This window comes from Melospiza georgiana, chromosome 8 (assembly GCF_028018845.1).
Source record: "Melospiza georgiana isolate bMelGeo1 chromosome 8, bMelGeo1.pri, whole genome shotgun sequence".
Taxonomy (NCBI): Eukaryota; Metazoa; Chordata; class Aves; order Passeriformes; family Passerellidae; genus Melospiza; species Melospiza georgiana.
In genome coordinates, this window is record NC_080437.1 from 12,653,206 (window position 1) to 12,719,805 (window position 66,600).

Here is a 66,600-nt window from a genome sequence, read left to right on the forward strand (position 1 = left end):
CATTGTGCACAAAAACTTTGATCTTCGGCCTGGAGTCATTGTCAGGTAAAGAAACACACAGAAAGGAAAATATCCCAGTAGTTGCATCCAATAAACGATTTCTTGCAAAATCTTCAGCTGTTACTGAAGGCCTTGTATAGTATATGGAAGTCAAATAAGACAGCTCTTGCATTCCAAGAACTTTAAGTTACTTTGCTTGGATAAAAAAGGTATCTTTTGGTTTACCAAAGGAATTTAAAATTATTTCATCTTTTCCGTTTAATAGTAGTTATCATGAAGTATTTTAATATGAAAAATTTTTCCTTCTTTTTATTATACACACAGGGATCTGGATTTGAAAAAGCCCATTTACCAGAAGACTGCATGCTATGGTCACTTTGGAAGACAGGAATTCTCATGGGAAGTGCCTAAAAAACTTGTGTTTTGACATAAGTGACATGTCACCTTTTGAAACCAGAAAGGAAGACACTAATGATGAGGATGCTTCTGAAAATCAAATTTGACAGCTTTATATTCAACATAAGGAATTTTAGATTTTAAAAGGAAAGAAAGAAAAGGTTATTTTCTTGGGAATTGATTTTTTTTTAACCCTCAGTGTCTTTCATTACCTAAGATATAATGGACAGGGTCTGTTTTTTTAATCAGCATAAGACAGCAAAATACAGTTTAACTGCTGCTCTGTTGGTTCTTTGGATAAAGACAAAGTGTGACTCAGGTACTCAAACCAAAAGCTGAACCTCAAACCTTTGATGGGCAAAGGTGAAGATGACTTTCCCAACTCTGACTAAGGATCAGCAGATCTGTTGCTTCTGATTAGACAATGGGAAATTCTGGGGTCCAATTTCCTTACTGGAGTTAGCAATGCATACAGCTGGGGGCTGCTTTCATGGGAGAAGGCTGAATAGCATCTAACAGTATCTTTGCCTCTTTTATAAAAGATGTTAACATATGTGTAATATTTAAATCACCTTCAGTGCATATGTGCTGTTACTGTTGCGTTTCAATCACTGTGTTTTTGAAACATAAGCGCTCTCCTACAACACAACAATCATAGAATAAAAAGCTTTTTCCTACCATGTATGTAAAGGTGTATCTTTTTCTATGTTGCTTTTTTTTTTTTTAATGCTGCTGTAAAACGGTCCATCTGAACTCAGCTGCTTCTACTCTTGTAGGAATTTAGTTTACCAACATAATTGAATTTTTTTTTAATTGTCATATGCATTTCCCTGTTAATAGGTGTATGATCACTCTTAAGTCCTTGTGATTAATGGAAATTCAGTGGAAAAGCATTAGATTTTTATTTGTAACTCTTAGGTTGTGGGACCACGTTTGTCTTCTGTGATAGTTTTGTTTGTCAGTAGGCAACAAAATCCTCCAATGCAAGGGCTTAATCCTGCAATCCTTAATCCTCCAATGCAAGGGTTGCCTGTGTATGGCCCAAAGAGGGACTTAATGCTTTCAGCCAGCCTTCTGAGAAATCGGGGCTGGAGAAGTGCTGCCACCCCGTGTTTATCTCCTAAATAAATGTCTTCATACAGCGCCTCCCGAACTGATGTGGTGGTGGAAAGGAAGTGTTTGTGATGAGCTTTAAAGAATAAGCAGCCATTTATTCCTTTCAAGTATGTCACAAACACAATTTCAATCTAGTCAAGCCAGAGGTCTCTCCACTTTTATTAATTATGCTAATGTGGTCTGTGTTCTGTGTTAGTTGAGATAAACAGGTTTGTGTGTACCTTCTGATCTCCCAAGGACTTACCACATTAATCAGTGGGCCTCCTTGGGTACCCACCTGGTACATTTTGGCAGGAAAGTATCTTAAAGACCACCTGCATCTTAGAGAATGAGTTGGCAAAGATTTCCCAGGGACTGCTTTCCTGGCTGCATATTGCTTATCTTCCAAGGAGTATGGAATATGTGTGTGCCAGCCTCAGCAAGGTAAGCTGTTTGGAGCTCCAGGTCATAATGTAGTACACTACAGCCAGCAAAAGTAAGTGAATTAAAAACTAATAAAAACAAATTAATAAAAAAAATTTAAAATTAATTAAGAAATAAAAAATTTGTTTCATACCATGACATGAAAACAGAAGGTCTGTGCTCAACAAGAAGAAACAGCTGCAGACAAAAGGAACAGTTCTGCTCAGGTGGCGACAATAACAACCATTAAAGGTCTGTTGGAGAGGAGGGGGGTGCGTGTGCCGTGTGCCCAGCTGGTTGGCAGGAAGGTGAGGCTGTCCCAAAGCCTGGCAGTGTGTGCAGATGTGTGACAGGCTGTGACTCTGAACCCTGCATTTCACACATGAGTCAGGCACACCTCTACGACAATTTGATTAATCTGCTAGTAAATGTGCAGGGTAGAAAAGGTGGAACCTTTGTGGCAATTTTGCTACCTATTCAGCTCTTCCCATAAATGGATTTAAGCACATGAGGTTCATGGCTTCATCAAAAAAAAAAAAAAAAAAAAAAAAAAAAAAAAAAAAAAAAGAAAAGAAAAAGAAAAGAAAAAGAAATTAGCCAAACTCTGGATGCTGCAGGATACAGACCATAACCCATTGGTTCACATTTGATGTTCTGAGCTTTCTCTTGTAGCATGACATACAATTAAGGCATTATTATGTCTTCTTAATCAAAGTATGTGTTTTTGTGTGTGTGTGTGTGTGTGTGTGTGTGTGTGAGGCAAACACAGACAGATGGGAAGGTGGTGAGAGCCAGAGCATGCAAGAAAGTGCATACACTAAACATGTTTACAGTAACCAGTTAATCTGAACATTTCCCGGTGGAGCTGGCAGCAGCAGAGCCAGTGTGCCCCAGTGCCCTAACGAGGACGTGCCCTTGCCCTCCCCTGACTGTTCTGGCAAGCTCTCCTTGTGCTTCCCACAAGTGGGGCAGTGTGTGCCTCCCCCTCATCCTTGATCCAGCAGTGCTGGGCACTGAGCACAGGGTGAGCAGCTAGGCACACACAGGCACACAGCTCTGTGCCTGACTGCAGGCCTTTGGCTCTGGGGCACCACAAGCAACGAGTAATCACCCGTGGTCTCCTGCAGGGAGAAATGTTCGGCTTCTGCCTCCCCTGGAAAACACTGTTGGTTCTAAGTTTAGCAGTGCTTCTTGCAGGTAAGATGGTCTTGAATATAACTAAAAATTATTTAAATAGGGTTGTTTTAGAGAAATGAAGGGCCTGCTTGGGAACCCAGCCCTGAGTGGCCCCAAACAGGCGCTCGCATTGCTGTTTCCAACAAATCAATATTTGTACAGATTATTCAGAATTGAGCCGTGATCACCTCAGATATACAAGCTGGTACTAGGACTGTGGGATAGGATACAGGCAGGGTAGAAGGAGAGTTCCTCTGCACAAGTGGGATTTGGGGTTTGTTCATGTGTCATGACCTAGCTAAGTACCTGCTTCTGCTTGTCCTTTAGATTTTACCAAAATCCGAGCTTTTGCCGGTCAAAGTGAATGCAAAAGTACAACCATAGATGATGTGAATGGGTTTCTCAAGGTAAGAGGTTGGCTGACCCAGGGTCTGTTCTGCACCCACCTCCTGTGCTGGTGGGCTCCTGCTGTGTCTGCCTGCCCTGGCTGGGCAAGCACAACTCGTGTGCTGCTTTGGCGATGTACAAAGTACACGCTGGGGAGGGGAGGCCCACACAAGAGCAGAAAAACATCAGTGTCATCTGACTTACCACAGCTTTGCTCCTGATACTGCTCGTCCAAAAAGTGTCCTTGTAGATATATTTTCCAGTTTGGCCCTGCTCCAGATACATAAAGTGGCTTGAACATAAGCAGTATAGTGAGATAAATAACAGTAGTTACCTAGAAATACATGAGCTTCTTTATGTTCACAGATATGTTAATTCTAAGGCTCCAACGTTTTCCTTTTCAACTTAGACTTTTTCTCCCCTATCTCCACAGAAATTTTCAAAATGCATGCCTGAAATCATTGCCAAAGGTGAAAAAGCTTCAGTCAATTTCCTGGCATGGACACTGCAAGGAACTCTTGATCTGCTGCGCCCTGTTCAGGAGCAATGTGAGGCCCCTCCTGAACCAACCCCTTTGCTGGGCATTGAACAAAGGGGCAGAGCACAAGCACAGAGGAAATTTTTTCTACTACAGAATGAACCAAGAGTCTGCATTTCTTTAGGAGAGGAGGGGCAAAATAGGAAAGATGTCTCAGCAACAGGGAGCACTGGGGTTGGGGAGGCAGAGCAGCACAAACAGGGGGTCCTGCTGTCCCTGCAGCCCCAGCACTGGTGCTCAGCAGCAGCACAGTCACAGGGCCAGCAGGGCAGGCTCTGTCCTCCAGCCAGAGCTTCTGTGCTGTCATGGAGCTGGCATGCCAGTCATATTTCTCCAAGAAATATTTGGATAGTTTTGGCTACAATAGCACTGAATGTCAGTGCTGTGAATGCAAATGCCACAGTGAGCTGCCTCTAAAGTGTAACTGGGGCTGATCCTGTAGTCATAGTGAAAGTGAGGGGGAGATTCAGTGGATGTGGCCAAAAAAAAAAAAAGTGGGGGCATGAAAAAACGTTAAACAAAAAAAAAATGCTTGCTTTGATGATGCCAGCTGGTGGAGACAGGTCAATGAATTTATTTGGGAAAGGGAAGATTTTATGCCCATTTTCATTCTGGTGTTGTTTTCTTGCTCTCTTTCTTTTTTCTTTTTATCCACCCAAAAGTTTGCAAGCAGCTACCTCCATGCCCACGCCCAGTGGCCCCAAAAAACGGGGGGCTGGTGTGTGTGACCATTGACAACACTCAGTACTGCAAACCCATGTGCAACCAGGTAACATTCCTGCCTTATATGATGCTGCAACTATTCCTTCCTTTACAACTGCTTATTTGGTAAAACCTAATTTTCTTGCTATACTTGGTTTTATATCCCTCAGGGCTGGCAGAGGTTTTAGTGTTTGTGTTTACCTGCCCTGTTTCTTCCCCTTGCAGCTACCATGTCATGCCCTAAGACAGTGTTTGTTTATTTTCTCCCCTCCCTGTTTCCCAAGGGTTATGACTTCCAGTTCCTCAGGAGCAGCAGGCTGTATGAGGAGTGTGGCAATGCCACAGGCTTCTCCTGGACCACGCAGCTGGTTGGGGAAAAGGTGCTGGCAGTCTGCAGCCGTGAGTGCTCCTCAGATATATCTGTTCACACAAGGCTTCCTCGCTTCTGTTCAAAAAAATAGGAGGAAGGAAAAGTTTCTCTTTTGGTGACAGCCTTCCCATGTGTGACATTGTGAGAGCCAGTGCTGAGCTGGCAAATTTATGAGCAAGAAAACACATTAGCTATAATACTGTCATGAAGGCACTGCTGTTTCATCTTGGGGTACCAAATGTGGCATTTATGCAAATGTTTGTGGGAGGATGGACCTGTTTTTTAGAAAAACAGTGAATTGGTATCACCCTAACACAAACCCCATGTTGCACAAGGGTCACAAGTGTGACCCACTGAACAGACAGCAATAGGACATAAAACTGCTTATCTTGCTACAATAGTTGAAGAATCTCAGCAAATTGGCCAACACCTGTATGTACACCCAATAAAGCCCAGCAGTTGGGCCCCAGCCAGCAGTGCTGCCATCTTCATGGCAGCTCTGTATGGGACTGTAAGACTGCTCCCATTGCATCCACTGCTCAATCTGTGACCCAAAGCAGGCTCTATGACTGTTGTTATTGCCTTAATTTAAAAACAAATGTGCAGATAGATACACAAAAAGCCCACCCTACCTCTCCTGTGCTTAATGGAAAGCATTTTACTGTTGACAGTGCCTAGCTGCTAGGGCAGTTGCTAGTTATTTTCCAAGGCTTAATAAAAGCAAGCATGCGTCTGGGCACTTTTATTCCAAGCTGGAGACTTTAGTTTAGAAAACTGGAATGCCAGCACGTGTGCAAAGATCAGGACAAAGCTAAGTGAATTCAGCTGCTTATTTATTTATTTATTTATTTATTTATTTATTTATTTATTTATTTATTTATTTATATCTTTGATCTTTTCCAGCCTCTGAGGTGGCCATCAGTGGAGCTAAATCTGCCTATTTCCCCAGCAACAGCACCTGTGTGCACACGGCTGCCTTCCCTGAGGCTCAGGCAGAGCAGCTGAACACCTTCCTGCGGGAGCTGGCCGAGCGCGGCATCGACGGCTCCAGCCGGGACCTGGGGGCTGACTGTGTCACCTGTGGCTACTGACAGCAGCCTGGGCACAGCCAGCCTCTCGCAGCATCACAGAGCACTGAAATCATGGCTAGCACCTGTGAACACACAGCTTTTATTTTGTTTAAAGTTCTGGAGATCGTAGTCATGACCTCAGCTTTGGGTATGGATATACGGGCTAAATCTAATCCCGCAGCTCATGGCAAGACTGTCAAAGAGAGAAGACAACTTTTATGGCTTTAATTTGTCTAGCTGGAATTAAGCAAGATTTTTTAAACAGTTTATTAATAGATACCTTCCTATTGGCTTAAATTCTTCTGGATCTCGGCAGATAGTAACACTGATTGTTGTCAGAAATTGTCCTCTGTCAGGGGTCCTCTTACTGATAAAAAGGCTATACTTCCACTCACTTTTACAGCTGCCAGTTAATCACTATTATTGCTCTGATGACCATTACAGCTGTGTAAGTGACAAGAGTTCCTGGCTGTAGGGATATAAAACTTTATTCCTTTCTTGTTTGTCTGGGGCCTAGAGCAACAGCAGAAAACCTGTCCATTGTCCCCCAGGCACTAAGTGAAAGTGAAGATCAGAGGCAACTTATCACTGGAGATCCAGCTTATTTGTGGAGATGTAGCTACCAAACAGTATGCATGTGAATTATTGTGAAATATAAACAAGAAATGTAGATACTGCTTGCTTGGTTTTCAGTGGAATCTGTGCTTGAGGTAATATTTGAATTTTCTTCTGTTGAGCAAACAGTGAAGCTGTAGATCTGAAGACAGACTCATCTGTTTGTGTTTCCTTTCCCTTCTTTACCTTTCTCCTCTTTCTGTTGATCTCTCAGACACATAGTTTTGTGGTACATGATGTAAAATTGGCCTTTACCTCATTTATCAGATAAATGATTCAAATATATATATTTACATACTTATATTTCAGGCTCAGAATTGAGTCACTACAAGCAAAAAAACCCCATAAATAACCCCAGCTGCTTTAGGGCCCAGAGGCAGACAGTCATATGACAGTGAATGGAACAGATAATTACACCAGAAAAGGGATGAGTTGGCTGCTTTGGCTGCTTATCAACCATGTGGCAATAAATTAAGTCATTGTGTTGGAGACAAAAGTGCTGTAGTCTTAAAGAAAAACAATGAGTTTTGAGTCACTGGGTTTTGGTTTTATTTATTTATTTATGGCAAACAAATGATCTCTATCAAATGAAATGATAATGTTTTTAAGTCTTTCCAGCCAAATCATTATCAACCAATGCTCAGATAAAATATCTGGAGTACTTTTCAATATCATTTTTCTACTGGTGCTAAACCCCATTTTTTTCCTCTCAATTTTGTTATTCTATTCTAGTGACTTTCCAAACCAATCAACAAAAGAAAAGCCACTCATATTTTATTTCATGAGGAAATAAAACATGTAAACCAGCAGAAACTTTCATTTTTGGGTCATAAATCCTCACAGTGTCACACAGTGTGGAAGAATTAGGCTGGAAAGCTTTAATTATCACTTGTCATGAAACTGATATTAAGCTGGAGATTGGGTTGCTGGGGTGTTTTTCAAAAACTTGCAGAGAAGAAGTTTTGTTCTATTCCCACCACCTGAGTTATTATTTATAATGAGACAGGGAGTTGACTCAATAAGCCAATATAACACAGTTAAAAACTAAAGTAAATTTAATCATGTTATTTCCCAGAGTACATTTGCATAATTTCATTCATGTAAATGGTTGCTGTGTGTTTGCATTAACTTCTTGTTGGTGTCTGGCCTGTCTGAGCATAGGACCATTCCTCATGCTCCTGCTCTAGCCCCAGGATGGGGTTTTTTCTGGCACTAGGGGGTTGAGGAAAGAGGAAAATTCATATAGAATGAAAGAACTTAATATCATTTTAAACCATTAAGTTTCCAGATCAAACAACAGAAGCAGGAGAGGCTTACTTCTTGAAACATTCTCTGAAATTTTATTTTTTTTTAGGTTTTGCAATGCAACCAGACTAAACCACTGCCTCCCCAGAGTATCTTACATGCTTTGGATAAACCCACCTACACAAGTGTCAGTCAGCTAAAGGCTTTGGTAATATTTACACTGTAACTATAGAGAGGGATATTAATTATTCCTGATATTAATTAAGGGAATACAGTGCTGCATTATCCTTACTTCTCTTTCAGTCCATTATAACACAAGAGAAGAACTCAGTGCAGGAGCTGAGCTAAGAGCAGGAATTACAACCCAGCCAAAACATGGAAGGCAAAGTGTGGAGAACTGCAGCTCATGGCCACAAAATCACACAAAAAACTCTTCTCACAGGAACTTAGCAGCAGCAGACTGGCAGAGGGGTGGCTCACAGGTGGTGAGAGTGACCTGAGAGGTGTTGTCAGTGTGAGCCATGCTGCCAGGGCAGTGCTGGAGCAGGGCTGGCTCACACGGAGCCCTGCAGCGAGATCTGCGGCACACGTCTCATCCTCCAGATCACCACCGCAGCTGGGGGCAGCAGCATCAGCACACTCATCACCAGCACTGCAGCAAAAATCACCAGCAGGATCTCCCACGGGGCCAGGATTGTTTCCACCATGATTTCCTCCATGTCAGGAGTCTGAAGCTGTAAAGCAAAGAATATGCTGCGTTATTTACTTGCAGATAGGAATTAATTCTGGATAGATGTGTTTGTTTCAGCCAGCATAGGGGGTGTCAGCCTCTTTGGCCTATTCCTTTCTCAGACTAAAAAATAATCCCATTTCCTGGGCTGCAGACCCCAGAAGAGCTCCTGCTCTTTCTCTCTCTCTGTGTGCCCTCACGATCCTCCATAGAGCATCAGCCTGCCTTTCCCCCTTGGCTCAGCTGCAGTTGTTGATGCTGGTGTAAGACACTCTGTCCACCCTAAAGCACTCTTCCTAACCCTTGGATAAGTCTTTTTCTTTACAATTTCGAGTTTTAAGGCCCTCCTCTCCCACTCAGAGCATCATTACACAAAATGATTACTGCACTGATATACAGCAAAACTAAAGCTGAAAAGAATATGATGGAAAGGAGAACTGGAAATTGAACTGCCATCAGAATGCATATTTCATCTTTTTCCATGTACAATGCTTTAGAAAGAGCAGGGTGCTTAGGAAGGAGTTAATGTGTGTTGATTCTGTTAAGTGCTAACAGGTGTGTCCTAGGGAATGCAGTTTCAATGCCATTCCTGCCACAGGACCCACACACCTGAAAGTCATCAGGGTGACCAGTCCTGTTCCTGGACCCACACACCTGAAAGCTGTGCAGTGGGTGAATACATGAGGTGCCAGGGCCTGAAGAGGTTTTTTTCTCCCGGTCCCTAGTGCCAGTAGTGAGGAGGTTTCCTGGGGGGTTGCAGTGCTGCCTGTGCAGTCGGCATTGGGACTGCAGCTCACCAGAGGTTTGTCCAAGCATGTGCTACTGGGGTTTTCTTACTAAATCCTGACCTTTATGCAAAGGTGAAGATGGAAACTGGGTTGATAGAGTATTTATGTCTAAGGAGAATAGAAAATTTGAATAATTTCCAGCAATTGTGTACGTGACAATGTTAAAATTACCATCAGCTCAATTTTTTTTCTGTGGCTTGTAAGGAGAGTTTGTGTTACCAGTGTATGTCTAGTAACAAATCTTGGCGGATTGAGGCCATGATATCCTTAATGAAACCCAGCTATCCATCAGCAGATCTTGGATTAATTTCAAATCTTACAAGCACAGAAAAAGTTCAGAGGAGGCAGCTGGAGCTGCCCCGGCTCAGGGCCTGGAGCACTCTCTCCCTTCTCCCCAGTGAAGCCACACAGCCATTGCAGGAGGGTGGCTGGAGCTGGAATGCTGCCCACAGACCCATTCCCTGCAGTGGGCTGTGCTCTGTGTCTGTTTCCTACAGAGCAGCTCCTTGATATTGTGTGTGTTCATCTGCTCTGGCCTCTGGCTCTGCTGCTGTGGGCTGTGCTGCAGGGCCCTTCAGGCTGGGTGATATTCTCACTTTTCCTGTGGCAACTTTTGGCGTTATTCCTCTCTTCCCACTGGCTGCTGGGTGAAGATAGGTGTGAGGCTGTTTTTAACCTGGAGAGGGATTTTTTTTTTTTTTTTTTTTTTTTTTTGCTCAGGGAGTTTCCTTGTGCTGCTTCACTGCTGCCTTTAGCTGCTGCCCAGGGAATGCCACAGGTTGTGGGGTGTTAGTAAAGGTGTCTTAAGGAATGCAGTGCTCAGTGTAATTCCTGCCACAGGATCCACACACCTGAAAGCCATAAGGGCTGCAAGTCCTTTGCCAGAACCCACACACTTGAAAGCTGTATTAGCCTCCTGCCTGCTAATTTCAATGTCCTTGTTAGTTAACTCCTTTAAATATCTGAGTTTCTGAGTTGCTTTGTGGTATTTTTTCCTCCTTTTTCTCTCTAAGCTTGTTTCCCCCTACCCGGCCAAATTACACAAATGGACATCTTGATTTTGGAGAAGTAAGAGTAGGGAAAACCTTACAAACCCCTAGATATATTTATCTCACTATTGCATCTGGGAAGGGGGAACTGCACTTCCTCAATGTACAATGAAGACAAATGCAGAAGGCAGAAATACTATAAGAAAAAAAAAAAAACAGGCTTATTTGCAGTCTACAGAAATGGTTTGAAGGTTCAAGCCAGGCCTGTGAATCTTACAGTAACTTTAGCTACGGTAACTTGAGAAGTTCCCTTGAGCAAGATGCCTGTGGGAGGTGGTGGCCTCCCTGTCTGTAACTTGCTCTCACTTGAGATTTCTTTGAAAATGCATTGCATGGGCTGAAAGAGGAACTGGTATCTGAATTAGCAAGTATTTAAATTATAATTTATTTGCCTCCAAACTACAGAATTATTGCCTATCATATAATAATTTTTACTCTGTGCCTGGAAAGTCGCAGATCTGGTACTGCTGGCTAAACTCTGGGAACAGAGAAACAAGTTTTAAAACTTTGGGAGCCCAGTAAATTTGTAAATGCAGTCACCAAATGGGGGAAGGGATTGAAGTCTGCAAGGTCTCTTTTATATCAGTGAATATTCATATTTTCTTTTGTTTCTAGGAAGATATTCTGATTGGTAGCTAGAGCACTTAATGTCAGTCAAAGACTTGTCTCTGTGAAATCAAGTGACAAGTTCTTACTTTGGTGGAGATGAATACAGTCGAATTGGATAAAAAACCACAATTAATATTACAAAACAATATAAAATTTGGATAAAATACAAAACAATATATCGGAAATATTAAAGATTATTAGTGATATCATTATGCAATTTTATTATTTTATAATATTTCAGAAATTCTACTAGATTCTGCTTTTAATGACATCAGATAAAACCACATGGGCTATATTGAATTTCCAGAGTCTTCTACAAGCAGGTGTAGAAGATTATGTGGGGAGGGGTTTATTACCTACACCTGAGAGCTGCTCAGTCACACACAAAGAAGGGCTCCCAGTAGCTTTAGCACAACCAGAGCTGTGAAACACTGCCCACCCTGCGGGGCTGTGACCACTCTCCTCCCAGGCACACACTTATTCCAAAGGCAGAACAAGCTGAAAGAGGTAAACCAACAACAACAATGAGCTTGTGCCACTCAGTCAGTGATATAAATATTTGCCCTTCAAGTGGGGAGAACAAGTGCTCCTGGGTGCCCTGGGTGAGCTGCCAGCTTCCTGTTAGCACTCCAGGATAATCACCCAGGCTGGCTCTCTGAGGAGGCCACTGAGCTGTGCCCTGGAGCCCTGGGCAGCTGCAGGAGGGTGAATGCATTCCTCTGCCACCTCCCTGGCTCTGGGCTGCAAACACAGGCACCAAATGGTAGGAACAGGAAAAATTCTCACACCTGGGTGTCTGGCGCAGGGATGGACTCGAAAAGAGGGTGATGATCGAGAGATAACTACACTGCAAGTTGAAAATGTCACTTAGAACTCCTGTAAGAGCCAGAAATCAAATTAATGAGTTTGGTACCTTAGAGAAAAGGCTGCTTTACAATTATGTAAAACCTTAGAAAGATCTAATAATGCTGCTTTGGCAGAGGTCCAAACCTTTTAAACAAAGAGTGTATAAAAACGCTCAGAATCATTTAAATATTAACAGAAATTTCACTGAATATGGTTGTTATAAATATCTCCCTCTACAAGTAACTAAACTATTAATGAAAATATTTCAGTAGTAATTTTTTAAAATATTTCAGCCTTTATAATACACGAAGCAGATTAGTCTGATTATTTTAAAGTCAAATCTGTATGTATTTATCTTTCAGTGAGTAAAGACGCTGCAGGCTACAAATCAAGCTTAAAATCTCTTAATGTGAAAATCGAGTGCAGAAATTAAATGTATGAAACACTGAGGAAGATCTTTTAAAACAAAAATTATGATGAAGACAGATTATTTAATAGACAAAACTAGCATAGCAAACTGTTGTGATTAAGCTGATCAAGGCCTTAGTTTCACCTCAATTCCAAAGGTAATTGTAATCAGGAGGCTACAATGAAAGTTAAAATGCAAGAGGAGTTTCTCAGTTGTTATTTAAATCACATTTTTCTGGACATATAAATTCAGATTTTTGTATTTTGTCTAAAAAGATGATTTTGTGCTTTCATAGATAACACATTGTGGCATATATCTGTAAAGTTTCTGATTCTTGAATGCATAGCAGTGACGACATACCTACATCTGAGTCACAGACATTTCCTCTCCTGAAATATTTAGATTTTAAACACTTTTGAATAAACTTATACAAACTGGAGTTGTGCTTACTGTAAAAGAAGAATAAGGGATTGCCTTATGCAGTCCACTCACAGACATAATTCTAACCATTTAGCAAACTATTTTGGGCTTAAAATTAATTATGTGAATAGGAATATATATATATGTGACTACATTCTTCTACTCTTCCCTGCCGACAACCATTTACCGGAATTAGAAATAATTTAGTTATCACCCTTTCTAAATAATTTGGTTAACCCCCTTACTTACATACTGTAAAGTATGCCCCCTTTCTATAGAAAGGCATCAAATCCTGAATTAGCAGGATTTTTTTTGTCTTTCCCTGCTGACAGGAGGCCCCTGACTGTGTCCTGGGCACCCTCACCTGCTCAGTGCTCCCTGGGCTGTGTCCTGGTCACCCTCACCTGCTCAGTGCCCTGTGTCCTGGGCACCCTTACCTGCTCAGTGTCCTGAGCACCCTCACCTGCTCAGTGCCCCTGGCTGTGTCCTGGGCACCCTCACCTGCTCAGTGCCCTGTGTCCTGGGCACCCTTACCTGCTCAGTGTCCTGAGCACCCTCACCTGCTCAGTGCCCCTGGCTGTGTCCTGGGCACCCTCACCTGCTCAGTGCCCTGGTCACCCTTACCTGCTCAGTGCCCCCTGGACTGTGTCCTGGGCACCCTCACCTGCTCAGTGCCCCCTGGGCTGTGTCCTGGGCACCCTCACCTGCTCAGTGCTCCCTGGCTGTGTCCTGGGCACCCTTACCTGCTCAGTGCCCCTGGGCACCCTCACCTGCTCAGTGCCCTGGCTGTGTCCTGGGCACCCTTACCTGCTCAGTGCTCCCTGGGCTGTGTCCTGGGCACCCTTACCTGCTCAGTGTCCTGGGCACCCTTACCTGCTCAGTGCCCTGGGCACCCTTACCTGCTCAGTGCTCCCTGGGCTGTGTCCTGGGCACCCTTACCTGCTCAGTGTCCTGGGCTGTGTCCTGGGCACCCTCACCTGCTCAGTGTCCTGTGTCCTGGGCACCCTCACCTGCTCAGTGCCTGGCTGTGTCCTGGGCACCCTCACCTGCTCAGTGCCCCCTGGGCTGTGTCCTGGGCACCCTCACCTGCTCAGTGTCCTGTGTCCTGGGCACCCTCACCTGCTCAGTGCCCTGGGCACCCTCACCTGCTCAGTGCCCTGGGCACCCTCACCTGCTCAGTGTCCTGTGTCCTGGGCACTCTCACCTGCTCAGTGCCCGGGCTGTGTCCAGGGCACCCTCACCTGCTCAGTGTCCTGGGCACCCTCACCTGCTCAGTGTCCTGTGTCCTGGGCACTCTCACCTGCTCAGTGCCCGGGCTGTGTCCAGGGCACCCTTACCTGCTCAGTGCCCTGGTCACCCTTACCTGCTCAGTGCCCCTCACTGCGCTGCCGGGGCTGCTCAGCTGGACAGGACAGACAGGGCAGGGCAGGACAGACAGACTGCCGGGCTGTGCCGGCCCCAGGGCAGCCTGCAGGAGCGCAGGGCCGTGTTTGTGCCTCCATCGCCTCCCCCTGTGCTCTTAAAGCGGCACAAACCCGCCCGAGGCAGCCGCACTGCCTTGCCCGCTGTTTGCTCGGAGCAGCAGAGCAAGAGCCGGCTCCTCACCCTGCGCAGCCTGCTGTAGGACACAGCCACTCGGTGAAAAATGAGAACCCGTTTTTCACCAGAAAACCACTTGGGCTTTCCTTGTAAATCCTCTTATTTGCTCACGAGTGAGTAATCTGATTAAGAAACTCATTCTGACTGATTATTGTGAACAACATGTGCAGCCTTGAGAGTATGAATGCTGATGCCCCTCAGTTTGTTGGCATTCACACACCCAACTCTCTTCCACCTATATATATATATATTCAACAGCCCACTTGCTACTTACCAGCTTAGCTTTACTTCAGTGTGAAAAATGTGTATTTGATGATCGGCTTTTTGCAAATATTAAAATGAATATTATATGTGTTGTGTTAGAAAGTAATGCTATGTTAATTATCTTAAGTAGTGTGTTAAATATAGTTACTGGATTATTAAAAAAAGTTAAAATAGAAACTATGCTATGTAAGACACTTTTTTTAAAGAAAGCTCAGCGAGATAGCCCAGCCACGGGACACATAAATATTTCAGAGAAAAATAATTTCTTGCCCTCTTATCAGAAGAAATTAACTTCTTCTCACCTCAAAGGTGCTGTTAGGATTCAGAGGAAGAAGCTGAAGATGACCAGACAGAATCCTGTATTTGAATGGAATTTATGCATCATGTATGAGGTGTAGGAATATGCAACAGGCAGTTTTTAAGGGTAAATCCTCTGTTAACGTGGGTCCTTTTTCAGGCTCGTGCTGCCTGGAAAAAGGTACCCAGACATCCATAACTCTTTGTCTCTATTGTCTCATATTGTCCTAATTCAAATTGTCCAAATTATTATTACTCTAATTGTATCACTATTTTTATAACCATTTTATTACTATTAAACTTTTAAAATTTTAAAAACAAGTGATTGGCGTTTTTCACATTCCATATTTGAAAAACCAGAGCTATGCTCAGGCAAACCACAACCAATAGTACAAAACAATATAAAAATTTGTATAAAATACAAAACAATATAACTGAAATATTAAATATTTATTTTAGTGATATCTTTATACATTTTTTAGTATTTTATTAGGTAAGGAATTCCACTGGATTCTGCTATAAATGATATCAGATAAAACCACATGGACTATATTGAATTTCCAGTGTCTTCTACAGGTGTAGAAGATAAGTGTTTATGTGGGGAGGGGTTTTATTATCTACACCTGAAAGCTGCTCAGTCACACACAAAGATACTACTGCTGCATTATTTATTATATAAAGTGCATGTAAGAACCTCTTCAGAGGCTTTGCTAAGCCAGCTCTGGCTCCTCTCCACGCTGCTGTGGAGGTGGCGCTGCACAGTCCCTGAGAAGTGGCCCTGCTGCCTGAACACACTGCTGCATCTGCCTTTTGCCTCTTGACAGGAGAAGATGTGAAGGCCAAGCTGCAGCCTGCCTTAAAAACTCAACAAGGAAATCTGTGGAGTGATCTGAGCTAGAGTGGATGCGTCCAAAGGGATGCACAGAGCTTCAGATTGCAAGGATGTCCCTTTAGACCTCAAAGCCACATAACCAGCAATAGGCTCTTCAGTTTCTTACAAAGCAGAGAAAAATATCAACTAGGGTATTTCCACAGAAAATAAAAGCTGTTAATAGTTCTCACAAGGGATATTTTCATAGATTCAAAACTATTTTCTGAACAATTCTTGGCAGGGGGAGGGGTGGAATAATTTCGTAGTATTTTCCACTATACAAGGCAGAATCAGTAACACTTTTCCCTGCAGAACTTGACAAGTGACTTCCACGTCTCTCAATATGTGACACTAATATTTCATCTTGCTAAAATCAAATTCCTTGCTAAGTTGCTTTCTGAGGAACCTGTTTATCCTGTTTTTTTACTAAGTCTTCAGATTAATACAATTTTAACTTCACTTAATCCTAGTGGTGGTACTAGTAGTCCTACAGTCAGAAGTGAGAAAGTGCATGCCATGGACTGAAAATTGAACATCACAGAGTATGGCTTGTCAGCATGCTGGGTGGTCCAGAATATCCACAAGTACTAGCAAATACAAGTCCAATAGTGGCAGTTTTTACAAGCACAACTAATATTTAGAGTTAGGATAGGGTGGATTAAGCTTTTAAAATAAATTCACAAATAATTCAGAAAACAGCTCTTGAAATAAATGCTTGCTAGCCTTGGAAAATCCTGTCTTCCTACAAATCAGAGGATGCTGTACAGCCACCTCATTCAGATTTAGGAAATAAATTTGGTGCCCAAATGCTGAGCCAATCTGCCTTTCAGGCCAAGCCTGCTGTTTCCAGACCTGCCTGCTGTCAGGGCTGTTGGAGGTGGCAGCTTCAGGCAGGGTGGCAAACATTTGCTTTGAGGTTCTGTGTCCTCATCCCAGTACCTACTGAAGGCAGCTGCTTTCTTTCACACCACCTGCAAATAGCTTTAATTTGAGATAACTCTGTGACCCCCAGGAGATTAGCAGAATAGAATAAAAAACTTACCATGGCATTAAATGTTTGCTGATGATGGGCTGTGTGTCCAACTTCATTCTCAGGCTGATGTTAATCACTGTACATTTCTTAAACTTTACTGGAATGTGATGAGTGGAAAATTACTACTTGAGGTGATGCTTGTGATCCTGTTTCCTTGTGCTCGTGGCAGAGTTAATTTCACAACTGGAGTCATGCAAGGCTGCAGACTGGGCAGGTGAGCTGATGGGTGCAGGCATACTCTGGTGAGCTGAAAAGTGTTTGTGAATAAAAACAGAGTTTGAAAGTGAAACAGAGCCATGCAGACTCCTGAGTCCTCATTTCCCCTCTACATACCTGTTTCCACTGGGTTAACAGAGGAGTCTATCTGATATGGGATTCAGTAGTTTTTATTTTGGCAGTGCTGTCCAGAAATAAGTCATTTGTTAACACCTTGTAGCTCTCCTTACATGCCAAAGAGATGCATGGATAAAAAGGACTTTGCTCACAAAAGTTTTATCTTTGCATATATTGAGATTACTTTTTAGCTCTTGGAAACAGGGTGCTATGTGTATGCACGGTGATGAAGGATTTAAATACTGCTGGAGTGAATAACAGCCTACCTGTGGAGGGGAACCACCTGCAGGCACCAGGCTGCTCAAGCAGAAAGGCATCTTGGTTTGACACCAACCTTGTTGCATTGATTTTCCTAATCCCTAAAAGACAAGCAGCTTGGTTTGCAGAGAACAACAGCAAGAATGATTCACAGGCCCTGACATCAAGCAGAGGGCTGAAAGGGGCCAGGAAGACCCATTCCTTGTCACACAGCATGTGCCCAAAATAATCCTGTAATTGAATTTAAGCCAGCGCAGGAATGTTGTGCATGGCAGGCTGCTGCTCTGGAATTACAGTGATTTGCACAGCTACAGGGTCCCCAGCAGCCTCTTTGCTGGCCCCTAGGTTCACATGAGCTGTGAGCACACCTTCCCTCCCCTGTTACCTTCCACACTTTGGCTGTTCTGTCTCCCTGTCACGCAGAGGGTGAGGGGAGCTGATCTGGCTCTAGAGCTGGATGTGTCCTTGCTCAGGTTTCTGCGACCAAGCTGAGACTAACACAGTGGGAATGAGTGTGGCTCATAGTCAGGAATTTGGCTTTATAAAGGCACCCCCAGATGCTCAGCCAGCCTTTGCACCATGCCATGGAGCTGATGAAGAGCCTTAATTGCCTCATGTTGAAGTCAACTGCCCTGGAGAAAGGAAAAAATCCAAATCAGACATCTTTGAGTGTGCAGCTATGCTGCACAACTGTAAATCTAAACTTGGGGAATTATCACCTTCAGGAGATGAACAGACCCAAGCTGAGAAAGATTTCTCTTAATCCTTTAGCTTTAGATGGTGAGATGATGAGCTGGATGAGACTGAGCAGCTTCTGCAATGAGTGCTCCGTCACTTGGCATCCTCCAACCCTGGCCCTGTGGGAATCCCAGTGAGGGTCTGACAAGCACCTTTGTGGTGCCCAAAATTAGTTATATCTGAATCTCATGACAATATAGCCTAAAAAAATTGGCCATGTCATGGCTCTGCTGACTATCCCTAAATCACAACGGCCCAGTAATTTTCCTGCTGTCTCCTATGTGTTTTCTTCCACACACATCCCATGTGCCAGGGGACCTTGGTCTTCTTGTGCTCCTTGAGTCAGGAAAGGCATTAGGAATTCTGAACAGCTGGCTTCTGGTCACCACCTTTGAGCTGCATGAAGGCTAAAGCCCTGCTGACTCTGAAGTTTTCCTATGGGAAATGTAAGGAGGGTGGTTCTGTGCCACCCCAGCTGCACTGCTTGTGCTTTCTTTAGGGCACCTGTTGGGGGTGAGGGTGGCCAAAGCACTGTGGGCTGAGCAGAGAGTCTGAATGGGGAGTTTTGGTGAGGGAAACTTACACAAAGGGATCAAAATACACACTCAGTAGAGGTTCATGGGTAAAGGAGTACTGGAGGACCTTGTGGCTGCAAGTCACTTTAGATATGCAGCCAAGAACTGTAATTTTTGTTCTTGTAATAAATCAGCAGGCTAACAACAGTAGGAACCCATAGGCAGCAGTATTAACACTGGGCAATGATTATCAAACAGACAAAATGGCGCTGCTTTCCTTATACAGTTTCCTCTTTATGGCTGGCACTTGTTTAAAAGACAAATCAGACAGGGAAAGAATGCATTTTATTTTTTCATGCTGCTTTATCTAAGTTCAGTAGCTACAAAAGCGGACACAAGTGACAGGGAAGCACATTCCAGAGAGCAGCAAGGGAAGCACTAAAACTGGCAGATAATAAGGTGATTCTTGTTACACTTCTTGTCATTCCAAGTGCCATCAGTGTACATCTCCACACATTCCTCCTCTCCTTTGCCAGAAGGTTCATTTGGATACCAGTTAGTATAGCTCAGCTGAGCACCATTCAGGAGCTGGAATCTTCCTGGAATAAGGGATTGTTTTATCCCCAGGTAGGCGTAGGTGTTAAAATATTTCACAAAGTACAGAATGGCATCATTCTCTCCAGGGCTCTTTGGAGTGGCGATAGAGCCTCCAGCCTCTTTACATTTTTCCACAGTACCATCAAAATCAGCTTTTTTTCCATTGGTAGAAAAGATTTTTCCTCCAGACTCTGTTATCATCTTGTTCAAGCGAAGGACTGCAAGAGGAGGGAGAAGCTGTTTAAAGTGTGCATTCTTGTGTGCTCATTTTGCTGTCAATTTTAACTCCTGCTACTTTGCTCCATAACTCTAGATTAAACCCAGGAAAGGGTAAAGGAAAGGAGAATTTGAAATCAAAGAAATTTGAAAATGGAGAAGGGGGAAAAGGGAAGAAACACACAGATGATGAAACAGGAGAATCACATAAGAATTTGGAGGAGGAAAGGAAATGAGGAATCCTTTTTTTTTCTAAAAAAAGCATATGATTTTATTTGAGACTCTCTATAAGGCTCTGAGCTAGTTTGCAGCATACCAATGTTCTGGAGTGAGAGGAATCTTAGATTTGATCTGGTCTTGATTCTCTTAGTAGGTTTTTAGTGTTCTGTTTGTCTGTTGGGGCACAAAGTGTGCATGGAGCAGCTCTGCATAGGCAGGGATTTTAATATGCCACATCCCTGCCTTGCTTGCACTCATATTTCAGAGCTGTTACCCAGGTGTCTCCCACCAGATATGAAAATCTAATTCCCACTCCCCCACCCCCATTTGAAAGTTTTCACTCTGATATACCAGTGAAGAAGATATAAAAAGGAATGCTATAAAACTGCAGAAAATTCTGCCTTCTTCCTAAGAAGCAATTTTTGCCCACCTGGTCTATCCCCAGTAACCCAGGAGCAGCAGAAAGTAAAGGCAGATAAAATACCTCCTTCCAGTCTGGAAATCCGATATTCCAATTGATGGATGGGGTCCCCATGTTCATTGCCAGCCAGAGCTGTGAGATCTGTGAACAAAACCAGCTATCATGCACTTGGCTTTACAGTGTCAGTCGTGACTTTCAAATAAAGCAGAGCTCATCATATGAAATTAATGCAAACTTTTGAAATGTTTGCTTGACAAGTTTTAGCTTACTGCTGTGTTTTAAACAGGTGATATCTTCACACATTAATCTTTGTAAGGGTAGGGGATAAGTTCCTGGAAGTCACCTGCAGAGCACAGATGTGTATAGAAAACTGGAACTGGCAAACTGAGATAATTTTCTGTCTAAGTGATTGAGCCAGTCCAGGCAAAACTCTGGCACCTGTGCAGTAGGTTTAGCTGATTTTTAACTGTGTCTGAAGGGACTGAATCCTTGATAGAATCCTTCAGGCTGTTCAAGCACTTGCTTACAGCTACAACCTAGGACTCAGCAACAAGTTTCTTGTCTATGGAAAATTCTAAACTTTTCTCTGTGAGTTGAACCACTGCATCATTAAATAAAGATTTAAGCATCTTACTTCATATAAGGAAATTAATATTAAGTCCTGATTATTTTATTTCAAGTAGATCACATAGCAGATTATGGTAGATAGCATTGAGTTTTCAAAGCATAAAAATAGAACACAACAGATAAAAATGGAGATAGCTTCACATACCTGGTATTTGTTGCTCTTCTGCACTGTTGCTCCGACCTCCAAACAAAGGCTTGAAAGGGAACGATGGAAGAAATCCTGCAAGTTTACCTTGAGCACACAATGGGAGCAGGAAAAAAGCTACTGCTAAGATTTTGTGCAGCTGTGGAGACAGCATCATTTAAAGCTGAAGGTAAACCAGACTGTTTTAGTCTCCAGGGTAGAGTCCTGCATTTAAATAAAAAAAAAAGAATTGTTTAGAATTTTTCTGAGCGTGAAGTCTTATGCATATTACACTTTGCCTGCAGGGACATGAATGTCACTCATGTAGTTGCAAAGTTATCCTATTTCAGACAATTAAGATATTTTCCCAAAAGACAGACTGCTAAGTCTACAAAAGTCTACAGAGCAAACACCCAAAACATCCCTTCAAAGCTCTTTCCTGTACATCAGATACCATTATATGCCATTTTTCCCCATAAAATAGTTATAATTTCATTTTAAAGGAGAGCAATAGACACATGGCTGCTTTAGCAAGAGAATGTTTAAAACAAAGTGGGACATGCTGTCTTTGTGAATTGGTTTAAGGGCAAAACAACTGCTAATACTTATTCTTCTATTGCAGCATCCATTTTTTAACATCTCTTCCCCTCAGGTGACATGGTCTATAAAAAGAGGTGAAATTGTTACTAAAAATGTTGATACACACATTGAAATTTGAAAGTTTTGTGATACAGTTTAATAGATTCAACATAGTTGAAACAGCAACCTATTTAAAGATATGCAACTTACCTAGCAGCTCCAGTGTGAATTAAGAAAGACTCATTAAATGGTCCAATTTATAGGGCATGTAATTTGAGATTCATCTTCTTATCTACAGAGAGCACAAAGAATACATCATATGATATGAATTGGCATATAAATGGAAATTGAATGAACTTTTACTTGAATGATAGGGGCAATGTTTTCTTCAAGAGGCAAACATACTTAAAACATGAGGAAAGTATTTGAAGGTACTTTTGTAACTTGTAGAAACACTTTCACAAGTTTTAAAACACCAACCCTAGAACAGAACGAATTTCTCAATTCATATTTGAAATACCTAATGTTTCCACAGAGTGGGTGTGGAAATGTCACAGAAGATAAGCAATTAAAAGTTCACCTGAAGTATAAAATGCACCAGAAACACCACCATCATTTTTTAACAGACTGAGGACTTACCAGTGATAATGACCAAAGTCTCATAACTAAACAGAATCTCACAATTGTAGCAGCAAAGGCAGATGAAAAATCTGCAGCACACGCAGAGGAGACAGCTGGAGAGACACATGCTGAAATAACTTACAGAATGCTCCAGGGGAGGTTTATGTGTCAAAAAGAGCAGTTTTCTCCAGTGGAGCAAGAACCTCTCAGTGAAGGAAAAAGGTTGCTTTATGCCAGTCCTGTAAGAACAGAGGCCCAAGATGAGAAGCATCACTGAAATGGAGATGGCCTTGCCAAGTATTTTAGAGCTGTTCTCAGCTCTGTGCAGTGGAGGCTTTGAGGAAAGTTGTTTGAGTCTGTGTTCCAGTTCAACCAAGTCAGATGTGGCCACATCATGCTTGTGGTGCCAGGCCAGCATCCTGGTGCTGCAGCAAGGCCAACAGCCAGGACAGCAGGGGAATGAGGTGCTTTGGGACTGGAAGGGAAATGTCAGCAGTGTCTGTATTATTCTAACCAATGCTGCTGGGTCTGGGCTAGGCCAGATCACCTCCACAGGCACTGTGCACCCTCACCTCAGCCTCTGATGTGTGCCTCAAGGCCTTTGTCCTTGGTGGTGTGCCCACAGATGCTGGATTAAATCCTGCTGCATTGTTTATTGAGTGCCCTTGAGTGCACTAGTCCTGTGAAAAACAAATAGGCAGTACCCAGCTGTGTGCACGCTGACAGAAGAGGGCTGTTTTAAATTTGCACGAGTTACCTTTGTTTCAAGCTTCTTGTCAAACTTCAAGTTTCTTAGCTTTTGAGTGTTTGATGTAATGCTTTCAACATTCTTCCGGCAGAGATTTTTTACTTTTTATTTTTGGGGAAAAAAGCCCCACCAAAATCAAACAGAGAACGTGAGACAAGGCAGTACCTGGGTTCTAGATGAGCCCTGGAAAAGGTCACTGGCAGAGCCTGGCCCTTTGCATCCATGGTGAGAACAACTTGAACATTTAACTGTGCCTGGAAGAAACCACAAGTTGGGCAAGGGTGAGAAGAGGAGGAGGCTTGGCCTGCAGTTGTGGGTTTCACATGCTGACTCAGGGCCTGGGAAACCAGGAGGGGGACAAAAGGTTCCTTGTGATAGACTCCTGAGGAAAAACTGATGTAGGTTGGATAAACTGTAAAGCTTTCTTGTTTTGATTTTCATCAGCGTATTAATAAGATGGTGCAAGTTAGATATTTAAATACACCTTCATTTCTAATATGCTTGTTTATGATTACCTAATAGAGTATTTTATACAACCACCATAGCTTGTAAACTATTTTCTGATCTTTCCTTGAACCACATATCACAGAGGTCTAGCAAGATTCAAAGACATCTGAGAAAGAAGAAACTATTTTTGAGTATTGAGATAACTTTTCTTCAGTTTCCACATCGATCAGTAAGAAGGTTCCTAGTTTCAGTGGCAGTGAAGCAAATGATGGATGTTCTGAGTAGGTTTTGTTGTGCAGTGTATGTAGGCAAAGGCAAAACCTGCTAAGGACAGAGGCTGGTCAGTGCTGCTCTCTTAGCTGCTCTGAGAAATACAGGCAGAGTTGAATGGCTGTGTGCTCTTTCCATAAGCCTGTTTGTTACCCTTGCCTTGGTATACTCAGTCTCTTGAAAGTTAGGTTTTTTCTTCCATGGTGCTATTCACAGGTTACCTTAAAAATTATTTTCTTATTCTCTGTTTGTATTTAAATGCCCCCAACCCTTGCAATATTTTCTGTTTAAGTTGATTCTGTTCTGTTCTGCTGTTGTTTCCACCCTACCTTGTTTCCACCTTGTCCTGTGTTTTCTGCATCTCAGAATAATTGTCAAAATGTCTCCAGCCACTCTCTTATGCCTGGGAATAGCAGGAAGAGCACAGAGCATGGGGAGACACGAGGTCCCATTTCTCAGAGGAGGGCTGAGGCTATTTTTGCTGAGCACTTACAAGCAATTCAGCAAGATGTAGACACTTGGGATAGCAGACTTCAACAGGCATTTTTAAAAATTAAATTTTAGAGCATGAAGTGTTCATTTTACCTGTGATCAGTGCACATGAATGCCATCTTGCCCTATGGGCTAAGGTGAAGGATCCAAGAGGAGGGCTCAGGATGTCTCTGATGTGTCAGTTGGTGCAGCTTAGCTGAGAAAAACCACAGAAGCTGTAAAGCAAGTCTATATCTCATTTCTTTAACAGCTAAACAGTTCCCATTGCCACAGTCTCCTCAAGGGTTAAGGTACCTTTGCCCTGCAGTGTTGTTCAGCTCCTGAGCCACAAGGGCAGAGATGGGTGAAAGCTTCATTCCAAGTTTCAATTGGCATCACCTGGGTTACAGCCCTTGAGGCAGATTCTGCCAAACCCTAACAGGGACTTCAAAAAAACAACACAGACCTCTTATCATTTTTTTTTAAGGTGCTACTCTAATTTCCAAGAATCCTGTATCCATTGTGTTTTGGAATCAGCTGTGTTTGTGTAGCTGTTGGCTAACAGGATTTTATAAAAGTGTGCTTCAGCTTCCCATAATGAAAGATCACTTGCAACCTGATACTCTGAGCTACAGCTCACAATTTATACAAGATAAGGCAGCCCTGCCAGCCTGTGTCACATCCTGCCAGTTGGGTTCACAAGAGGTTGAACAGGAACTCTGTTTTCTCAAGAACCATGGGCCATGGGGGTTTTTTTTAATCAAGTTTCTACAAAAATCAGAAAAAATTGTGTTTGCTGGAATCAATGGTCAGTTTCTTCACATGTGGTAGGGATTGATGGAGGCAGGTGGGAGGTTTTTGAATGCTCAAAATTGATACCTTTTCCATTTCAGAATCCCAGTCTGCTCTCTTATATCATTTGGAGTGCTGGATGAACCTTGGGGATTAATCATCCCTTGCCAAAGTTTTGGCAGGGCTTGCAGTGAATGGGAATAGACCCTACCCCTCTTCCTCCCCATGGGAGACTTGGGAACATCTGGGACTGCCCAGAGTCAGGCCCAGCTCCCAGGGGCTCCTGCACAGAGCCACATGTGGGCGAGGAGATTGTGTTTAGTGCATGAAGTTTAAAGCTGGTGCTTTCTTTTTTTTCCCCCCTCAGGTAGTGTGGAAATGAGGATGGATGAGCCCAGGGCTTCCTCACTGCAAGGTAAGAATGTGAGAATTGGCTGCTGTGGTAACTCTGCCCAGCTGCCCCTGCTGCTCACCAGCTGCCCAAACAGAGTAGCAGGGAGAATATTCTGTGAAATTTTGCTTCTTGGTCTTACCAGATTTGAGTAGAAGTCTGTCTGTGCTGTTGCTTGGTATATAACATCAGCAGAGATGTTTGTGTTTGAACTGATTGAACTTCCACTCTTAGCTGCCTTCCCAAAATATTATCTGCTTTGGGAAAAGACAGGTGGCCTTCCAACACTGCAGTCCCATAGTTTTCTGAGGGAATCTGCTATTTTAGCAACAAAATGCAATCTTCGGCATTTTATACACTCTATCTACTTGAACTGAGTGCAATATTTATCTTCTTCTTTTATAGAGAGTAGCCTCTGAAACTAGAAAAATTAATTATAACTAGTACTGTTGATATTTTTATAAAACAAAAGGTGGATGCTAATGAATCAGTGAGTGGTTCAATGTGACACAGGCTCTGTGATTGAAAGTGATGTCCACAACCTGAAACCATAATTTCTCCAGTGAAGTTAACCTCTGTGCATCTCTTTTGAGGCAGACACTATTAATTACTTCAAAATGCTTCCAACTATGACACCATGGGCAATTTTAACTTCAGCATTTCCAATCTCCCAAACCTTGGAATTTTCCTCTAGCCTTCACAAAGGTATGGAGACAATCTGCCATGAGAAATGAATTCTGAGGTATTCCCAACCCTCCAAAAGGGAGAAACACACCAAGCACATCAGTTCAGGCACATTTTAATCATGTTAATCACCTAGAAAATTTGGCATTTTCCTAAGGCTAAAAAATATCACAATATGATTCATCTTATATTTTAGGATACAGAGAAATTGCAGGAATTTAATCAACCTGAAACACAGATACTTCATTATCTCCATTCTCTGAGGTGGCTGAAAGGCCATTCTCTAAAATTCACAGATTGTGAGACGGTACATATTGCATTTTTTGTCATTCCAGGTGCCATCAGTGTACATCTCCACACATTTCTCTTTCTCTTTGCCATTGGGCTCATGCTGGTGCCAGTTGCTATAACTCAGAGGCATGCCATTTAAATACTTAACCTGACCTGAAATCTCCCCCTTTCTAATGCCCAGGTAAGCATATTGGTTATACTGCTTCACAATGTCCATAATAGCTTTATTCTCCTCCTCATTCTTGGGGGCTGCAAGAGTTCCTCCAACCTCTTCACAGGATTGCAGTGCAGACACAAAGTCAGTTTTCTTCCCATTGCTAGCAAGTAATTTCTCTCCTACTTTTCTTATTTTCCCATTCAAAGCAAGCGCTGAAACATGAAAAGAGTTAGCTTTGTAAATTCTCTATGGCATACTGAAGTAAAAGCAAATAAAAAGAAATCAAGAGATGAAAACTAAAAGTGTTAAAAGGAACAGAGGGAAAAATTGAGCTAAGGAAGAAGAGAAATAAAGATCCTTAATTTTATCCATTCACTAACTGCCCACTAAATATATTTTTCTGCTTGTGACTACTTGGCCTTGTCTCCAAGACAAGGATGTCCCACCAACATCTGCTAAATATCAGCCCTGTTATATTTTGTGTACTTTTTAAAGATGATTAGTGGTACTTTCTAAAGATGATCAGTGTGCTTCAGATTGGAGCGAGGGAAACAGAAAAATGATAATTGTTTTGTGAATCTCTTTCAGTACAAAAATATTTAGAACCTTTAACAATCTGGTCGCTGATAGATAAAAGTGGTACAAGATATCCATGAATCCATGTGGAAAGTGCAATATCAGGTATTTGAAATATTTTTAAAAATAAACCAAATTTGAATGAAAGTGCATTATGACTGCCAAGAGGAATCTGCTTCCCTCCAGAGAAATAAGAACAATGACTTCCCCTCCTTCGAGTGAGAAAATGGAGTGTTGGGGTGTAACACCCATTCCAAATGCAGTTTCTTTCCTGCAAGTCATGGTTCTGTAACTAACTTTGCCTATTGCACTTAAAATAGATTGTGAGCTGAAAAAGTAACAAGGGGAAGAATTACCAGCCTCAAGTTGGCAAAGTCGGTGCTTCAAATTTGCTAAAGCAAATTTGCTGGCCAGAGAATCAGGCAGACCTACACAGATAAAAACAAAAGTTAAACAGTTATACTAGGCTATGCTGCTAGGAACAATCCCCTGGATAACAGCAATTACTTTCCAGAACTAACTTGCAAATGCATTTTTTAACATCAGCAAGAGTAAAATAAATATTTTCACAGTATTTTTTCACATTGTTGTTAATATATATTAAAGCAAACTAACAAAAATATCCAATCCACTGAAATGATGGTAATTCTCCTCTGCAGAAAAGAAACTGAAGCTCTACAGGTTGAAGCCTTTTGTTAGTTTTCCTATGAAACTGGCTTTGCCAAAGACAGGTTTCATTGGTAATGGCAGGCATGAGGAACACTCTGAGGAGGAAACAGTTTCTATGGCACCGTGTGACTTTCTTTTTCAAGTGCTGGGTGTTTATCTTGCTTTAATGGGAGCCATAAACAGTGGTAGTGGAAGGTTTCTGAATAGCATAAAATAAATCCAGCACTGCTTGCTAAAGATGGGAACCCACTGCAAAGGTAGATTCTTTTTTTCCTACCATTCTCCACAGGTAACGAGGGTCCTATGTGTAGAATAAAGTCACTAATGTACTCTCATGATCACAATCCACAATTCACAGCTAAAATAAACAGCAATGGAGAAGCACAAAACATTGCTGCATCCCCAGCAACACTGCAGCTCCTACTGCACTTCACAATCCATTAAAATCCCCCCATATTTGACCTAATGCAGGGAGACTGGGAATAATTCTAATAGTGCTTTAGCCTTGCCAGCAGACCTGGAGAAAACATTTCTACATATATATAAAATATTTATATGTTAGAGTGTTGATAACTGGTTAAATTCCTCTCTTCCCCCAGAAGAGAGAGGAGACCCATTTTTTAGACAAAAATAAACTGCCCATTTCCTCCATTCTCTTTTCCTTCCTGTGCTTAACACATCTACTTCCTTGAGAGCATGTGTCCTTCTGTGTTATCTGTTCATGCAGCCTTTGTGAGGTGGGTCTCTTGCAAAAGAGGAAGTTTGCTTACCTTTCAGACCATTCCTTCCAGGGATACCAGGCAGCCCAGAAATTTCTGGGCGTTTACTCAATGCATGGCAAGTCACTAACAAAGCAGCCAGTGCTATGAGGGTGTAGGATGAGTAAGGCAACATGATTTCTCAGGCCAGCTGTAAAAAAAACCATCACACATTTGTCAGGCAATTCTGTAAGAAATTGTAGACATTGGTTTATACAGCTGCACACTCTCCCCCCACCCCATTACCCCTTCTTGAAATTTACATTATTTCCTTGTTTAAATAAAGTTTATATTTCAGATGTAAAAGATTTATTTTGCAAACATTGTGTAGTTTATACACAAAACTCTTTCTAGACTGTTAAACTTGGAGCAGTGAAGATAAATTAGCCCTTTCACTGTCGCTGACTCTTTGTTGGATTAATCCTTGAGAAATGATAAGCTCAGAGGTAACTGATCACACTTAAGCCATTAGCTGTCTGCAAGGACTGTAATCACCCCATGATGCACAGGATATTAACCTGAAAGGCAGATCTGTCACCGTGGGACTGGTCATGTTTGGGAGCTCGTTACAGCACAACACTATCTAAGCACATTTATTTGGCATAAACAGATACTGTTTTACACATGGGCAAAACTTCACAGCTCAATTGACATTCCCATCCTGTTTTGAACAAAATTCCACAAGCTTGAAAATGTCAGTTAATCTTGTAGAAAATAAACTTTTGCTGGTTGGCAAAAGCCTTATTCATCTTATTTTATCCCCACAGATAAAACAACAGCTAGGGTTATAATCTGAGTGATGAGCTATCATGACTAAAAAGCATTTTAAAACCATACATTGTGGGTTGTTTACAGCAGAGTGAGTGGGTGTGCTGTGCAGCTGTGAAACCTGAAGGACTGTAAGATACTATGGCATACAAATATATAGTTATTGACATCTTTCAGTTAAACTAACAGGAGATATAAAGAAAGGTTCAAGATGCCAGAATGTGTATCTGCGTCCAATGGGGTGATGCTCATGGATTGACTCATACAAAACAAATAATATCCATTACTTCACTTTTTTAATTGGCACAAATCAAAGAGGATCCTGTACCTGCTCTCTCTTAAAAACTTCCATCTTTTAAAAAAAATCAGCATTTACACATACTAGGTTCTAAGTCTAGCTCCACTTAAAATTTGAAATAAAAGCTTGGTTGGCTTGAATGTGGTAAGATTATTAACATCTAGGTTCATCAAGTTATAACAAGGTATTTGCTATTACATTTCAAATTATATATGCCAAGCAGAATAAAAATATCATCTAGTGTCATTTATTAAGTGAAGTAAGCTTTTAAAAGAAAAAGCATTGTTTAGATCTTCCATGTTGACTCTGTTATAGGAGGTTATATTTAATCTGCATCAACAGCAACTGGTTTTTCTAGGGCAACGTCTCATCAACATCAATCTGATGCGACATACCCTTGAATATACAAATATTCAATTTTGTCATAAATTTACAGCATATAGGATCTGTTTAACTAGAAACAGTATGGTCAAGAATGTGCACTTTAAACAATGTAAAATCAAATCCACCTGAGAGCAGATGTGCAGTATTAAAGTGCTGTTGAGTTTGGTTTGTTGAATTTGGAGCATCTCGAGTTGTTTGCCCTTTACTGAAGGCCAGCAGAGCCCTCTGGAAACACTGGCCAGTGACTCAGAGAGAGCAGGTTACTAAAGACCCTAACAGAAACCTACCTTGGGTGATAGGAATACTTACATCCTTGAGATAAGGAAATGCAATTACAACATGTACCCTTTGCCTGGTGATGATCATTCAGGGAATTACATTTCAATGGGCCACTGCATCCAGCTCATAATTGGATTATGATGCAGAGTCAGGCCCCTGATCAGTTATATAGCAAAACTGAAAAAACACAGCCCTTCAGTTTTAATTCAGTTTTAATGACCTTCATCAGTCATTACTATCTAGTGTCCTTCAGGCACCTCCTTATCTACCAAAATTGCTAGTATAAGCAAAGCAAAAAAATTACTAATAAAGGGAAATTTAATTTTAGAATGTAAATATGACCACAGCAATCAAAAGGAACAGATTTGCCTTCTAGCTGAAATTCTTTGTGATTTATTAAAAGGAAATTCAACTTACCCTTCTGCTTCAAAATGAAATGAAAAATCAGTTCTCGCCAATTCCCTTTATATAGTGTGGTGTTTGTTAAATGATATGGCTGAAGTGGATACTGAGGCCACGAATGAGCTTTTTCAGTTTTGCTCATATATTTGTTATGCAAATACTGAGGCCAGTTTTAAGGGCTGAGAAATTTCTTTTTTTTTAACAAAATGAAGCCAAAGTTGTAGAAAATACAACCCAGAACTAACATATAACCCCAGATTTGTAGACACAAAAGATATAAAACCGTAAAGTAACTTTCAGCAATTTTAGGCCATATTTTAAAATGGTTTGTTGTGTTATAAAAGCAAAAAATGGCAGATGGCCACCAGTGGCTCTTGTGAAAGGAAAGATACTCTTGTGATTAATCTTGGGGAAGCCTGGTACCTTCCAAATAGTCTGACCCAGTAATCAGAATTCTAAACTTTCCTCCCTCTCTGTATCTGATGTATTTATCTTACCTTAATATAATTTTCTAGCTATGTGCTAGAATGCTCATTCTGGTCTCTCTTGCACAAGACAGCTGCTCCTCTCTTGGTCAGAGATGGATCTTGGAAAAAATCTGTATACATGCACAAAATTCTCAAATGGATTAAAAAAAATAAAAGAAACCAGAGCTTTTGCTCCTACTGTTTCCCAGAAATAAATATTGGGATTTTGTAACTCCCTTCTGGTTCTGATGCATTCTACTCTAAAATGATTAAATGATTGATCCTAGATGGGGTTTGTTTTATAAACCCCAGCAAGACAACACATCAATGTTTCACCTGAGAGACAAAAATACCTCAGCTTCACAGATTTTCTGTGTTTTGTTAGTTTATACCGTGGTCTCTATTTTTCATTTGCATTTCACTGAAACTATTTAAGTTTTGTCATCACCCCTAATAATAGTGTTATTCTTTCTGAATGATTCCAGCAGGATTCACAGCTGCAATCTTACATCTTTAGGCTCCCTGTCCAGCAATTAGAAATGTTTAATATCAACTGGCTGACCTAGCCAAGATAAAATATCAAAGCAGAAGATGCATTTAGGATTTCCCTTAGACATAGTGCAGGCACTTAAATACAATTCCATTCACAACTGTGAGCCTTTTCCTGCAGTTAAACTGCCCAGCATGGCCTGTTCTCCATCTCAAAAACCCCTACAAATAGCAAACTGAGGATGTAGCAGGTTTCTCAGCAAATGATCAGTTAACACTCACAGATGGATGCTCTAGATAATCTATCTTCAGTCCTTCCTCTGCCAGGTAGGCAGCAGAGCTCTGAATGCACATTAGTCCTTTTGCACCACCAATGGAAACTCTTTCTCTCTGTAGTCCAGATGAGGTAGATGTAAAAAACTGGTGTTGAGTGGATAAGATGTGGGTTAGACAGTACCCAACAGATAAGATATTTTTCCCATTCCTTTTGCAGTTTGGAAATAGCACAGACACCAGACAATTGACCACAAAGACACAGGTAATTCTGTTCCTGGATGGCAGCAGACCTCTGGGGTACATAGGAAATTTCTTCAATTCCAGAATAAGATGAGACTTAATGGATCCTGATTATGAGAAGCAATATTTTAAATATTGCTAGGTGCCCAATTTCTTGGGAATGTTACCAGAATAAAACCTCAACAGATCTAATTTCTAGGTAACTCTGCAACGTTTGTAAGGGCTGGTTTTTCTGCTGCATCACTGCATATATATGCAGCTCTAACACATGAACAGGATAAGTCTCTGGAGATTTGTACTGTTTCTTCCACCTAACACAGTTCATATTAAAAGAGAATTAAAGAATTGAAATCATTAAACATGGAGATCAGTAAAGCTCCAGTAGCTTATCTCTATTCATTTATGAAAGTGTGACATGAGCAAAACATGGCTTATGATCTAGGAAAATGTTATCAATTCTTATCTTTTGATAGAACTTTTGAAGAAAGATACATTTGATAACAGTTGTTCTCCCATGAGTCAGATCATACACAATGGAATCTGATAAGAAATCTAAAACATGATGCAATGTGAGAGATTACTTAGTCATTAGATTTACTTTCCTTAGTTATGCAGCAGAGAATGAGGGAAAACAAAGATACTCAACAAGGAAGAAAGAAAGTAAATATTTTTTCTGCAACCTAGCATCCCTGTAGAATAGCTGGGATAGGAATTCTGAAATTTGCAGGTAAACCTGCGTGGTAATGGTAAAGGCCTTTAGCTGGGAAACACCCACAAAACTCAGCCAGGGAATTTTAATGGTTTCAGAGGAGCCCAGGTGCTGCATGCCTCCTTCTAGCATTAGGAAAACCCATAAGAATATTAAATATGATCTTCTGACAGTGGATTAAACCCAAACCCTGCTCGACTCTCAGCAAAGGAGAACTTGGGGGAAAAATGGAATCTGATTTTCAAGATGTCATGTGGCCAAAATAACAGCTTTCTATAACAGCTCTGCATGCTACCCTCAAAAAACTAATTACCAAGGAAGTTTCAGAACCAGAACTAATTTTATACAGCTTTCAAGCCTCTCAATTTCAGAACACAAGGTAAACTCCTCATTTTGCTGTTTTGAAGTGAGCTGATCACTAACTGATTATGATAACAGCATATCCTGATCTGTGTAAAGCTATGTTGTGCTCTTTCACACAAAATAGTGATGCACAGCCTTGCTAGTTTATAGTAGCAATTTGTGAGACAATAATTTAAAGTGTGTCGCTGTGCTGCAAGTTCCTGATATTGACTCTCTGAGAGAGTCCTGGTACAGCATCTGTGTGGTAAGCAGGTGTGGTCAATTCTCCATGTTTACCTCCTTCAAAACAATAGTCATTTTCATATTTGTATTCTAGCATTTCCACTTTAATTTATTTGCTGAGCTTTAAATCATACAGAGTTAAGTGTCTATAGTTAGCTTTAAGAGGGCTCATTGGCATCAGCTCAAGACTTCACCACAAATACAGGGCACTAAGCGTATGTCACCTCTTATGTCATGAAACAACCCAGTAGGTGAAGTGTTACCTCCTCCCCTCCTGCAATTCAATTTTATTGACACAAAATCAAACAAAAATATGGGAAGTTCAACAGTCCCCGCCTTTGGAAAATAAGAAGCACTGATAAAATAATTTGTATGCTAATTCACAGTGCACTGATGCAGAAATGGGAGCAAAAAAATGTAGACAGTGAGGCACTTAACCACACTGCTAATACTGAAACAAAACTCTGCTCTGTGTGCCCTAGACCTTAACTTGAGGATAAACACATTATAGGAAGAATGTAATTGCTGATGAGACCTGTTTATATTTATGAAAAAAGCATGGCATCAGAGAAATACTGTTATTTTGGGGAAACACTGTTATTTTGGGGAGTGGATCCCAGGGAGATTTCTATGTTTAAGTGTACACAGGTAGATGTAGGAGGAGAAGGAATACTGAATATAGATAATGAGTTTCCAAGCAGAGATGGGGAGCAGAGCTTGGAGCATTGGATTTTAAAGAGCTGGCTTCACCAGACTGAACTGAACCTTAACTCTAACCCAAATTCCTTTCAATCTATCAATTTTCTATTCTAGGAAAAACAATTCAAACTTTGCTATCAAGAAAAGAGGTGACCAGATTTCAATTTCTTTTTTTTAAAGTCATGGTTCTCTCCTGCCAAAGAACTTTCAAGTTAAATCTATGTTAACAGAAGCACCTGGCCTTTGCTTTCAGATTACATTAGATCCCTTCTCTCTCATATACTTCAAATAATTGATTTAAAGTACAGATATCAAAGTGGTCTCTTGGGTTTTGTGAAAATGGTAGGCAAGTTGCTAGATTAAAGTAATTTTGACTGAACTATTGTTTCTATGCCTTGAATTAAAAAAGGAGAAAGTCAAACAGCACATTAAAACAAAGGCATCAAGCAGCTCTTGCTTTGACAATAAAATTTCTAGACAGAGCCTTCTTCCTTCCTTTGGGCAGGCCGAGTGCTCTTCCCTTCCCATCTAGGTTTAGTAAAAGTTTGGACCACACTCTAATCAGCTTCTGTCTTTTCTTTTCATAAACAGACAGAAACATTTCACTCTAAATTCACAACCTAGTAATGTTTTCAAGTCCGTTTCTTACCTGTTTCAGAGCTAGCTAAACTAAAGTTTAGAGAGATGTTATTCCTAGGATCACTGAGGAATCCTGTTATTTTCCCCTCAGATCATCAATTCACCTTTTTATCCTGTAGGACACATCACCAACTCTAATTCCTCCTTCCATCTCCTGCAGCAAGCAGCCCCCTTACAGGAATACTGCATAACAGCATGGGGCATGACTCCTAATCTTTGTTCAACAGCACAAGCAAATTACTCACTGCAATGTCACTTGGGTGTGTCACAGAGGAGTAAACATTGCCCTCTTTCACTGGGAACAGTGCAAGGAGTAATGCTGGAGGTGTCCTGCCACTTTGTGTTCCCACAGAGATGGGAACACCACTTACCTCCCATCAAAAGGGGTAATACGAAGCAATTTATGCTTGAACAGCCGCTGGCCAGCATTGCCTTGGAAATGTGTGCTTGCAATTCATATCTTGCCCTTATGAATAGCCACCTGGCTCTTGTTGTCAATTTAAAATAATCTAGCCTGCTGATGGGAAAAAAGTTCTGCCAAGCTCTTATTATGTTGTTATTGCTGGGAAATGGCTGTGTAATGTCTCACTGATAAGTGTTAGAACATATGTATCCAAAAGCACTGTCAAAGTCTTATTTGCAATAGAAATTCAAAGTCCTTGGGAGAAACTTGTGGTTGAAAACACATGGCAGAAAATACAGAGTAGCAAAGGAAAATAATAAACTCACCAAGATGCTGTTAAGGTCTGATGATCACAGTGAAATGAAGCTGCATTGTATTTTACTGAAGGGACACAAACATTAATGAATTCTCAGCAAGCATCACCTATTGCGGTTTTTATGGCTATTATGAGCTGAAAATTAAGATAACAGTTATTACAGAATTCCATTTCCCACAGATTTTTCCAGGACAGTGAACACAAAGTTGAAAGAAAGCAACCTTTGATTGATACATCTCAGCTGATTTGAAGCTAGTTAAGGAGCAGTTTTTGCAGAGGCTTTGGTGCAGAAATATTCTTGGAAGGTTCCTGCAAGGGTAAAAGAGAAAAGCTCTATTTAAAGCCCCTTGAAATTCAGCTAATGGATAAAAACAAGGAACAGATGAAGACTCAAAGAAGTAGAAATAAAACAAATGGGAATGAACAGAGTTCTACCCCCTCAGATTCTCTCTCAAGAGAGGGGAAGATCTTGAATGTTGCTTGAGGCCAAAATGATTCAAAGTGAAAAGGTTTAGTAGGTTATTAAAACACAGCAGACTTAACTTGAATGACAAATCAAAGAGAATGTTTAATAACTCTGAGAAATGTAATAACCAGAATGTCAACTACTTAACTAATAAAATATCATTTTGTTATTCCATGAGGGTCACCCCTTACAGCCTTTAAGGAAGATTAAACATCATTTTTGTTAGTAAGACAAAAGAAACTCGATACAATTATTGAAAATCATTTCAGCTACCTATTCTAGTATAAAATATACCTTTTATAGTATAAGGAAAGTATTATATTTATTTATAAATTCGTTTTGGCACTCTTACTTGGATTTGAGGACTCATTCAAGGCAGACAGGAACATGCTTGTTTCCCAGGAGTGGGAATCTACACAAGAGCTCCTCAAACATTCTCATTTTTCAAGTAGTCTCATTGTTTGTCTGCCTTACCAGAACACCTCAGGGACCCAAGCTGGAGACCAGGTTTTCCCCAGCTCTGTGCCCAGCCCAGCCTGCTGGGTACAGCAGAGTGCCTCTTGCTCAGGCTCAGCCATTGCCACTGCTCCTGTGGGCAGTCCCCTGAAACTGGAGTGATTTTAAGTATTAACTTAGAAAATTTAGTTTTCAAAACCTTGAGAACTGTGCTCCTGCTTTGGTACCAGTGTCACCATGCCAGTAGTACATTGCATTTCTCTAGAATCTATTTTCCTACACAAATGGGGCCCAACTGTTTAATAATTGCCATCTTTTATGGGTTTTTTACCTTTCCTGAGGAACATACTTTGTTATTGTTACAGAGATAAATAACGTAAACTATAGTATTTTCAACAACTCACAGTTTGCCAGAATAAAGACCAAATTCAGAACTATTTTGAGAATATTTGACAAAAATAAACATTAGGACTGCATCATTCAAAACCACTGGAGAGCTCCCAGTAACTTGAGACAAAGAGTAATACACAATTTTTAGTGAAGTGATATACATAATAATATGTATCTCTTAAATCTAACATACTTAAGTGTATCTAATATATACTTAAGCACTGCAGATACATTTGAACTATTTCTTAAATAACTTTTTTAACTGCTAATATATGAGAAACTGAAAACTTTTCTTGTCATCCAGTCCTGTCATATTGTTGCCAACACTTAATCCCCACTTATTAAAAATACAGGTTTTGCTTTAAGATAGTATTTAAAACATGGTATTATAAAGAAACAGGAATAGAAATATTTTCACTTTGCTTTGGAAAAGTGTAGAACTTTTCCATTGAAAGGCTTTTAACTTCTTTTCACCATTAGTCATGAAACCTAGAAATGCACTTCACTCATCAAAATGACAGATGAGATGCTCCAGAGGGAGGCAATTGCAGCTTGAAGCTAAAGACCATGTAGTACAAAATATAACAGCCCACAGAGGACAATCAGAGGCTTCAAGATAATATTTGCTCCACTAGTTTTTGTTGCATAAAAGATCTACTTAACAGGCTTAGGACGTCCCATAAATACACCCCTTTTCCCATTTTAGCTGCAGCTCTAGAATAAAAAGGTAAAAGGATTTTAAAAGTACACAATTTCCTCCTGTCTTCAGTTTCTGTGAATACTATGTATGGTTGCTTAGGCAGGGTGGAGAGGGTGTAAGGGGATAGAGAAGTTAATAGCTTGTGATTTGTAGGCAATGTAGTGCTGGTCAAGCCACTTCTGCATGGGACAACGTCACAGGAGTGTCATTGGACACATAAAGTGCAAGACAGGAGATAAACAAGAGAGTAACTAATGTAGACAATATGATTCTGCTGAAGGGGTTTCAGGATTTCCAGCTAAATCTGGTGAAACTCTGTGTCTTTCCATCTCAGCTAAAGAAACTTGCATGGTTTAACTTCTCTTACGTCAAAAGAAAACTTTGAATTATAAATGTGCTTGATGTAATTGTTGGGGCAGGATGGAAATTTGCACAGAACTTTTGTCCTACACAGCTGAAGCACAAGGCAAAGGCAGCCAAGTTTTGTAGCACAGCTGTGCAGGAGGGAAGAAAGGGAAAAGATTCTGTTCAGGATCCTCCCAGGTAAGCCCAGAAAGCCTGATGAGGAAAGGAAACAGTGAAGTTCAGGCTGCTGCACTACTGAGCAGGTGCAGGTGTGCTTGCATGAAGCCCAACACAGCAATCTCAGGCTCTGAAATCAGACACCTAAACATGGGTTGACTGCTGCTCTCACATTCTCTGTACTTAGTCCAGCTGCTTGAAATTTTATCTGAATTTAAACACCCTGGAAGAGGATGCCAGCCAGTTGCACACAGTAGAGTCTTCCTCCCACTGCAAATATGCCAGAAGTTTCTTTGCAGGATGAGCACAGCAGCTCAGCTCAGAGGGACACGCTGTGCCACCAGCCGAAGTCATAAACAAAGCAGAGCTCACAGAAAGCCAGGAAAAAGCTCTTACAAGTGTCTGCCCTGAAGCACTGATCTAAACAGCTCAACTGATGTCTGGATCTTCACTGGGGTCACAGGCCATAAAAAGAGATTTTAACTGCAGGTGCCTCAGGACAAAGTCATTTGTGCTAGAGAGAGCGCAGAGTATCCAGTGATGCTGCTGGTGGTGAGAGGTTTAGCAGAGCTTAAAAGAGACACAAGGCCATGCCTGGCTTTCCAGGCAATCTTGCATTATTTATTCCCCTGAGCATTTTTGGCCAAACTGCAACCCAGGAATCATTTTACACTCCTTAGCTCTCCAGGTGCTAAGCAACAGAGCAGATCAATTTGGCAGTGCTCAAGTCACAGGCCCTGCATAAAGCTTCTCCTCTGCATGTTTAAACTGAAGAGTTTGATGCCTCCACAACAGGAAACCAGCCACAGCAAAGAACACACCTCTCCTATGCTCTAACTGTGCATTAGTCACTTGCTCCCCCATATTTATGTGTTATAAGTCAAAAGTAAAGCAGTAAGTATGAGCTGCTACTGATTGAATGGCTTCCTGTTTGCACCTTGTAGCTTCCACTAAAAATTGCCACTTGAAAACTAAAGAGAATGAAAAGAGCCTTTCAATGATTGTGTTTTTTCACACGTGACAGGATAGCTCCTCTTGAGTATGTACTTAACCTGAAATTGTGTTTTAGAAAGATAAACCCAGCAGCTGATTAACAAATGCTGCTTTCATCCTGAATTACTTATAAGCTCTGTGGAGGTCATATTAGCACTATATGAGTTGGTTCTAATCAGGGATATAACAGCAAATACAGATTAGTTTATAATTAATGCAAAATTAAGTGGTCATCAGGAATGCTGATTTAAGCCTTCTGGAAGACAATAGACCACAATTTCAAACTCCTTCTTTTTAGCATCTGCTGAAGAAAGGTGTTCCTCAAGGAAGAAAAGGTGTCCCTGATGTAAATGATGAAAAAGGTCGGAACTTAGGGCACATCTGATAACACCTTGCTGAATTTTAAAATTTCAAGTAATATGACTTAGTAAGAGCTCATTTTCTATTTCTAGGTGTGGCTACTGCTCTGTGGACTTTTGTCCAGCCTGTTCCTACATGGTGGCCTTGCAGACTGTCAGATTGCAGCATCACTGTTCTGCTCCTCTGGGCACTGCCGCAGGATAGGAAAGTTGAGCAGGTAAGCCCAGATTGACAGAGGCAAACTTGCACAGCTGCTTTTCCAGCAGGGATGGATTTTCACCACTGTAATAAAGTGCAGTTTTCTCAAAAGGAAGGGAAGCTGGCAGCTCCCCTTCTGCTGCTCCCCTTCTGCACAGGAGGTGTTAGAGCTGGGGGAGCATTTCCCTTGAGACGGTTACACCAGGGTAAACCGACAGGACAGGAAATGCTGGAAATGAGAAGTGACACCAGAAGGAACCTAAAAGCTCAAGGACTGGAGGTTTATTGCAAGAAATGCAGCTCAGATGTTCTATAGATCCAATACTTGCTGAGGCCAAATATGCCTTTCCTGTACACAGTCTGGTTTAAAAGTTAATTATCTGATAACTCTGGGCCATAGGAAACTAGGCATGCAATAGGAATGTGTTCCCATTCTGCTTTTGAGAACTTCCAGTGTGTTTAGCACAAGAGAACTTTTGCACTTACCTGCAAACCAATTTGTGATTTGTACAGATGCCATTTGAATGAAGCACAGTCCTCTCTGAAAATAAACATTAACTTAAGGTTACAAGAAGCTTCATAAATTTCTCAACTCTAATGGAGATTTGCTGGGAAAAGTAATGTAAAAATCAGTCTAAATCACACTTAAGAAGTGAACTCTTGAGAACGTGGCTGATAGGGCAGCAGGAATAATATTTCTAAAAAAACCCCCACAAAACAGTTGAGAGAAAGCAACCATTCATATCTTCAAAATACTACTCCAGGTTTTTTTTTTTTTTTGTTTTTGTTTTTTTTTTTTTTTAAATCAGTGGTTTAGTCATTGCAACCTACTGGCTGATGCACTGGGAGAAAAATCTATCACTACCCTTAGTCCAGCTCCAGATGAAATGGTCTCAAAACAGTTCAAGTGGTTTTTGGAGACAGTCTCAAAATAGACTTACATAATCATTCCAAATGAATGCATTGGAGACTGAACTATTTCTGATCCCTAAACCCAAATACATCTTTTAAATATTGCACCATTTCCTATGTTTTTAGGTAATAACTATTGATTAAAAATTCCCAGGCAAAATTTTAAGCGTTCTGTTTTTCATAGCTGCAGGACACCAATTAATGCAGAAAAGGAATGCAGTTCACTTAAGAACTGCAAAGATACTTTGCCAGTAATGACAAGGAAGGCATGAAGCAGATCAGCAGATAAATCATACTCTGGAAAATTCATATCCTTTACCAATTTCAGTAATTGCTTTTTTGCTGTACCTGTATAACCTAGTGCAGAGAAAATAAATGTCATTACTTATAAAGGTAGACAGGGAATTAGGCAATGAAAATAACAGCTATAAAACAGATGAGCTGGGCATCAATGGCTCCTCTGTACAGACACATTTTTATGTTCCCATGGGTCCATAACTTGCCAGTGAAGCCACAATCCTTCTCTCCTTAGAGGCACTTAGCTCAGTCTTAAACTAAGTGGAAGACAAATTGAAAATCTGCTCCTCCATGGTTAAACACTTTCAGCCTTCAATGGAAACATTTTTCTTAATTGTCAAAGTTGTAGTACTGGGCTTTGTTGTCGTGATATCCACCCATTCCTAGTGAATACAGTCCAGAATTTTGTAGTTCACCTGAGGTGAAAGAAGCTCCCATCAAGAAAATCATAAAAGCTTATAGGATCACTTCTCTCACATTAAGGACATATCAAACAAGCAGGGCCTTTTGCTTTTTTTTCTGCATGAGCTAAAATCCATTTTGAGAACATTTCAGTAGCAGGCTTTTGGATTTAACTTGACAAAAAATATTTCTGCTTTCCGCTGCATCTAAATCTTGATTTATATCTCCTGTACCTCAGCTGATGCCTATAGATTGCCAGAACACATCATTTTATTCTCTTCTCATGATTTTGTACTGCACACAAAGCAGCTTGCCTGCCTGGTTTACTGTTTTATTCCTCTTTGTAGTTACAGCACAATTCATTTTCCAATCACATGGGAAGAGCTGCATGAAAACAGCTGAAACTTCAAAAAAGAAATTATTTCCATGTCAGCAGCTGCTGCAGTGGACTTCTGTAGTCACAGGATAAATACCACTCTAGGCTCTAAGTGATCATTATCAGTCAATTTTAGAACCAGAATAAAAGTGCCCCAGGAGCAAAGGCATCACTAAATACTGAGGAAACATAGGGCTGTATGCACTGTCCATTATTTACATCATAAAAGAATGTATCAGAAGCTGCATTTAGAGAGCAATCTCTCCAAGTTTACAGCTCAGCTCCAAGATGAAATAGAGACAAATTTTTCATTTGTTTCAAGATTATTAGCAAGTGTTTCTCTCACGCTGTATTTATGAGGAACTCAGGCAGAAAGAACCACCAGCCGGCTGAGCCATAACTTATTACCCTTGAACCACACATTTAACACATAATGATTGAAAATATGAAATCTGTATTTTAATAGGAGATTCAAAACTGAATCTCCAAGAGAGAACAATTATAAATACACCCTTTATCTTGGTATTCCAGGCCCCTTTTAGGGGCACAGCACAAGCACATGCATCATTTTACCAGGCCAAAAATTATACTTACCTTTACCTTACCTTTTTTGTGTCTATTTAATTCAGCCTCCAAAATCTGTGCTTCTGTTTCCAAAGCAGTTACTTGTCTCTGCAAGTCATCAGTTACTATAAGTGGGACTAAAGGCTGTTATTAAATAATTTATACCAAAATGACTGCACAACACCTGTCTCCAAGATGCTCAGCTCTCCTGTAATCTGATGCCACGTGAAAGAGATATTTGGTTTCCAGAGCAGAAATCACAGGCCACACTGCAGATTTGTTCAGGGAATTTATCCAACTGGGAGTGCCTTATCCCTGACCAAAGTGAACACTTGGATAAGCTTTGAATTCTCAGGGCTGCCAAAGTCATCTTCTGTTCAGAGGGAAAAGCCCAGTTCTCACAGGCAAAACACATGTAAACATTGTAAAATTAAAGTTGGAGCAAAACTCATGAACAGGCAAAGAATGAGAGAAGAAAAAATGCTGTTTATAACATGAGATAGAGGGCTTGGTATTTCACCCACAGAAAACAACAAGCTGGTGACTCATTCCAGACAATTTCTCCCTCCAGTTCTGTTGGGCAGCTCATCTCCTATGTAACAGATGGTTTCTTTTTCTGCTCCTCACACTTCTGGAACTCACACCTTTCCTGAAATGGTGCTATAGGAATACCAGACACTAACACAAATATTTTTTGGAGAATATAGTAAAAGTTTGAAAACCAGACTATAGAAACATGAGAAATTTATTTCTTACCTCCATATTCTACCTTTATTCCACTCTCTCCTTGTAGTTCTAAAGTTCCTTTTATTCCTGAATGTCTCACTTTTCCAGGGAAACTCTATAGGTCTCTCAATTCTTCTCCTAGAATCTAACTTAAAATGAAAAATTATTCAAATGTTTCCTAAATTTTTCTCCCACTATGTTTCCTTAGTGCTTTAAGAGAGCATCTAACACCAACTCCTTCCCCCTTGGTGTTCCACCTGCCCACCCCCAGGAAAATAAAAACATCTCAGGAAAATTGAATTCTTCCCATGGAAATCTTCATTTCCTAGGAAATGGATTACTTTGAAGAAAAAGCCTTTACTACCCCTACATATGGCACTGAAAATCCATGAAATAAATGCCCTCATGTTGTTCCATCCTCTTAAACAAGAAAGCCAATCTTGTTCAGCTGTAATCCAATCCCACATCACAGGGTATGATCTAGAAAATGAGCTAAATCACAGCATTATTAAGGATTCCTCTCTGGAGTAGTTTGTTGAAAGATACTGCTGGCTTTGCTTGTTTCAACCATGGGATTGAGGAGGCACACAGAGGAGTAGTGGACCAGAAGATGTCTATACAGAATCTCAGTGCATGCCACTGGAATTTTGTGTCACAGTTCATATGAAGTGGTGACATTGAGAATTTCCTTTGTGGATGGAAGGCAAGCACCTCATTCCAAGGTGGGTGGGTTACACATGATAACACACATGTGATATAGTAAGAAAATATACAATTTCATGCGTACTTATGAAGAGTTTGGGCAGAAGCTGATTTGGTCACTTGGCAGAGAGCGTGACTGGGTTCTGCCACATGACAGAAAGCATTTTGGAGCCATTTGCTGCTTGCAGCAGCACATGAAAAAAATTACCTGACAAATCACACCTTGGGGGAATTCTGCTTTTGATGAAGCAATCAAGTTATGACCATCAGATTAGGAGGCAAATCTAGCAAGCATGATTTCTGGTTTTGAGAGCTGGCCCCTGGAAAGAAGGAGCAGTAATAATTTAGTAGGAGATAATAGGAAGTGATTCAGAGTACAAATGGTACCATCAGATTAAAATCTCATTACATCTCTATTTTATGGGCTGCTGTGAAAATTTACAATATTATTTTTTTATTTATTAAAAGCCAAGTATCTAGAGTAGTATTATAAATGCAGAAAGCATGTTCAGCTTCCTGAAATTGTGCAGAGCCTAAAAAAGGCTAGTGGGGCAGAAGAAAATGAGAGAAGTAAAGAGACAAAATGAGAGATTGAAGGAAGCATGAAACAAGAGTAAAGGGATGATAGGGAGTGTCAAAATTGCAGTATTGCTAATTGGTCATGGCTCTGTTCCTGCTCACCCTTTGCACCTTTGGGACCAAAGGCTGTCAACCCACGACAGACCATCTTTAGCTGGTAAGACACTGGCTGCAGACGTGCTGCCCTGAACTTCTGGGCAGGAATAAATTGTCTTTGCAGGTTCTTCTGTGCTAACTGAACTTCTTACTCCTAGCAGGGAAAGCCAAGGCATTGAAAGGATGAAAAAGAATCATTGCTAAGTCCACAGATCCGTGACAAATCAGTCATTTAATAAATTTCTCCATTTGCATAATTCTGAGGTGTTACCTGGGAAACACACTCCTGTCTTCAGGCAAAAGGGATAGTGTCTGAATCATAGCATATAGCCCCTGATGGTATCTGTGCATATTGAAAAGAAACAACCAAACTTAAAACAGTCTGAAAGTCTTGAGGTCTAATGAAAATACCTAATATCACAACAGTCATTAATCTCACCGTGCTACAGATTAATTTCAGTGTTTTGTTCATTATATGTTGAAATGTACAGCCTTTATCTTCATGCCAAATGAATCATACAATATTCCAGTTGAGGATGAATCCTCAGCAGCTCATTGTGTTTCTGCAGGGACTCCACACCTATCAGGAAATGCCTAAGCTCAAAGTGATTAAGTGCTTCTCTTATCAGAATCTCCACTAATTGCATTCACCCACACCTTAAAGGACAAAAAGCTCAAGTATCTTTGAGCACCAATGATCTGAATGCCTCCCCTATTTCTCCTTTGTATATTAAAAAACCACATTTTTCCTCAGCATTACATCTCAGAGCTGAGCTCCTTTTGGATTCCAAAAGATCTGCAATCCTTTGCTGCCCTCTCTGAGCAGAACAGCAGTAACAGATAGAAACATCATAAGGTAAAAGCTCTGACAGGCTGCACCACAGTGATTGCCCTTGTTTGCAATATGAGTGTCAAATGTGAGGCAATCACACCCATGTATTCTCTTTAACTGAAACACCCCCCAAATTAAACTACCACAGACTTGTGACAAACTTATAGTACATAAGCTACTTATTAAAGGCAAGTGGCCTTAATTTCTCTTAATTTTCCCAGTTCTACCAGTCAAAAAAAGAGAAGCCTCGGGAAACACCATTTGGTTGACAGATTTGGGTAAAAAGAGAAAAATCTAATCCAGAATGAATTCTGCTCTTCACCTCAATTATTTCTCTTTATTTTAAGATTCAGAAAAGATTTCCCACAGAGAGCAGCTTCCCCTGTCAGGTTTCATCTGATAAAGTACCATATAGAGTATAATCATTAGAATGTTACTGTAGGAACATTATAATTAGGATAAAAAGCAGAGGTTAAGAAGCACCATTTTTCTATATTCTTCTTTGTGCTTCCTCCATTAGGCTCCCATCAAAGTTTTGAGCAATGGCACATATTAAAATAAAAGAAGGAAGGTATTTAGCTAACTAGTATAACAAACTTGAATCCTGGTTTATTATATTTCTTATCCAATTCCATGGACTCCAGACAGTTCTTAACACCCTGTAAGGATTTTCTTCTGCTGATTTTCTGTACTGTGTTAATTATACAATACTAGGGAAGTTGGCATTGCTGGTGTCTCCCTTGAAGGTAACAAGACAAAGCTCAAAATAAAAGAAAACTTGAAAACAAAATGTAAGCCTTCAGATAAGTTCACTCCCTGCAGGGATTCAACCTCACACAAATCTCTGTTGGTTTTGCCAGCCAGGAGCTAAAATCTATTTACATCCTTAGTTTTCCAGGGTGCTCCAATCCTTTATTCTAGAAGAGCCCAAGTGCCTGTTTACACTTTGACAGAATGGTGGCAGGTTTTCCCAGCAATTGCATCACTTTCCAAGGCAACTGATGACAATTAGCTCCAACAACAGCTTAGATAAAAAAAAAACCCAACAAATGCACCAAATTTCTCACAAAAAATGGAATAAATCTTTGGAATCTGAAAAAGAAAAGAACAGATTTTGCAATCTATACTTATGTTTATAGAAGGACAGAGAATTCCACATAGAGAATCACATTGTGTGGATTTAATGGCAGTCTTCAGGTCCCAAAGCTTACACAGTTTGAGATTTCTCAGCAGAGATCAGAATTAGGCTTTGAAAGATGCTCTGAAACTTATATTTAGGAGGTAGCTAGTTTGCAAAGTCCTTTTTGAAGGCAGGTAATTAATTTTTTCCTCCTTAAAATATGCTTTAAGCCATGATTGACCCAATGCAGGTAATGGCAGAGAGGGGAACCTGGTGAGGCAGCAGGTGGTCAAGACCACCAGATGTGGCCTTGGAGGTGACAACTCTTGGGTCATCAGCCCAAAAGCCCAAAACCTGGCAGCAGAGGACAGCCCTGTTGAATTAAAGTCCCAGGAAACCTGTATTTACACACAGACTACTCAGGGGCAGAATGCTCTTAGTGAGGTTCCACCCTCCTGACCGCTCTCCTTGTCAGCCCACAAAAGTCCCTCCAAACCATCGTGTCTGCATCAACCTGCAAAGGCTGCAAGGCCCCAGCACAAACACTCATCTCAGCAAGGGAACTCTTCACTTCTCACACCTCTGCCACAGCAGTACGCAGGGAAGCTTGGCTTGCCTGGCAGCCAGCACAACAGAGAGCTGGAGAAACAAGTGAAACAGAAACCAGCTGGATTTTTAGCATGAGGACAAGGCTGCCAAAAGAAAAAGGTATATCCTCTGCATTTCTACCAAAAGCTGTTATTTTATGCTCTGTTTTGGCAAGGGGTTGCTCATTTATCTCTGCCTTGCACAATCCTGGTGATTGCCTACCTCATTCTCCCACCCCTATTTACAGGGGCTGCATGTGGCATCCTGGGGGTGAGCCCTTTGCTCTTTGCCTGGCCTTGGGCTGTGGCACATTGCAAATGAACAACTCAGGAATCAGCACAGCTGCAGGCACTGGGTTTTGACTGTAAGGTTTTCCCCCTTTTTTTCAGTCAGTGGATCCAGTTTTCAGCGACCTAGGAGAAGGAGGGCTCTTTCAGACCTGCTTTACTGCAGTGACTGCCTCTCCTGCGACAGAGCTGGCACTGCCCAGCTGGCCAAGGTACCGTTGTGTGGACACAGAAACTACATTGTGTGCTAGGTGGCTCTGTAACATTAATAACATAGAAGTTAATCCTGAGGAAGAGACATTTCAGCAATTTTGCTTGCAGAAAATTTTCTTACTAAGACTAAGGTCTGTTAGATGTTTCCATCTGCAAAAGTTCAAGCTCTCAATCCCTGCAGCAGTATCAGGAGGAGTTTTGTTCCCAGGATCCCATTCTGAAGCTATTATGTGGTGGCATCAGATAGAGAAGTTATCGGCTGTCAGTTAATGCCTTGTATCTTTCCTATTCAAGAGCTAGGATAAATTTAGTGTCTGTAAAAATATAATGAACAATCAGTTCAGTGCAGTGCTACTTGTCATACATGATTTGATAAAAACATTGTAGAGCCAACATCGTTAAAAAGAGATTTGGAATTAGAGATCTGTCAGGTTTTTTTAAATAAGAAGAAATTTCCAGGCTGACCTTTGCTGTTTTGGCCAAGAAACAGACATGGGATCTCTATGCTGTCAACACTGGGCATTCACGGCTCAACTCGTAACCTTGTAACCCACAAAAATGTCTGGTTTGTTGTACAGCTGTTGAACTTCCCTGGAGGTTTCTTGCCTGCAAAAGCAGAAGTATGAAGCAGACAGGATTGTCAGCAATTTCCCCACCCCTAGGTTCTCACTAGGTCAAGACACTATCTTGCTTAAGCATAGTTCTTCCACGTAGCAGAAATTTCACTAAATTCTGCCAAACCCAGCATGTTTATATGAAGAACAGAATTTACGCAACTATTGTAAAGATCTGCATTAAGTAACAAATAAAAAATAATAAGGGCAGGTGGCTTAGTATTCACAAACTATTAAATGTTTTTCTTAGCTGAGTTTGTAATTTCTTTATCTGCTTACCTCTACATCTTTCTCCAGAATTACTTGGTTGTGGTTCCACATTTGCATAGAGAGCTCCTCACAGTTTGGATCCTTGAATGTACCTTCTTTCTGCAGACCATTATTTTGGGGGAGTGGTCTTATGTCTGTGCATTCTTGAATATCGAGTGAAACTCTGCAGATTTCCTTGGAGAAGGAAGCAGATCAGCACAGGAGAGCACTTGGCTTTTGAAGCTTCAAACTTTCCTTTGGAGCCATCACTTTTGAGTATTCTTCACCAGCAGCAATATCATATGGGAATAACAGAAGTGAGAACTATACCCAATTATTTTCATCACAACATAGCAGGGTGACAGCTCCCAGACACTTGCAAAAGAATAAATGGTTAAAGCACTGGGTAGGAATGCACAGCTACCTCACTGATTCTCTTTGATGTCAGACCATCAGAGTGCTTTTATTCTGAAACCAGGAGTTCACAGAGTGTTTCACACTTTTCATTGAGACAATTAGAGACAGGATTAAAGACTTTTGAAGAACAAAACTCTAGGAATAACCTTGCCTTAAAAAAACCTCAGAGCAGGCATCATGGAGCACGATTCCTAATAGGTGCTCATACAGTGAGCATAATTAGAGCTCTTAGAAATATATAAAATGGAAGCTGTCCTATGCAGAATTATTTTCTTGTGAATTAATAGTGATTTATCCCTTGTCTGTGTATCCTACCATGCATCCATGCTTCTGCACAATCAGAAGGATGGAGCAGAGCTGAAGTTCTTTATTTCTCTTGACTTGTCAGCCTGCCAAAGGGACTGTGCACATGAACAGTTGTTCTCTGTTTTGTTTTCTATCCTGAAATAGTCAAGCCTCATTAGTGATATAATCTTCAAGTGTCGTGTGACTGCTTGGTATACTAAGAACAAGGTAAAAGCATCAACTTCTTGTGAGGGAGAAGGGAATTTCTACAGTAGGACACACTAGGAACAGTGGCACAGGAAAAACACAGCTTGCAAGGCTGAGCATAATCTTGGCAGAGGCTGTTAAGAGAGTGAGACAGTTCTGAAGCAGACCAGACCAAAAAACCCAAACAACCTGCTTAATTCAGAGGAAGTTCTGTTTGACATTCAAAGTTGATGATTCCCAAAGGATCCCTCGGTAATTAAGAACACCTGTATTGAGCTTCTCCTCTTCTGAAAATCTGCTGAGTTTCCTGTCATCTGAGGTTAAAGACATGTGAGCTTTAAAACATGAGATTCTGAATGAAGATAAATAACATCAAGATGCTGTTCTTACCATCCCAAGTCAGCTCTTCTACTTCAATTACATTATAAAAGTTTGACTATGAAGTCAAAAAAAGTTTGACTATAAAGTAAAAAAATTTCTCTCTTCAGCTTCATGGAGCTTTAAGGGATCTTACCTTACATATTTGGAATGCATCTGCAGATGGGACACCCATGACTCCATAATAGTTTTTATCCAGCACCAGGCCACTTTGCACCCAGCTTTCTGTTTGACCCCTGCACAGAATTCATTGCTTAGTGCAACTATAAAACTAAGCACAGTGTAAATCTGTGCATATTTATATCTTTATCCTTGAGAATAGCTATGGTTTTATACCAGCATTAAAGGAATGTTTAGGGAGCTAGAGAGACAGAATATTACAGGTTTTTGTCTGCTCCAGTACACCTGGATACAGAGGTAAACAACAGTGCTTCATGGTTAAACCTGAGTTTACACCCTAATACGTACTCAACTGAATCAAACAAAAATATTTTGATGCTGATACACCTGAATGATGCTGAACTGTTCAGTACTATATGCTCTGAGCAAGTGGTTAAATGTTGCCATCAAACAGTAACAAAACAAAAACAAATGCCATCCATACAAAGCTCAGAACACATTATCTAATTGTTGGGCTAAAGGGGTCTTTACTGGGAAATTTCTGTCCTTCATTCAACTTGGAGGAACAGGAATATTCCCACTCCGTTCCTTTGCCTTTCCTTCATCTACTATAAATGAAATGTAAGAGGAAGGACATTCTTTTCTGCTGAGACTCCTTCAAACACAGACCATGAACAGGTGATCTTGATGCTTAAGGGCTCACAAAACACCATGGCAGTTTTCCAACTCTTCACTCTGGCTGCAATAGAAGATGCTGAATGGCAGCTTTTGCCAAAGCTGGATGAGCTGTTCCCATTTGACAACTGATCTGTCAAATAAAGATTTCTCAAGGGTTTTCATCATTTTGCAGCAAAAGTTTATGAAGCTCAAGCCTACACTAGCATACAAGAGCTGACATTCACATACAGTTGAAGTATCAGAAGCTGTAAACGCATTTTGCTTCTCAACTAAGTGCACACTGAGAATGGTATTGAGCTGATAAGAATCCAGATAAGGATCCCATATAGATTTAGTAATACAGGGTATAGAGTTGTCTCACACTCAAGATCCTTTAACATGCACAACAATACTTGTGAATCATGGTCTAAATACTGAGATTGCCTACTAAGGTTATGGGATCAACAAAGTCCCTACAGTTCTTCATGATTTTTATTATGTTTCAGCAGGATTTTTCCTTTCTTCTTCTTAAAGTTAATGACTCTGGAAAAGATTCAAAGTCATTATAGGGTCTTCAGGACCTGCATTTCAAGAGCTGATCCAAAAGTACTCCATAGGGAAGTAAACAGAAGCTAACCAGGCAAGTGAAAGCACAGCCACCAATGAATAAAGTGGCCTGTAAGGGACCTCTGGTGGACAAGAAGAGTGCTAAATTTCTTTGTATTAACAGAGGAGTTTATCCATTTAACTAACTTACAGCCATTCAGTTGAATGCTATCTCATGTTATAGAATAATCAAAACCATTTTCTACTTGAACAAAAAGAATTTCATGCAAAAAGAAATGGAAATTAATACAGTTGAATCACGAACTCTAATATCATCTGTAACAATGGGATTCTTTATTGCTGTGTATGTACCACTGACAAAGTGAAGCTAAGGCAATCTTTCAGGTGATATAAAACTCACAAGCAGTGATTTTCCAAGGGAAAAGAGTGATCCTTTGAGAACATATCAGTCATTAAAAAAACATTTCCCAGGTTGGGTGAGGTGATGGTACCTGCTGCTTCCAGCAGATGCAGAGGTTGATCAGAGCCATGGTACTCAATCACAAGAGCTTATATTCATGATCAGAGCCATGGTACTTAATCACAAGAGCTATTTATTACAGTGCAGAATATCCCCAAGGACCTTATCCTATTCCAAACTAAATATTTTTAAAAACCATTACAAGCTTGGGAATTTATTTTGATCTCATGGCTTGAAGAGGCTCCCAGCTCTGGGCTTTGGGACCTCTGTTTTCAGAGTGCATGTATAGTCTGACAGACCACAACGTTTGTGCAGATCCCTCTAGGATCACAAATTCCCCTTTGGTAACTGGACTTGTCTTCCCTTGCTGCTCTTTCCCAATCTCCACATGGAGCTAAAACTCTGATAGCTTCTCACGTGGGTGTAACAATAGACATGGGAGATGGTTTGCTGTACAGAAATAACACTCTGAAATGGTTCCCTAGGAAAAGCAGCATGTCTTGGCAACAGTTGTCCTGGCAACTCAGTCCCCTGGCAGAGGGTGGTGGCCACTGATCTGTGGAAACCGATCCATGATTCATTTTTTCTCAGAGACCTGAGTGGAAAGGGAATAGAATTGGAAAACCCCCACATGTGGCTTCCCCCCATCCCTTGCATTGACAGGAAACTCTCACCAGTCAAAGAGGTTATTTGAATGGTTATGGAATTCTGCCTCTTGAACACAGGTACAGGACAAACTAATTATAAAGTATATTAATGGACAGCATCATTTCAAACACCATTGCTTTGAAATGTTTTTTCAACAAAAACACATTGTTTTTGTTTTTTCTTTTTTTATCTAGTCACATTAAGAACTGTCTTAACTCTCTACCAGGAAGGAAAATTGCACTGGAAAATCACAGCAGAATATGTCAGCACAGCCATAACAGTATTAAACAGAGCTCAGATAAAAATGACAAAGCACATTTTTGTCTAAGCAAGTATCTTTTCAGAAGACTGTGAAAGCTTTGGTGGCCCGTATAGCTTTTGATTTCATATCTTATGTGGAGTGTGGCACAGGTGCCCATCAAGGCTAGCAGAAAGACTGTCCTGCACTTGTAACTGCACAGCCAGACCTGAGCCTGAATGAAGCTTGAGGCTCATAACCAGGAGCTCAGATGGTGATCCTTGGCCCATGTTCAGCAATTCCTGATTGCCTGTTATGACCTGATTGCTCTTCCTGCTAGAGTGGCCTCATTGCAAGTTGCTCTGACTTGGGAAAAAGCACACAATCCATTGCTGCACCTGCTCCAAGGCATTTATTGGCCTGGCCAATAAATGTGGACTCAAATGGACAATGTAGAAAAAGGTCTGTTTGCACACATGCATCAGGTATGAGAGAACAGCACACAGAGTGTCCTTTCCCAGCCACAGCACACTGGGATGGCAAATCTCCCTCACAGGGAGAGCAAGCAGCCCTTTGGCCACAGAGTTTCTGGTTCCCAGGAAAAGCAGTGCCACAGAAAAAAGCCATTTCATTTTCATGGGCTTGTCACCCCTGAGCTGTCCCTTCCAAAGCACAAGTGTGACTGGAGCCTTGGCGTGACTGAATGACCAGCAAGGGGTTGAGTGGGGAGCAGGAGCTTTAGAAATGGATCAGCTGAAAGAAATGAGAAGTACCTGAGTCTGTGCAAGCTCTGAAGGGTCAGTGTGAGGCTGAATGGGGCTACACCAGGACATCGGGGTCCAGAACAGCAACACTTCCAGCAGGTGCTCAGAAGCTGATCTGAAAGAAACATTTCTGTTTCAGCAAACAGGACTTGGCAACAAAATTATTTCCTCTTGAAGTATTTCTCAGGGTTTATTCCACTGCTTTAATCTGAATTATGCTAATTCATGCACAGGATGATTCTATTTAACCATGAATATTTGGACACATATATTTTCATATAGGAGGAATGCAAAAGAGTTTATTAGATGATAGCACAACCATTGCATGAATTCAATATTTGCACAAGAAGCAGAGAAGTGTTTTTCATCAGTTTATGCTTCCCCTTCCATTACCTGCACAGTAAACCCAAACACAATAAATGTTTCAGGATGCTATTAGGCAGGTGGACTCCCAGAGATTTTCAAGGAGATGAAAAAAAGCACCTCAAGCAGTAAATCACACATCTTGAAAATTGCATAGTAAACACTTGGAGACATATAAAATCCCACTTCTAACCTAAACGAGTGAACAACTTGAAAAAATGGGCTTAGACATAAAAATTGTGAGTTGACTACAAATGATCTGCAAATACATTGAAGGCCTATATTTGTTCAAATACATTATTCATAAGAAATAATTTGAGTTTTAGTTATATGCAATTTATGTTGCATAAACTTAAGCAAATACTTGTAACCAAAAGCTGTTTTAAAGAATTAATGAGCAATCTCTAAATAAAATTCTATTACTAAATAAAATCCTCCCTGATTTGCAAAGCCATATGCTTCCTTTAGCATATACATTAATAAGCATATCTATTAAGAGCTGAGGCCTGAAATGCTGTGATAGAGAACTTAGATTTGATTGAGCTCTCACTAAGCAGGAGGGATGTGAGGTGAAATCACTGCTTTTGAAGTGTTCTTAAAATATTTAGGATTCAACAGCAACAAAGTCAACTGAATTCTTGTGCTAAAGAGCTACTAAAAGAAACTACTAGAGTTTCTTCTCTAGAATCAACATTTCTGAATTTTTCGTCAACAGATAAAGAGAAAGAGGAATGTAGCTTTTCACCTCTAGTAAAACACTTCCACTGTCCATTGCTGCACTCCCTTGTTCACTGAATGTGCCAGTGAACATTTCAGTCTAAGAGTACTGCAGTACAGGGTGGCACAGTTTGAACTGCTGTACCAGAGCTTCCTATGGAACAGCATCAGGGGTGGCTTGACTTACATTATCTGCAGTAACTCCATACTCCTCTGAACTAAACAAGTGCACTATGTGAAGCAATATTGATATTAATATTGTGTAAATTTTCATATTATATAGAAGTCTTAATCAACCAGATGCTTTTACACAATTGGAGATTAAAGGGAATGTCCACAAATTAACACCTTCCCCAGTTATTACCCTCAAAAGTTATTACCCAAATAGATGAAAGAACTAGTCTGGCTTCCACAAATAGCTGTTTCTTAAATTTGAATTTAATGAAAGTACTCAGGCTGCTTGACCAACAGTTGAGACACTGCAAAGCTTTCCTCTGACAGGGGTAATGCTGAACTACAAGGAAAAAAAAAGAACAGACAATATTTACAAAAAAATTAAACACAATTACTCAAGCAGAGTAGCTGCTACCTGTCACAGACATCTTTTTATGAAAAATCCTTTCCTTAGGATTTTTTCCTCCTGAGAAGCTGAGAGGCCTCAGGAACAAAATGTAAACAATGATTATCTGCTGCTGTGGAATGCAACAGGTGGCATTGGCCCATCTTGGATGTTGATAATTAATGGCCAATCACAGCCCAGCTGGCTCAGAGAGCCCGAGACAGCTGCCTTTGTTATCAATCTTTCCTTTCTGTTCTTTGCTTAGCTAGACTTCTGAGATGAAACCTTTTCTTCTATTCTTTTAGTATAGTTTTAATATAATATATATCATAAAATAATAAATCACGCCTTCTGAAACATGGAGTCAGATCCTCATCTCTTCCTTCAACATAAGACCCCTCTAAACACCATCACAGCTATCTACTTTCCACTAATATCTACCAGTCCTCTTGTATTCACTTCAGCCAAAAATTGTGAGTTGTACAAAACCTTCCTATTCTGTCTTCACTTACTCATCCTCTTTATTTCAAAACCACTTTTAAAGTTCTGAATAGTTTTGGAGCAGTTTCCCAGCTTAGTCACAGGGCAGAGGCTGTTGTGCAGACTGACCTCCCTTACAGGAATGCTCCAAGGCTTTGCTGCTTCCCTGCAATGCAGCCACAGTGGATGGGCAGCAATGCCCAAAAAGCTGTTTGTCTCCAGTGCCTCCTCTGGATCTGACTATTTTGAATACAAGGACAACAGAGATGAAATTTTACCTTTTGTAATTGTCATGCGCAATTTCCTCACATTACGGACTAAACCAAAATGGACTCTTAAAATTTTGTTTGATTTGAACCCCTTCCTCTCTGGTTTGGCTAATTTATGGAATTAACCAAACAGCTAGCTGTTGTCATTAACCTTATAGCATTGCTTCTCATTAGAAACCAAAGCTGCTGCATTTCTACAGCAGCTTTCCACAAAATATGTCTTGGTATCTGAAAAAATATGAGGCAATGAATCTTAATTGCTCTTAAAAGGTAGCTACCAAAAATATGAAAGTCACAAAGATTATTCAGACCCAGGATTTTGAAACACTAGGTCTTTCCAAAGAGAGTGAGCCAAAGATATCTTGATGTGATGACAGAAATGCAGAAATGGGTTTGTTAATGTGTTCTGACAGCACCCCTGGAGTCTCCAATATCTCTCAGTCACGTTGTGTCTGACAGGAGCTTTGCAGCTCCAGCGCACTGACAATGACTGTGACTCTGCAGTCACTTCTCCTGGACAGGCTGAATAATCCTTAAATGGCCCCTGCTTTAAATACAATTTATACCACCAGCTGAAGTGTATAACAGAACAGGATCTTCTGGCACAGACTGCTTCTGTTAGGAATTGCTCCAGTAGCTGGGCAATAACTAAGTTTCTGGAGAGCCTTTCTGCTACAGCTCAAACACAGTTATCATCTTTTTGGAAAGTTTGGTGGCCCAAGGTTTTCAATTACCACAATGAAGGCTGTGAGTTTTCAGAATTTTTGAAAGCCTACCATTTTTTCTTAAATGACATCTAATTTCAATATGTTAGTTTAAATAGGCAGGATTCTGAAAAATATGAAATCGATCCCCAACAGCTTTCATGCATACAAGAAAAGACCTAAAAAATAATCATCATTTGCACACAACCTTTTCTAATCTTATTTTGATAACCATAGGCTACATTACTGCTCTTCAGACACAGGAATTGCCTAGCAAATGACAGCTAACTAACAGGAAGATTTACTGTGATTAATATCACCTCACAGTAAGAGGGAATGTTCTCTTCCTGTAAGTGAGTCACCAAACAGTTTCTGTTTGTCTAAAAGTGATAAGAGCAGCGTACAAGAAAGTTAATTTTCACTGATGACAGAGTGAATGGAGACTCATGTAGCTGACAAACCTCAATGTGAAATCCAAGCAGGAATGCTAAAGTAGTGAATTTGTTACTGAGATGCAGTACAGGCATAGTGGGGACATTTATGCAATATAATAAAAAACATTACATATGATATATTGGCAATATATGAAGCCATGTGCACATTTATACCAAGTGACAGCCCAGGGACAGGTAGATTAGAGTCTGAAATTATGAGCAGGATCCATCTTTTCACTTTCACCTTTGTCCACTGTCTCTCTTTACCACTCTGTTTCTATTGATCTCACTTTGAACATTAGGATGCTCAAGCAATTCTCTTGCCTGCACATCATGCATTTCAGGTGATGGTTATGCTGAACTGCTATTTATTCTATAGCACTACTCTCTGCTGACTTCCTTGGAGAAGCAAGCAGCCCAGCAACTTGCCAATGAAGTGCTTTTGATGTCTCAAGTCACCTTCAAAAATATCAGGTTTTAATAATTTTCCACTAGCACTCCTGCCTTTTGGGAACAGGAGGATGAAGAGGACCCAGAAACACAATACATCTAAATTACTTTCAGCACAGCAGAGCAGAGTGGCAGCTTCTGGGAGCCTGCTAGCAAGGCCACCTCATTTCCCAAAGTGCCCCACGTGTTGAGAACACTGCATGGCTAATTTGCCAATTTGCTTTGATGTCAGTGCAGCTGAGGGCTGCTGTTCCAAATGAAGAGTTTATAAAGGGGTTTCCAGCTCTGTAGCTCTCAAAGATCTAGGGGGTGCAGGATCAAATGGGTCCTGGAACCAGATACCCCATGAGATGGCCTTTGCATCAATACTCTTGTTACTAAGATCCTGTAGAATTACTTCTGTCAGATCTCTGAGAAAGCTGCAGTAACTCTGGGAAATGTTATTTTTTTCCAGGAGGAAGAGTGCATTTCTTGTACACAATAATTTGCTGTTGTTTATGCCATCAGTAATCACCACTGGGCATGCAACAGCTTGGCTGCATCCCTCAGCTGAGGGCAAAACAAAACCTGTCCAAACCACCTCCCACCCCAAGCCTGGTGTGGTACTGCTTTCAAAAGGCAGCTGCATGAGGGGAGCATCTAGCAGAATGCCCTGTCTATGCTTCATCAGTCCCTCCTGTCTAAACAAGGATCCTATCTCAACCTGGAAAGAGGAATTGAGCCTTTCTTCCCTTTATATCAGGTTTGTTTACTTTACCTTGTCTGCCTGCACTCTTTATGGGCCTTTTGCTTCCTGTAAGGAAAGGCTGACCCCTGCCACCCAGCTCTTGTAACGTCTGTGGCTGCTGTGCTTTGTGCTCCACACAGTCCATGTTTTCTAAAGAGAGCCTCAACACTTCATCACCCAATGAGTTGAATCACAAAAGCTGAAGAGAAAGAGTGCGTGCAAATAAAGCAAATAATTAATTCACAACTTTGTAAACATTTGCAGCTTCCTCTTAAAACTACTAGGGTGCAGGTTATAACTAATAAAATGAGACTAATGGTCTCTTATTACAAATGCAAAGTATAATATTTGATACCTATGGATCTTAAATGGAATTCCAGAACTGAATATATTCAAGAAGTTCAGACATTTGCATTTAGATCCTGCTTGAATAAATTCCTATGATTGCTGAGTGGCCCTTTAAGTCTTCCTTTTGGCCTCAGCAAAATTATTTAAGTGCAAATGAGGCATTGCTTTCTTTTCAGTTTTCCCAGACAGATTTTGGAAAGTTACCTGATGGAAAGAGGTAAAACAGTGAAAAGACTTCAGTTGATTTCTTCTTTCATCACAGAATAATATACACAGAAATCAATTTTCCACATGCACCAAACAACTGACCAATCACTGACCTAGATATACCAGAAAAAATTTATCATTTCAGAAGAAAATTCAGTCTCTCTTCTGAAATAAAATTAACCCCTAATACTGCATCTGTTAAGGGGATTTCTGTGGTAAATAGCAGCTTCTATATGTCACTATTTGGAATCACAGATTTTATTACCTTATTTCAGAATGTATTGAGTTTATTGGAAAATGTGAAGTGATGATATTCTATTTATAGCTGTGCCATGATGATGAAGTGGCATTACTGTAAGGTATAATTATGGTGAGTTACTACTGGCCTTATTAGAAGCATGTCTTGACTTTAATCTCTATTACTAGCTGAGCTTGGAGGTTCCTCTGACTGCAAAATGGCTGTTTTATCTTGATCTGTCTATCCTTATTATCCTCCTCACCTTTTCTGCTGTTCTCAAGAATTCTGCCAAGTGCAAACATTTATTTCCTTTTTTCCTTATATTTGTATGAAATGGCATTAGATGGTCTTGAAATGGCATTAGATGGTGACATTTTAAAAGAGAAAAACAGAAAAGCAAGGCAAAAAAAAATATTATTGCTGAAATACCTGTCTTGAGAGGATAATGGCAGGATTAACAACTGGGTGCAAGAGTGGAATATTTGATAGGCATTTCGTCCATCCTCCCCAGGCTGCTTACAAGGGAACCACAAGTACTGATGTGAAGCCACACTGAGGGATGTGAAGCCATAACTGAGGTAGAATTTGTAATTATGAAAGGCTTTTGGGAAGGGCTTATGCAGTGACTGATTTGTGAGGCAGAATGGCAAATTTGCCTTCTCTTCTGCCACTGAAGCTGCAGTGGTGCTGCACGAGACTTGCAACACTTGTCTGTGACCAGATATTGGGGCTCCCTCCAGCTGCCTGCCAGCATGGATGGACAGATGTGCCGCCATCAGTGTCCAGAGCTGGGGCAGGGGTGGAAAGTCCTGCTTGCTTGAATCAGAAAGGTTTAAATTTTCCTGCATAATTAGCTTCAGTGGATCTGTAAAGCACAGTGCCTCAAGGTTGGCTTTTCCAGCCTTCCTTCAGGCAGAGGGATGGATTATGTGACTTTTCATAACCCTTAGTAACCCTCTCTTCTACACTTTTTTCCCCACTGGTTTAATGCCTTAATAGTACTTTCTTGCAAGCAGCTTCATTTCATGAGTACTCAATCTCTTATGATACATATATTTGCATTAGAGTTCTATTTTTTCCTCAACTTGGTAGTGGGAAATTTTCAGACTTTCTCTGAAGTTAAATTTCCTTCTTCTAGCCCTCTAGAAATATAAGATTTCTGCAGAATTTAACAGGAGTCAAAATAATGTTTTTGTAGCTAGCAGCCCAAACCCATACAGACTGGATCTTTCAAATATAGATTCATTTTCCTGACTGTAAAAAGAGGTAAATATGCACAGGCAAGCTGCTTTGTGTGAATGACTCCAATGTCAAGAACAGAATTTTAAAATTTCAATAACAAGATGGTGAACATTAACATACCCTCTGTAAATCATGAGACCAGAAATTAGAGTTACTTCAGACATGCTTAATAGGTGCCACCTATTCTATTAAATTTAACATTATTACACCAGGTATGCCATCAGAATTTCATCTATATAAATACAATTCTGCATTTTCAAGCAACCTTTTTTGAATGCAGCTCCATTGAAAGAAGACAAAATGGAAATCAGAGGCAGAGAATGCACTCAGTTATTTATCCCATGATTTTTGTTGCTTTGAGAAGTTTCAAGCAGAAATAATTTTGGAGTTCAACCTCCCATTAGCCACTAAGCAATTAGTAGAATGATCTCAAATTCCTCCCCCATGCCACTTTATTGTATTTACATTTACCTAATTAATCTAAACAAATAATCTATTTTTTTTTTCATGGTAAATAAATACATTGTACAAACAAAGGAACAGCAGCTGATAACTAATTAACTGATATGTCTAATTCATGGCATAATAGAGACCAAATGTGTATCATAATCAGGCTTCTGGAGTATTTGATAATACCAGCAACAATGCTTGTGACAATTCTGCCCACACACATCCTACATTTAGGAGATATTAAAAATATAATGAAAGCAAGGAAAATATTTCTGTGGAATGCAAGAACTCTGGCTCATGCCTCTGTCAGAGTCAATTTGCATGATGCTGAACTTAGCACTAAATACAAAATCTGAAATACAAACAGAAAAGATTTTTTTCTCTTGCAACATATTCTGCTCAAGCTCATGGTCTTCAGATCCCATCTGGATTTCCCAGCATTTTTTACCCACTCCCAGCTGTCACTTTATCATCTATTGTATAAAGCAGATATTTAATTATGGGCTGCTGTGGAAGGCATTCAACAGAGATATCCCTACCTACAGCAGAGTAGTGAAAGAATTAATGATGCTTCTTTTCAGTTTCATACACCATTTTTCCCTGATCAAAATATCAGGTTTCATGATTTCACTAATTGATAGCCCAGTACTCAAAAATATCAGAGCTGAATAATCAAAATATTATTAGGGCTTTATAAGGCTGTCTACCATAACTAGTCATTAGAGGACTTCAGCTGTGTCTTCCAACTATTTCCACATACATCTAAATTGCAATGATTTAGTCCTTGAGCCCTGATTAATAAAAGCAGGGTGTGCCAAGTTACTCACTCAGTTTCAGTAATTATGAGGCCTAAGAGAAAGATTTTGAAAAATGACAGAGAAGCTGATTTTTCTTAACCCAGTTTAAAAGGAATAAAAATCTTGGCAGTATATGAAGCTAGCACTACTCAAGCACTGAAAAATCAGATTTTATACTGTTTATCAGAGGAGAATATTGACACCAAGTCATTCCTGTGGCCTCAGGGGAGACAGTGTTTTACAGGCTGCCCTCCTATATCTGGTTACAGAGAGTCTAAGCACAAGAGTTTCTACCTTCTAAAATCTGACAGATAAAAAAATAAAGCCTGACTTTATTTTTAACTTGTTTGTTAGTATTGGGTGTAGATTAGATCTTAACCTCTTTCTATTTCTTCCTTATATTAGTCTCATATCTGATTTAGGGTTAAAATCATCTTCTCATCAGGGATTGTATTTTCAGGGAAACCTGGAATGTTTCTAATTTTGCTTTAACATGTTCAAAGACCTTGCAAGAGTAGGTTAGCATTCTAATAAAAATGGCTCTGGGTTTCCCTCCTCTGTTGTGCCATTGTAAAGTCACTGACTTTAAGAAACACTATGGAGACTCTGGTTTAAAGAAACGTACCTCAGCCTCTAAGCAGCTACAACACCACCAGGATGACAAGGCTGAATTCTGTACTTGAGTTTTTTAGCAGGTTAGAAGACACTAAAGCTTGGGCAGCCAGCTTTACATTAGCCAGAAATTGTTCTCAAATAAAAATCTGCAAAGAATGTTAATGATGGGATCAGAAATATGCCAGCAACGTAATTTTCTATTTATGTATTCTTGAGCAAAAGATTTAAACAGATTTATAGCACTACATAATTTAAATAGCAATCATTTGGATCCACTTAAGAAGTTAGAGCCATGAATAAACATAAAATAAATAATTGCATATCCAAACACATCTTTTCTCCTTTAAAGCAACCATGTTTTCATCAGTACACAAACACTGAAAGTCTGAGCAGGATCAGGGCTGGCAGTTTTCCTTCAGGGCCTGCACCAGGACAGGAGGATGTGAGGATGGTGGCAGCAGCATCATTCAGCTGCTGCTTGAGTTGGGTATCTGGGTGCAACATAAGGCACATGCATCTTTCAAAATGCCCAAGGGCCAGCTAAACATCTACACTAGGAATTATTGTATCGCATGCATACAAACAGAACTTTCACCACTCATACAGCTTTTATTCTTTGCTCTTTCAGACGGGTCCTGCTAAATTTTAAATGTTTGAACACTTCCTCAGATTTGGACATTGCCACTTTATGTCTGTAGAAAGAGACACTTCATTGGATTTGCCCTCTAAATAATTCACAGTTTGTACTAAAATGGGGGCACATTTTTAACTCTGGAACATCCTTTTCCTGTCCTGCCATTTCCATGGTACAGAGCTATTTGTACAACCACAATCTTTAGGTAGACAGTAATTTTTAAGAAAATGAATTGCTGTATTTGCAGCCTCACGCTACACAATTTAAAACCAAGATTTTAGCAATATTTATGCTTGGCAGTCACAATTGCATACTTGTCCAATGAAAAATTTTGTATCAGCTCTAACAGTCATTTATGCCTCAGGTTTTCTGTTTCAATAGCACATATACAGAAAATTAGAAGAATTAAAAACCAGTGCTAGTGTTCAAAACAAGGTATGAACACATACGGCATAAAAAGTTCCATTATTAATATCTAAAATACAAATGTTTGAAGAAACAAAATTTTGGGAAATTATGTACTGCTTTATCTTTAATAAACTTAATTTAGTGAGAGTTAAAAGAAGTAATTTCTAAATTTTGTATTAAAAGATTCTCAGAATAACCCCTTTCCGTAGAATAAGGCTTTTCATTCATGCACATGTACACCATGGATGAATTAACAGGAGCTGTGGTGTCCTAGCTGTGCCAGTCTAGAGAAAGCAGGAATGGCTCCTGCCATACATGAAATTATGACAAGGGAGACCAAAACTAATGTAAAGCTTAGTGTTGACACAGGAAGGAAGGAAAAGCACCCTGCACTGATTGCTGCTTCATTGCTGCAGGTTGTTCTGTATGACATCTGGCTTTTCAACAACGAGGAGCAATTATTTACAAAGGTCACAGAATCTCCTAAAAATTCTCCTCTAAGTACTTCAATTGGTGTGGGATTGCTACTCTCTTTTAAATTAGTTGTTTTGTTACTACCCTCTTACTGTATAAAACATAGACTAGGCTGGGATTGAATAGGGCCAACTCTTGCCTGTCCTCCCTCCTTCCCTTCACACTCTCCTCTAAAGATGCACAAAGATTAAAAAAAGAAAAATTATGGATATATATAAAAATGCATATAGACATTAAAATAAGCTGCTAGAAGGCAATTTATGCTTTGACACCATCTCGTTACCCTGGGATTTCACAAGGGCTGACCCTTAAGAACAGACTTTAACACTGCTCTTGTCAAATGTTTCCCACTGGAAATGTTTCTTTATTTCTCAGCCTCTGACAGCCTTTAAGAAATCTAAATTCTATGGCTTTTCAGATATCAAACTAGGCTACAACCTGACCTCACTAAGAGCAGTAATTAGGAAGTGAGAAAGCTGAGTTTATGGTAACAGGAAGTTTTTTAGGAGGAACCCAGGAGGACAAACATTAGTACCAAGAGTTAATCTTGTCACTCCAGCACCTTTCTTTAAACTCAAAGAGAAAGACCACCCTATTTCTATTTCCAGTTACCAATACATTTCAAATAGAGATTACAGGATTGTTGCTACCTGTTCCATAGAAAGGACACTGCTTTTCAATTCTTTGTTTTCTCTTACAGCAGTGACTGGCAAAAGCTAAAAGATCACACAGGGCAACTAAAATAGTGCTTTTTCTTGCAGGCAGAGAATGAGGAAGAAAGAGAGAGAGAGATCTGTGCTGGACAGTTTATAAGACTGAAATACCTCAGCAATGTTGGCTCTCTGAGCTATATTGAGGCCAAGACCTTTTGAGCAGGGCCCATAATCCTTGGGTCATTGACCAGTTTTACCTCCCACAGCTTATAAACACTCTCTTGATCCCCCCTCTCTGATCAAGGCCTCAGACTCAGTAAAATCCTTTCCACCAAATCTTTTCCACTGTTTCTTTTCCCTCCCCTGCATTTGCCCAAAATTCCCCCTTACCCTACACAGCCTGTACAGAGTTGGTACATTGCAGTATTTTGTTCAATCTGTTTTAAGTAATGCATATGATATTGCTGACTTAAATCGAAATTACATGTACTGCTCAGTTACTCCATGAAGTCATGCTTCCTACAGGTATTTGGTACTCAGCAGAACATTTATTATGATTCAGTCCATTCTACCCTCAGGCTTTTACTCACAGGATAGACAGCATTTCACTCAGTACTCCTATAATACTCTATGAAATGAATCCTTTTATCCTAAAAAAAAAAAGGACAGCATTAATATTTTGAGCTTAACACATCATTTCTTTTTCCTATGGCTGCAAGTTAAGGAAAGTCCTAGTGGACTTAGATGGACCATTAACTATAAAAAGTCACCACCAGGGTTCTATTTCAAGCCAAAACTGAAAGATCAAGTGGATAAAATCATCCCCCAGGTGAAACACTTCAATACAAATGAGGAGAAGCAGGGCATTCTGCTGCCCAAACATCTGATGACTGTAACTTCCACCTGTGCCTTGCTGAATTCTGGCAGAGGGCTGGACTGCTCCGCCTATTATTGCTCAGGCAGCAGGATGACTTTGTTATGGCAGGGGAGGTGGGGCAGCTTCTCCAACAAAGGCAGGTATCAGAGCAAATTGGTAACTGAAGAAACAGAACCTGAATGAGTTTATGACCTGCTTGTCTATAGGCAGACAATGCATCAAATAGGGATTGGAGTAATTTGGTCTGTAGGATATTTAGATTTTTATTCAGCACATATCACTGCCTCATGAATCAGCTGTGGTTTCTCACCTTGATGTACTGGGAAAATGAAGCCTTTTCTGTCTAATAAGAAAGAAAGGTATTTCTACTGCCATATAAAAATAGTAGGGATGAATTAAACATTACACCTTAAATAAAGTGTATTCCAGACAAAGCATGCTATACAACATTCATGCTTAGGTGGTATGTCATGAATCAGCAGCTTGAAATCCTTTCTTTGAAAATATTTGCTGGTGCTTTGTTTCTTTGAGTGAAACATGCTTTTAGATGCAATTTAATGGTAGAAGATTGTACATGTCTCTTCACTATAAGCAAGCCAGAATTTTATTATTTAACTACGTCCTTTAATTATAGGATTAATCTTCAAAGCATTGTGAAGTACATTTGCAAAGTCACAGAGAGAATAAAAGGCTTACAGAGGATAAAAACCTCACAGAGCATAAGAGGTAGCAATGGTATAAGTGAATGGTGATAATGAAAAGATACACATATGCTCCAGCTATACTTTTACACTGAGATTACAAGGCATGGGGATGAAGGAACCGTGATGCTTTTGTCCCTTTCCACTGGCAAAGCTACTGTGACAGCTGTCTGCACAAGGCTACAGGAACATTTTACAATCAGCTCTTTCCCCAAACTGCTTGCTGTGCATCAGCTGCCCGGGGTCATCCTCACTGGGGGAGCTGTGGTGCATCACAAACCTTGAGTACAGTTCCTTTTCAATAGACTCAGGAGGCAGGAACTGATTTACTGTAGTGAACCCCACCATTATTTCAGACTATTAAGCTAAAATCTCATAATTTTCCTTCACTTTTCAATGAGACGTCCCAAATGACACTTTGTCACCCTGTACCCTCTGATTCCTCCAGTGGAGGGAAGAACATATTACAAGCTAATGTCAAAACCAGTTTGAAATTGGAACAAAACTATGAGATGCTGGAATATTTGTTCCAACATCTGTTGCCATTTTGCATAAAAAGAATATATTTAAAATCAACTGAATTTTTACTTGACCAACTAAGAAAAGAAATAAGTCATTACTAGACTCCCTAAATTACATGTCATTAATAAATTATCTACCTTGAAAGGAAACAAGACAGTAATTTCTTTCAAATAAAGATATCAGATCTCTTCCTTTGTCTGTCATACTGCAGGTGTTTGAGCTCAGCACCTGTGATTACATTATGTAGGATTCTTTTTGATGGTATTTTTTGCTTCATTAAAAATTCTTCATTGATTCATAACAATCAATCTTTTGACAAGAGATCTAACCTAGTGATATCAGGAACACTGAGCATAAGTTATCTGAGGATTCTGGTTAATTAGTCTCTGATGGATTAATATCTGTGCAAATAATTAGCATAAAATATATGCAATACTTATCTAAAATAAGTGGCTTATTGGCCATATGTCTAGCTATGTACCTCATGCAGGATATACTTCTAGACACTAATGTTTCTTTTAGGTACAAAAATCAGTTAATTATTTTCCCTCTTAGGCATTAAAAAATTGTGACTAATGCCCAGAAACTCACAGTATTATTTTTAAAATGTAAACAATTTTCTAAACACAATACAAAAAAGTCTGCATTGGTTCATTTTCTGTAAGCTCCCAGAGTGCTCTGAAGTTCAATTGTCATAGTTACATGCCTCATAAAACAATAGAAATCTTGGGAGAAAAAAATCAGTGTAGGAGGGTGAATGGATCCAAATAATTTGGTCAAACATCGTGGGGAATTCAGAGAGGCAGCCAGGGCAGGCAGGAGAGCATCTCTTGTGTTTAAAGCAATGCTGCCTGCTCCCTTCATCCTAACACCACCGGAACGTGTGGTACCAACACCCCCACCCCTCCCTGAGCTCAGCAGCTCCTGGCTGGAGCCCTGCCCCTCTCCACACCCTGCTGC

The 66,600-nt window shown here is 40.4% G+C and overlaps 3 protein-coding genes across 8 annotated transcripts in view; 1 reads left to right on the forward strand and 2 right to left on the reverse strand.

The window, feature by feature from the left end:
• MAT1A (methionine adenosyltransferase 1A) overlaps positions 1–1,077 on the forward strand; it is a 16,268-nt gene extending 15,191 nt beyond the window's left edge. The window contains exons 8-9 of the mRNA XM_058029643.1: positions 1–45; positions 325–1,077. The exon at positions 1–45 is cut by the window's left edge and continues 89 nt beyond it. Of these exons, the coding sequence (XP_057885626.1) occupies positions 1–45; positions 325–427 (148 nt within the window). The 3' untranslated portion in view covers positions 428–1,077. The remainder of the gene's footprint in view (positions 46–324) is intronic.
• An 18,028-nt stretch (positions 1,078–19,105) lies between these two features.
• LOC131086427 (pulmonary surfactant-associated protein A-like) lies at positions 19,106–21,939 on the reverse strand. The gene is made up of 4 exons (XM_058029436.1): positions 21,770–21,939; positions 21,002–21,205; positions 20,293–20,370; positions 19,106–19,591 (listed from the first exon to the last, which is right to left on the reverse strand). The coding sequence occupies exons 2-4, from the start codon at positions 21,156–21,158 to the stop codon at positions 19,215–19,217; spliced, it is 612 nt and encodes a 203-aa protein (XP_057885419.1). The 5' UTR covers positions 21,159–21,205; positions 21,770–21,939; the 3' UTR covers positions 19,106–19,214.
• A 4,143-nt stretch (positions 21,940–26,082) lies between these two features.
• Positions 26,083–52,879, reverse strand: LOC131086236 (pulmonary surfactant-associated protein A-like). Of its 6 annotated transcripts, XM_058029158.1 has the most exons (13): positions 52,781–52,879; positions 49,454–49,553; positions 48,061–48,311; positions 47,633–47,773; positions 42,209–42,899; positions 42,055–42,132; positions 39,960–40,014; positions 35,610–35,697; positions 35,399–35,523; positions 31,804–31,941; positions 28,447–28,585; positions 27,364–27,435; positions 26,083–26,643 (listed from the first exon to the last, which is right to left on the reverse strand). In XM_058029158.1, exons 11-13 carry the CDS (start codon positions 28,568–28,570, stop codon positions 26,267–26,269), a joined length of 573 nt encoding a protein of 190 aa, XP_057885141.1. In that variant the 5' UTR covers positions 28,571–28,585; positions 31,804–31,941; positions 35,399–35,523; positions 35,610–35,697; positions 39,960–40,014; positions 42,055–42,132; positions 42,209–42,899; positions 47,633–47,773; positions 48,061–48,311; positions 49,454–49,553; positions 52,781–52,879; the 3' UTR covers positions 26,083–26,266. The 6 variants fall into 6 exon arrangements, with proteins under 6 accessions (XP_057885141.1, XP_057885142.1, XP_057885140.1 ...); XM_058029159.1 differs by lacking the exon at positions 31,804–31,941 and adding an exon at positions 31,063–31,163 and having other exon boundaries at positions 42,055–42,899; XM_058029157.1 differs by lacking the exon at positions 31,804–31,941 and having other exon boundaries at positions 42,055–42,899; positions 52,781–52,878.
• Positions 52,880–66,600: the final 13,721 nt, after the last annotated feature.

Excerpts from the sequence above, each read along its gene's own strand:
- LOC131086236 (XM_058029158.1), bottom strand. The coding sequence starts at position 28,570 with ATGTTGCCTTACTCATCCTACACCCTCATAGCACTGGCTGCTTTGTTA. Across the intron at positions 27,436-28,446 it reads TGGAAGGAATGGTCTGAAAG|GTCTGCCTGATTCTCTGGCC; the intron begins GTAAGCAAACTT and ends TTATCTGTGTAG. Across the intron at positions 26,644-27,363 it reads ACTTTGCCAACTTGAGGCTG|CGCTTGCTTTGAATGGGAAA; the intron begins GTAATTCTTCCC and ends TTCATGTTTCAG.
- LOC131086427 (XM_058029436.1), bottom strand. The coding sequence starts at position 21,158 with ATGATGCTGTCTCCACAGCTGCACAAAATCTTAGCAGTAGCTTTTTTC. Across the intron at positions 20,371-21,001 it reads AGAAGAGCAACAAATACCAG|ATCTCACAGCTCTGGCTGGC; the intron begins GTATGTGAAGCT and ends TTTTGTTCACAG. Across the intron at positions 19,592-20,292 it reads GATTTCCAGACTGGAAGGAG|TCCTTCGCTTGAACAAGATG; the intron begins GTATTTTATCTG and ends CTCCTCTTGCAG.